This window comes from Barbus barbus (assembly GCF_936440315.1).
Source record: "Barbus barbus genome assembly, chromosome: 44".
NCBI classification, from domain to species: Eukaryota; Metazoa; Chordata; class Actinopteri; order Cypriniformes; family Cyprinidae; genus Barbus; species Barbus barbus.
The window spans coordinates 19,871,364-19,943,452 of NC_136722.1; the positions used below are offsets into that span (position 1 = coordinate 19,871,364).

General features: G+C 35.8%; 3 protein-coding genes and 2 pseudogenes across 7 annotated transcripts; 1 reads left to right on the forward strand and 4 right to left on the reverse strand.

The window, feature by feature from the left end:
- Window positions 1–587: 587 nt before the first annotated feature.
- LOC306863161 (putative ferric-chelate reductase 1) lies at window positions 588–8,968 on the reverse strand. The gene is made up of 16 exons (XM_079406373.1): window positions 8,881–8,968; window positions 8,604–8,784; window positions 7,652–7,788; window positions 7,324–7,421; window positions 7,120–7,213; window positions 6,821–7,012; window positions 6,366–6,467; window positions 6,138–6,288; window positions 5,381–5,494; window positions 5,176–5,291; window positions 4,250–4,336; window positions 2,909–3,000; window positions 2,767–2,825; window positions 2,542–2,682; window positions 2,032–2,057; window positions 588–1,890 (listed from the first exon to the last, which is right to left on the reverse strand). Exons 2-16 carry the CDS (start codon window positions 8,782–8,784, stop codon window positions 1,801–1,803), a joined length of 1,680 nt encoding a protein of 559 aa, XP_079262499.1. The 5' UTR covers window positions 8,881–8,968; the 3' UTR covers window positions 588–1,800.
- A 963-nt stretch (window positions 8,969–9,931) lies between these two features.
- LOC306863668 (glycogen debranching enzyme-like) lies at window positions 9,932–23,723 on the reverse strand (annotated as a pseudogene). The gene is made up of 23 exons (XR_013786096.1): window positions 23,600–23,723; window positions 21,779–22,108; window positions 21,515–21,641; window positions 20,840–20,934; window positions 20,654–20,751; window positions 19,591–19,730; window positions 19,306–19,440; window positions 18,842–19,071; window positions 18,550–18,568; window positions 16,297–16,332; window positions 16,043–16,142; window positions 15,821–15,957; window positions 15,512–15,642; window positions 15,220–15,395; window positions 14,302–14,404; window positions 14,004–14,229; window positions 13,080–13,197; window positions 12,800–12,819; window positions 11,765–11,966; window positions 11,605–11,686; window positions 11,332–11,417; window positions 10,824–10,955; window positions 9,932–10,664 (listed from the first exon to the last, which is right to left on the reverse strand). The product of XR_013786096.1 is annotated as a glycogen debranching enzyme-like (transcript).
- Window positions 23,724–25,131: 1,408 nt separating this feature from the next.
- LOC306863669 (glycogen debranching enzyme-like) lies at window positions 25,132–26,625 on the reverse strand (annotated as a pseudogene). The gene is made up of 3 exons: window positions 26,544–26,625; window positions 25,361–25,571; window positions 25,132–25,269 (listed from the first exon to the last, which is right to left on the reverse strand). The product of its transcript is annotated as a glycogen debranching enzyme-like (transcript).
- Window positions 26,626–27,937: 1,312 nt separating this feature from the next.
- On the forward strand, window positions 27,938–37,654 carry LOC306863018 (putative ferric-chelate reductase 1). Of its 2 annotated transcripts, none has more exons than XM_079406157.1 (16): window positions 27,938–28,036; window positions 28,668–28,863; window positions 28,969–29,120; window positions 29,325–29,419; window positions 29,492–29,639; window positions 29,774–29,956; window positions 30,291–30,389; window positions 30,641–30,791; window positions 30,875–30,988; window positions 31,850–31,965; window positions 32,041–32,127; window positions 32,774–32,871; window positions 35,803–35,861; window positions 36,162–36,305; window positions 36,613–36,713; window positions 36,812–37,654. In XM_079406157.1, the coding sequence occupies exons 1-16, from the start codon at window positions 28,031–28,033 to the stop codon at window positions 36,902–36,904; spliced, it is 1,842 nt and encodes a 613-aa protein (XP_079262283.1). In that variant the 5' UTR covers window positions 27,938–28,030; the 3' UTR covers window positions 36,905–37,654. The 2 variants fall into 2 exon arrangements, with proteins under 2 accessions (XP_079262283.1, XP_079262284.1); XM_079406158.1 differs by having other exon boundaries at window positions 27,978–28,036; window positions 28,708–28,863; window positions 36,812–37,653.
- Window positions 37,655–37,773: 119 nt separating this feature from the next.
- On the reverse strand, window positions 37,774–58,343 carry LOC306863580 (uncharacterized protein). 2 transcript variants are annotated; one of them, XM_079407002.1, is made up of 7 exons: window positions 58,228–58,343; window positions 57,478–57,558; window positions 56,548–56,678; window positions 54,857–54,971; window positions 39,037–41,107; window positions 38,818–38,906; window positions 37,774–38,667 (listed from the first exon to the last, which is right to left on the reverse strand). In XM_079407002.1, exons 1-7 carry the CDS (start codon window positions 58,270–58,272, stop codon window positions 38,584–38,586), a joined length of 2,616 nt encoding a protein of 871 aa, XP_079263128.1. In that variant the 5' UTR covers window positions 58,273–58,343; the 3' UTR covers window positions 37,774–38,583. The 2 variants fall into 2 exon arrangements, with proteins under 2 accessions (XP_079263128.1, XP_079263129.1); XM_079407003.1 differs by lacking the exons at window positions 54,857–54,971; window positions 56,548–56,678; window positions 57,478–57,558; window positions 58,228–58,343 and adding an exon at window positions 47,209–47,336.
- Between the last annotated feature and the right edge of the window lie 13,746 nt (window positions 58,344–72,089).

The following is a 72,089-nucleotide window of genomic DNA, read 5'->3' on the forward strand; positions in this document are numbered from 1 at the left end:
CGATGCTGAATAGCTAGAAAGGGAAGAAAAATCAAGGCGCTATATATTTTGTAGGTTACATATTTAGTTTTTTAAAGCTGTCATTCTGAGAGCAAAATTTAGATAAAAAATGACACCTAAAACTGCAGGGCATCTCTGTAAGGCATGAGTAAGACTAAACTATGTCATTTTACCTGCAGTAGTTTGTTGTGTAAAGTAGGCTCTTGAAGTCAGAACAATGAGCTTTTGTTGCCCATGGACACAATAAAGCAACCATGACTTAGCAAACTAGAAAGAGCACCAAAATTGTGGATCTAAATTAAGATCTTTTTCTAGTAGCTCTAAGATTCTGGACTATGAACTTACAGAATGAAATAAAGGACCATTTGTATTTAAATGTTAGATGTACTTTTGTAATCACAAATATGCATAAATCAGTTTTTTTTCACCAACAAACCAAATGTGAATATGCTGGTAGTAACTAAAAAGAGTGTAAACAACAGAAAATCCTCTCTAAAAGTGAGCTGGCACAATCAAAAGTCCAAGTGTTTCCATTTCTACCAAACATTTCAGAGAGGAGCAGCACATATTTGTGTCTGCACAGGGTTGTGCGTAAAAAGATTGAAAAAATTTATTTAAAAACAACGTTCCTCAACGTCAAATTGCAAAGGCTTTGCAAATCTTATCATCTACAGTGCATAACATCTGTGACCCCGACACAGTTGGCCTGTGAATCAGGGCACACAGCAGAGTCCTATATTGCGCTTTTTTCCTGACGGTTTCCTCTGTTCTGCCACGACTGCCCTCCACCTTTACCAGCCGAACACCAGGAGGCCTTTGCTGAAACAGCAAGAACCACGAGGCACAACACTGTAAAAGATGAAAGCCAACCAACTGACTTCACACAAGCTGCTAAATCAACACCAGAGTGTTTCAGTGAGGTCCTGAATGAGGAGTGTTCATTGTGCACATTAACCCATATACTGTAGCTAGGAGTTTGCTTTCCTTTCTTTGTCTAATGTGGCATAATTTGGAAATACTGTTGAAAACTGAGTGGGTTTACTGGTTACAACACATTCTATGCAAACAATTCATCTGTGCATGTTTTTCCAAAAGAAATTAATGTTTTTGTAATCTTTCATCAAAGTTTGTAAAACATCTTTTTTTCTGATTTCCGTCATACTAATGTATTAGTCCAGTTTAACTAGTTTAGCCATTCAGTTTAACTACCATTCATCTGTACACCTCAGGGTATCCAATTCAGCAATTATTAGTTTATTAATCTAAATTTCTTCTTATTTCACCCCTTAAATAGTCTGAAAAATGCACAATAAAGTATTACATAGTTTCATAAAAATACCTTTTATGACACTGTACACTTAAGTTACAATCACAATAAATGTCTATATTTTCCATTAATGCTTTAATCAACGTTTGTTAAGTTTACAATGAAATAAAATATGGATAACTTATTGGTTCTTTAATTAAATCCTAAAATCATTTCACTATTGTTTTTCCATCCATCACAATGAGTGACTTACAGTACAGTAATTGCAAGAACAGTCCCCTAATAGTATAATGCAGTTGTTTCTTATTCAAAGGCACAGTGGTTAATCTCTAATTGGAAAGAATGCTGTATTAGCTAAAAATAACAAACAAAAAATCATAGCGATTCTACTGGGCTTATATGAAACTCCAAATGAACACTGGATTACTTGGAAAAATACTGTATAACAAATACCCATTTAAATAATCATACAGCAAAAGTGCCGAAAAGTGGCCTAAAAACCAACGAGGAAGGTCGTAGAGTGCTGGGGTTAGTTAAGTTCTTCCTATTCCTACAAGAAGTGCTATTAAGAAGGCAAGGTTTCCCAATAAATACAGGACAAGCAGGACTGTTTCAGGTCTCATCTAACAAAAACAAACAGACACACAAACAAAATATTATTTTAAAACATGAAAATTACATGATCACATTGTATATTTGTAGCTAAATTTTCTATATAATGAGATGTAAGCTCATTTGTCTTTATGCACTTAAGTTAGACTTACCGATCCAAAACTGCAAATCTCAGAATCTAAAATAAAATGACAAATGAAAAGAGTAAAATACAAAGTTTAAGCATTCTATTATTTAAATAATCCATTTCCAAATTCCTAGAAAAATTAATAAATAAAATATTATAATATATGTCACAAATATACACTACTGTTCAGGTTTGGGGTCAGTAAGATTTTCTGCTTGATATAAATTAATACTTAGTCAATGCGGGTGAGTTGTTATATAATACTTTTATTTAGCAAGTGTGCATTAAATTGATCAAAACTGACACATTTATAAAGAGTTCTATTTTCAAATAAATGCTGTTCTTTTGAACTTTACAATTTATAAATTTATCAAAGAATCCTAAAAAAAAATAGCTAGACGTTTCAACATTAATATTTCACAATGTTACTGTTTTTACTGTATTTTTATCAATTAAATGAAGCCTTTGTGAGATCTAGATACTTCTTTTTTGAACGGTAGTGTAAATAAATATATTTTTCAAAATAGATTTATACCCATTTTCTTGGCGCGCAGGTTAAGATCTTGAAGAACGTATATCAGGGCCTCCCAGGTAACAAAACCTCCCATAACTTTTAACATCCATCCATCCTCCTTATATTCTTCAAACAGTGCCAGACCAGTGAAAATTGCAGCAACTGTGTCACAGAATAAAAAGGGATATTGTTATTCTTCTGTGGAAATAGATGCTGTTGATGAAGATAATAAAGTTGTTGTCATACCTGCGAGGCCTTTGATAGCTAAAGCAATGAAGGAATGGGCCCAGTTAAAAATAAACCTCCTGCAAAGAAAACCATCACATTACCAGCAATGCTTCCCTCTCATTTTTCTATTTCTTATTTGGTTAAGAGATGTTTCTCTCACCGTTCATGATTGGGCTCACAGCGGAAAGCAGCAACTATGGGCTGAATAAGACTGAGGATCATCACCAAACAGCCCAGGACCGGATGAGCCCCCTACACACACACATACACACAGAAACACTCCACTTTAATCATCTGAAATAAACAGTATTTCTATTTAAAACCCTTTATATTTTATATATTTGTGTGGATCTGCATTTTATTATAATTTTTTTAAAGTATGTTCTGTCATTCCATTTTTAATATTCCATTTATTGTCATCATATTGCTGTTGTTGCTGTGTTTAGGCGACTAGCCACCAAAGTCCACACTTTACTGTTATATTTACTATATGTAAAAAAAAAAAAGACTGCTTAAACTACTTATAAACAAAATCATTTTATCATATATACAGTCATGTGAAAAAGTTAGGACACTATTGAATTCCATGGATTTCTGTATCATTCAGGACATAAAACATTATCTGGTCCTTGGCAGGCCTGTAGAGTCTGCTGTGTAGTTCTTGGGTTGTCTGCCATTTCTCTGAGCATTACAGTCTGATCTTGGGGTGAATTTGCTGGGATGTCCACTCCTGGGAGGATTGGTGTCTGTTTTGAATATCTTCCACTTGTGAATAAACTTCCTCACTGTACAATGATGGAATTCCGTATTACTCTTTCCAGATTATTGGCAGCAAAAATTGCATTGCTGATGTCTTACCTCCTTGGCATTGTGTTAACACACACCTGAAGACCAGCAAACCGGCAAAACTTCTGCTTTTATAGAGGTGCTCACTCTTGCTGATGCATTAAAGAGGATGTCCTAACTTTTTCACATGACTGTATAATAAATATATAATCAGTGTTGGGGAAATTACTTTTAAAAGTAATGCATTACAATATTGCGTTTACTCCATGAAAAAATTAACTAATTAAGTTACTTATGGAAAGTAATGCATTACGTTACTTTTTGTCACCTAGGTTTTCTTATTTGTTTTTAAATAACAAAAAACAAAAACAGTTATATTTTTGGCAACTCACATTTTTCACAAAAGTAAAATTAATAAGCCTCAGGCTGAAGGAAGTGCCTATGCACCTCCTTCCCAATTTCTCTCAACACGGGGACAGGAGAGGCTTCAGTGAATAAATGGGAAAACAAAGTAACTTGCGTTACTTATTTGAAAAATATATTTTGTTGTAAATTTAAAGGCAATGTGTTACTTTACAAGTTACTTGGAAGAAGTCATTTGATTATGTAACTCACATTACTGTAATGTGCCACCCTAACACAGTATAGAATATTTAATAAAACAAATTGTTTATTTATTTTTATTTATTTTTATTTTTAATGTATTTTAGCTTACCCCACTCCAATCCTGGGCATAAGAAAACACCAGTATGAATGCGATGGCTGTGGCAGTGACCGACAGGGACATCAGAGACACGTGGGCCTTTAGAACAATAAATAAACTATATTTAGTTATTACAAACATTTACCAGGTCAGTTCATGTACATTCAAATGAAAATGTATTAAAACAGATGAAACGATTTGAATGTATATTAGCTACATCAGTCCAATAATTTTTAAGAGAGCTGACATTGTGCTGAAATGTGAATTACTCAATATTATCTTTGTTTTTATAGAAAAGTTGTATAAAAGTACTATTGGGCTGTAATCTATTACATTTTATATAATACAATAAAGGTAGTTAATGACAAGTGATGTTCATACACCATAACTAGCTTATTATCTTATCTTGCTCACACTAACTGCACTCATACTTATTACTGCAAAGCATTTATCAAATAAATTTTCCCACTGTCATGCTGACGAAACAGATATGTCAACATGACATGTAATTCACTTACAAATGAGCTGATGAGCTTGATAAAGCGGTCCACATGGGCAGGACAAGGCTTTGTTTAGACCGCATGCTAGCCAACTAATCTGAATCTGATCTTTTTTCAGCATATGCAGCTCAAACCTGTTAAATTGTTTATAATCTAAACAGTGAAAAATTTTAATTTATTTTACAATCCTAATCCAGCCAAATTCATGTTTGATTTTTAAGCATAGGAGTTGAACATGGCGCTAATAACATCCACAGTAGGTCATGGGTTTGATTGCATGAATTAAAAAATGTATACTTTGCATGCAACAAAAATATTGCATATGCGTAAATCTGCATAAAATCTGAACTATGGTTACTAAACCTGACTACAGTATCTAAATGAATGGATCAGATGTTTTCATTTACGCAGTGCGCACCGTCAGTTAGCATTACTTACCATAAACCAGAAATCTTTACCGCAGCAACCGTGGTCCTTGGCAACTCCCTTTAAATAGCGTGCTATGAGCATCCCTATACTGCCCGTGGTCATCCAGGAGATTAACATCAGGCAACCTGAAGCAGATCAGTATCATCAGGACCACAATAACGCTGATGTGGATCTAATGTGAATCCAGAGGCAGTCTGTCATGTGATGTACTCACCGTGTGCTTTAACAATAGCTGGGAATTCTTCAGCACTTTTAACAACCTGGCTTGGATCCTGTAAATTAGCCTTGGTACTACTGACATATTTATTTGTGTGGATCTGGATGTTACCTACAAATGAAGATAATCATTCAGTTAGACGAGCCAAATAAAGATTCTGTCATCATTTACTCATGTTATTCCACTTTTCTGTCCAGAAATCACAAAGCGAGATGTTTTGAAGAACGTTTATGCTGCTCTTTTGCATGCAATGAAAGGATGCAGTGACTAGGGACAGTCAAGCTTAAAAAACACCATAACATTAGCGTAAGAGTCCATACTTTCTGTGTACCATATTACAAAACTTCTGAAGCCAATCGATAGCTTTCTTTCAGGAATTTTCATTATGTGAAAGTGTGAGTGACGGTAAATTTGATATTGTTCTCTCTCTTGACTGCCGTTATCAGTCTTTCTGTATTTTTTCTTTTTTTTTGAAAGTCATGAAAACATTATCGTGGAGTTTTTCTTTTGCTATTTGAGCAAATAGGAATGCAAAAAATATATTTGTGGTAGTCTCCAATTCACCGCTATAGAAGTTTACCCAGCTATGACGACTTCCGCTGTTGAAAAACCTGGAAATGTGAAACATTATTATTACTATTATACTATTATTACTATAATTTTTTTTATTAATATAAAATATATTATCAATAGGAAATTTTACTAAAATTACACTACATTTGACATTTTTTTTATATAACATAGAAGCACAGACCTTGACTGTTGGAGGGTCCGGCAGCAATCATGAGGTAGTACTCGCTAGTAGATGTTGCTCTACTTCCCGTGCTAATCGCATTACGGGACGTAAAAGAACAATTGATAGTATTTCCATTAATCAGCGTTGTCCTGATATCAGTCACATTCCCCTGTAAAAATTTTGAATATGTGTGAGTGATGATATATTATCACAAAATAGAAATGGTGGCATAATAGAGGAATATACCAGTGAGAGAATAGTTGGAAAAGATTTTCCTGTGGAAATAGCGTGTTGCACTTGGAGGTTGCCGCTGTTGTCCTTACCACAGATGTAGATGTCGTCATTGCCCTGAAAATACAAAAAAATGTAAAATTAAAACCATGAGAACATATTGCCGTCTTATTGTTCCTGGAATGATAAAAAATCACATATGGGGTTTGCATATGTTTTTTTTGTGGAATGGAAAATTAGTCAGAGGTAGGTCTCCAGATAAGACTCCGCTCAGTTCAGCAGATGTAGATCTCATGTTTAAGGAAGAATGTATTATGTCCGATTTCCACTTGGATGTTTACAGTGTATTGGCACTGCTAATCTATGGAACACCATCACTCTCAAAGCTCTACGCATCCCCAATTTTACATAGGCTTGTGTATTCAAAATTTTTAGACAAATAAAGCAGAAAAAGCCTGCTGATATCTCACCATTTCCTGGTCATCTGAAAACCCAATAGCAACGTATCCATCAGCTTGCCCAAACATTTCAATCCTCATTTCTGATTGGTTAGATGATGTCTGAACTGCCATGAAGTAGCAGGCAGTGTTGGCAGTTGGGTCACAGCTGCTGGGATGACTGAAGCAGACTTTGGTTTTCCCACAATCAGGATTTGAAGGAGCCTGAAATGAACAGAGCAATTTCTGCTGAATATAAAACAACATACAATACAAATTAAATTTACCTGGTTTTCATGTGTGTTTAGGTTTAAAATAAAAGCTAGACTTACAGTCGGAGCTGCAGTTGCAGAAGTTCCTGTATATGCCACAGGAGAGCTCTTGACACCAACCCAAAAGGTAGAAGCACTTTTCACAAATGTTGCTCTAAAACAACCCCAAATGTTCCATTACAAATTACAAGAAATATAAACAAAAATGAAAAATAAGTATAAGAATCATACAAATGATAAACTTAAGATACATTAAAATTCTACCTGAATTCTATATTGCCGAGCTGTCCAGATGTAGGGGCTGTCCATTTAGCTTGAATCAAACTTTTTTTACTGTCTGATGTGTGAGAGACTGCTCTACTCTGAATAATATAAAAATATAAAAATGGGGCAGTTTCTGTTAATTGGCCAGCGTTATTTCAATAACAAACTAGCTTATTAGTAAAATGGATATGAAGGAATATATATATACAATTTTATAAGTAGCCTTAAGTGTACCAGTTTACTTGTATATAATATAACATAATAAAATGTATATTTGTCTGTGTTTCTTCTCCACCAAACACTATGTAAATAATGTAGATAAACTCACAGCCACTCCATCGCAGGAGAGGAGCTGCGCATTGCTCTCTGTCACAGTAAAAGTGCCGATGGGAGTAGATGATCCGACTTGACGTGCTTGTAACATAAATCCTTCAAACTGAACTGCTGATTGGTTGTTTAGTGATACTGAGAAAGAAGAAACATAAAGACAGACCCTGATCTAACTTACATGAACTGATATCATATGATGACCATATGATTATAGTATAGTGTTGTGTAGCACAGTGCAGTACTTTTTAAACAAGCTATAAGCATTTATAACATAATAGCAACTAATTTCTAAAAGTTAGTAAACAGTATACTTCACAACAACATTAAAATGATTTTAATGGTAATTTATTATTAAGGTCTGATTTCTCAACATTAATGCAGTAGCTAACGTTGAATAGCAATATGAGTAATATACAGTAATATTTGAAGTGGATCAAAATTGTCCTAAAATTTAGGTTTTAAGTTTTGGGGCATCTTTGATGAAAGGTATTGATCCACTTCAAATGTTGACAAGTAGGCCGATATTTAAAGTTACAAAACGAAATCTTATTGTAAACTGTGTCCATTTATTTGTTGATTGATTGATTGTCTCTGAAATACTCAATTCTGATTAGTCAATCAGGGAATTCAGTGGTCAGATATTTTTTTGTAGTTGATCATGATTGTATAACTGACCATTCATCTGCATTCTGTTTATTTATGCAGTAGCTAATACAGACATGTAGCTTTAAAACCAGGCTAAAATATACTGTACAATTTATTATAGGAAGCTGCATAATAGTTGTAATGTGTTATACATTAGCAGCTAAAAACTACCAAGTTTAAGACACACACCTACTCAAGTTGTGTCTACTAGAACTGCAATTTCGTGAGGTAAAACTAACTTGTTTTCCCTTAACAGCTAAGAAAGCTGTTTCCAAAGCAAAGTAGCTGCAGTAGAACACCCCCACCTGTGATTTGATCTCCCTCTTTAAAGGTGGTTTTGTCAGCAGTGACGGTGAACGGAGCAGAGCTGGACTGAGCGATGTTAGACCCGTGATTAGGCGTCATAGATCCACAAACTGTGCTGATAAGTCCACTACCATAACTCTGCACGACCCCAACACAGCACAGGAGAACATACAGAAACATCTGTGGAGATTCACAAACTCACTGTAAGTTATAAAACCATCACCCGCATCAGTAGCGATATCAATGAACAGCGAGAAAAATAAAATCTTGAACAACCTTTCGAAGGAAAATTCGGTGGATGTTCCTGCTACTGTTGTGACTGAAACTGTTTGCGCGCTCAAGAATCCAGTCACTGCTTCACTGTAAATAGCGTATTGTCATCGTGGGAGGGGTTTACCTGAACAGGTAGTCTAACTGATGCGGTAAGGCAACAGTGAGGCGGTTATTAATAGGTAAGGTATTTCTGTTTTTCTTTTTTTCTGCTGAAACAATAAATAAAGCAGGCCTGTAAAAAAAAAAAAAAAATAACAAGGTTGTTTTCCATTACCTGCAAATTTTTAAAGAAAACATGATAAACATCTCTGACAAAAAGTGGGAAACGCACATAATCAGTCTATACTAATTATATTTTTGTACAATATAGCTGTCTTAATGAAGCATGTGAAGATCAGATATCACGCCCAGTTAAAACAACTCAATTATGCATATATGATATATAAGTACGCATTTATTCCCCATATTTTTGACAGAAAATTAGTTTTAAAAAAACCGGAGAAGCAGAGTGAAAATTCTTCACAATGTGAAATTCTCCTTTAATTTAATTCAATTTTTTAAATGCATATTTATAAATTTATTTAATAAATAAAAAAACTAATTGAATGGATTGTTATTATTTAATACTGTTCTTTAAAGAAGTATTCAGCTCTGATGTTAGCACTCCTCTTTTTGGCTTTTCCATAAAACATAGCATCAATTTAATTAAAATACCTGATATTACTTTTATCAATAAAAAATTCCCCTGAGAAATCGCATCACTGCTTTTTCCAATGTGGTGTAAATAATATACTGTATATAGTCTCCATTTTCTGTAACTATATGTAGACAAAATTGATCTGTGGACAACATCAGATTAGCAAAGATGCAGAGAAAAAAACTGATAGGCTACAGAAGAAATGGACAGAAAACTTTTCTGAATTTGTAATTCAACATGTTTTTTCCTTGTAGGGGCAATCTCATCTGCGTTTTCAATTCCAAACATGCTGGCGTTATATGGCAACACTGTACCATAGTGGCTTAATCACAGTAAACATATATATTTTGTATTCTACATGGGTTGTTTTATTAAGCTGCCACTCTTAGATCAAAGCTGAGATCAAAAATAATACAGGGCATCTCTTTAAGGCATGAGTGAGACTAAACAATGTACGTCATTTTACCTGCAGTAGTTTGTTGCGTAAAGTGCATAGGCAGAACAATTAGCTTTTGTTGCCCATGGGCAGGCAATGAAGCAACCATGACTTTGCAAAAAAGAAAGACTGCCCATATTGTGAATATAAATTAAGATCTGTTTGTAACAGCTCTAAGATTTTGTGATATGAATTTACAGAATAAAATAAAAGACCAGTTGTATTTAAAGGTAAGGAATTATATATTTTTTTATATATATGTACTTTCATAATCACAAATGGGCATAAATCTGTTTTTTAACCAACAAACCGAATCTAAATATGCTGGTAGTAACTAACAAGAGTGTAAACATGACAGAAAAACCTCTCTAAAAGTGAGCTGGCACAATAAAAAGAAAATGTTTCCATTTCTACCAAACATCTCAGAGAGGAGCAGCACATTTTTGTGTCTGCACAGGGTTGTGAATGTAAAACTATGTCCTCTGAACTTCTCAGGAAGGTGGTAAGAAGTATATGAGAGCTTGTCCTTGACATAATCATAAATCATATAGGGCCTCCAGAACAGTAGCGATGGACCAAGCCTGTGGTTCACAACTGAACGGGCAGTACTGTCCGTTTTCATTGGTCAGTTCAGGTAAACCTTTCCAAGGTGATCTAGATAAAAGAGAACATAGATATGAAATATTGTATACTGTACAAATTTAAATCTCATCTGTGTTGAGTCTCTTGTAGTTTCATACATTCATGGAAAGCATTCCACTGTTTTGAAAGAAATTAAACTGTATTATTGACTTGGTGTGAGCTCTGTAATACCTTTCTAGATGGGTATAAAGTCTAGACAGAACATTCTTGACCAGGTACACTTTCGTTGTACTTCTCCTGGCCCATTTTCTTAGCAAAATAAAGCTTGGCTCGTAAGAAGTATCCAACAGGCCACAGCCATTCCTGTAAATTAACGATTAAATGTGCATAGTTAAAAAAAACTATGACAAATTTACAGTTGTTAAAGGGATAGTTCACCCAAAAATTTAAATTGTCATCCTTTACTTGTTCCAAACCTGGGAACACGTTCTTCTGTTGAACATAAAAGAAGATGTTTTGAAGAATGTAAGTAACGAATAGTTGCTGGTCCCCATTGACTTCCATAGTATGGAAAAAAGTACTATGGAAGCCAATGGAGACAATAACCAAAATATATTCTTTTGCATTCAGCAGAAGAAAGAAACTCATACAGGTTTGGAAGAACTTGAGGTTGAGGAAACAATGACAAAATTTTAATTTTGGACAAATTATTCCTTTAATGTAATGTATGAAAACATACAGGTCCTTAGTTGAATCCTTTCGCACAGTGTAGTGTAGTTGTCTTTATCCAGGGCATTGTCATAAACACCGCAGTACACCAGATCACTGTTAAACAAATACAGACACACCAAAAACGGTTTCTACATACAAATGACTACATACACCAATGCACAAATGTTCTAGACTAAACCACTTATCAAACCATGTCCAGTCAGCCAGCCAGAAGAGCGCACTTTTAACACAAGTAGCTGCTTAACCAACAGGCAGACAGCAGGTGTTGTTTTCTACTCACTCTGGATCTAGCGTTTTCATTCCCAGGGGACCGAGCAGCTTCTTCTCTTGCATGCTCTTTGCACTGTAAACAACTCTGGTGCCTGGTGAAACAAATAACTGTATAACAGAACATCCTCAAAAACTCTTGGAAAGAATCTCTTATAAGCACTTGGACTCACCACCACCATGGTGATGGTGAAGTTAGGTCTGAGTTGGTAGTCACACCAGCGGCTAGAGGCCCCCGTAACTGTCTTTGTAAATGCATTTCTTGTGGACCAGGTCAGGATGTTGCTCATTTGGGTCTGAAGGGTCTTCTGACACGTAGAAAAACCTTTCAAAATTCTCCTGGATCCTTTGATTCCACTCTTTATAGGACACAGACTGGAAAAATTACACTGTAATGGTCCTGATGAATCTTTAAAATATATGAAAATTGATTAGCATGCTGTCAGCTCAATATTCTGTATCATAACAGTGAATTATGATACTACTGAAGGTGTGTCTTTTCAACAGGACACAAATGTTTGGACTCAAAAGTGACAAACATGGAACCCCCCCCAACCTTACCACACCAAAGAAAAAACTGTATGGAACTTTTTTTTTGTGCAATTCGAAGTGTGCTACACACAGGTGAGTGGGCCTGTACAAACCACCTGTAGTAACACACTCTCCTCTATGTGCACTAGACACTTTACACACACTGCTGCATGTACACAATCCCACAAAAGACTCAGCAATATACGAGTTTACATGCTCTTGCACTACAAATCATCCTGCTCTGTTCCCCAACCAGCTGCTTGACTCAAAATGTCTCTCTTTGCACATGTACAGTATTTGTGAAGCATTTGTATAGTTTGTATTTTTTAGTTTGTATAGGGTAAATATTTATGTGAAGCATTCGTATAGTTTGTATTTTTTATCTTCTATTTTTTAGTTTGTATAGGGTAAATACTTATATATAGTATACTTATAGTTAAATCTGTCAGTAGGTTAGTTGTGTATAGGTTTATAGTGTTTTTTTTACTTCATTGTTGTATGTCTGTATTTATGTAGCACCGTGGTCCTGCGAGGCACGACATTTCGTTCCACTGTATATCCCCACATGTAGCGGAATGACAATAAAGCTCAACTTGAACTAAACATAACACCATCATTCACGATGTATTGAGGACTGGTTTATCCAGGTTCAAAGCTACTCAATCTCAGTGTTTCACATTGAAAGCGTTCTTTTGTGCTAAATACAGTGGAGCATTATTATATGGGTTTAGCATGATAGGTATGTTAGCGGGTAGTTATAGTACCTGGGTGTGGCACCTCTATTATGGGCTTTGTCGCTCTCTCCCATTTTATCCATCCACGTCCCACAGTTGAAGCGATTTACACCGTAAACAAATCCTGTCTTGGGATTTACTTTGGCCTATGGGACAGGACAATAGGAAAAGCAAGGTATGGTTTGAGACAGACATGGAAAAACAGTCTTAGAAAATGACTCACCTTCATCTCACATGTTGTGGTCGATCTGTGGACCTGCGTTTCTCTCTCTGAACTCTATTCCCTGCATATGATGCTGCATAGCCATTTGATTGACCACATATAACGGCTGGTCGTGAACCTGATACAATTCATGAACAAAATTATGAACAGTCTTCAGTCAAAATGAAACCATGCCACATCAAAAATAAAAATAAAAACTATAGTTTGTGTTTTGTGCCTTTATAATATTATTAAATATGGTTGTTTAATTATACAAAACATTTACAGATGTTAATCAAATCAAATCAAATAAAAAAAACATTGACATTCTGGAATATTCTGGCCATACATTTCAATAAAGCACTTTTTAATATGAGGACTAAGGCTGTTAAGCTCCAAAATGACAAAAAGCTCCACAAAAACAGCATAAAAGTGGTCCACATAAATCATATAATAGTAGTGTGATGAATTTAATGTTATTCACTTAAAATCTGGCCCTAGATATGCTTGGGCAATTAATTAGCCACTTTCATAGTATTTCTATGGTGCTTTTGTGTCCTTTTTGAAGTTTGAAAGCTCCAGCGCCCATTCATTGTAATTGCATGGACACAAAATCTCATTTTGTGTTAAATAGAATAAAAACAATCAGAACACAATATCTAAATACATAAGTTATGAACCGTGAGATATTACATTTAGTATATGAGCAAAATGTCAAGATAAGATAATGGCCATAAAAGATGCTAACCATTGCTAATGTAATACGCAATTGTGAAACAAAATCATAAAATGTTAATGTTTATTTATTCCAGTGACTATTATGTTGGATGTTATGGAAGTTTGGTAAATTAAGTTGTACCTCGCCTTACTGAATCATAAGTAGGGCATGGCATTATACTGTATCAAGTATCATAAGCAGACAGAGATTGTTTCCATTCTTCTTACCACTGTCCCCAGGGGCTGCGCCTCAGAATCATCAGTGGGATACATACGTGACACAGGACACATAAGAATATCTGTGCCGTTGGGCACAATATTACAGTAGTCCTGGATACACTGAAGCCACCACCATACTGCATCACGGCAGTTGTAACGGGCTGCGACACCCTGACCCAGCAGATTAGGGATCAGACCGTGGCGCATCGTGCCACTAAAGGCCAAGATGATATTTCTGTCAGAAACAACATCAGATTAGAGGATGATCCCAGAGTTATTGGTATGCATTCTAGAATTAGATGCTCACCTGGCCTATAGGTACCTCCCCGTCAAAAGCACGAGGCCACGCAGCGCTATAAAAGTGTCTTGCCCCCAACAGCAGAAGATTCCAGTAGAGAAATGTGGCAGACCTGCATGGGTGAAAACATTTTTTCATAAAACAAATCCCACATTAAAAAGTTTGCAATATCCAGAGGTGTATAAGTTGGTACCTCAATAATAATTATTTTAATCACAATGCAACTTAAATGGATAGTTCACCCAAAAATGAAAATTCTGTCTTTAATTGCTCGCCCTCATGTCGTTCTAAGCATGTAAGACCATCGTTCGTCTTCGGAACACTAATTAAGACATTTCCGATGAAACCCGAGAGCTTTTTGACCCTGCATAAACAGCAACGCAACTACCACATTCAAGGGCCAGGTAGCAAGCTAGTAAATACATCGTTTGGATTGTTGAATAAAGTCGTTATTTTTGTTTTCTTTGACCACAAAAAGTATTCTCGTAGCTTCATAAAATTAAGGTTCAACCACAGATGTCACTATTTTAACAATGTCCTTACTACCTTTCTGGGCCTTGAATGTGGTAGTTGCATTGCTGTCTATGCAGGGTCAGAAAGCTCTCGGGTTTCATCAGAAATACCTTAATTTGTGTTCTGAAGATGAACAAAAGTCTTACGGGTTTGGAACGACATGCGGGTGAGTAATTAATAAAAATAATTTTCATTTTTGGGTGAACTATCCCTTGAAGCCTTATTAAGCATGTCAGTATGGTAGTGTATGCATAATTTTATAGGCATGGCAACACTTTTAGACAATATGCAACTGGGGCACTGCCTGGTATCAACCAAGTGGTTCTTTTTCTGTGATTTAAAGCATTAAATAAATATAAAAAGTCCTGTCAATCAAATGATTCACATTAGATGGAACTGTGTATAAATCCAAACCTGCAGCAAGAGAAACGCAACACTGTTCCTCTTGTTTGGTCACACTGTTGAGTCTGACCGGGACATCCTCCAGTTCGGGAGAGAGAGGCGGCAGGGCAGGGACACGACCCACCCGACACATATGAACTGACCCCAGGGCCAGCTGCTTAACCAGAGCTGACCCATTCTGAACAAAGCTGTAACCCATTACACACATTTACAAACTATACCCCACACAGTACAAATAATGTTTTATTTATTTATTAAATACACTCTCATACTCCTAAATATTAAACTTTAAAAGAGAACTAACCTGGACATTTGGTTGAAAACAGCATCTACAGCCGTGGCATATGCCCCGACAATAATGGCATCAAAATAAGGCACTAAGTAGCGTGGGATATGTTTGAGGTATGTAAATACAGAGCTGAACCACTTTCCAACCTATGAAAAATAAGAAAAATTAATTTAGATGAGAAGTATGCCACAACAAGTGCAAAAAAAATTACTTTTATATATTTTTTAAGATAATAAGAATGATTGAAAGACTCAGAGTGAGTTGCATGCCAAACTTCATTACTCTCCCCCCGAAACATTACTAAAAACATATTCCCTTTCTTACCTCTCTCAGAGCTCCACCTTTATTCATTAGGCGAGAACTCACGTAATTGATCATCCAATGACCTTGTCTGAGATTGTCACAGAACGGATGTCCAAGGTCATTTTTGGGCCGAATTTCTGACAACACTGACATGAAACCTGCGAGTAATAAAAGCATGAGGTTTGTACAGTCACATAGCTACAGTGACCCGAAACCAATCCTGTTACATGTGTATTTTGGCACCTTGTAGGCCTCCATACTTCAGCGGCATCCAGGGTGGTATATTGTAGCAGCCACCACCATCTTCCTGTTCCTCCACTTCACAGCGGAATAACACGTTCAACTCATAATTTAAAACAACAGGCCTTAGTGAGAGAACTGAATTAAACTGACTCATATCATTATGAATTAACTGTCAAACAGCACATATTTCGCTTTCTAAACAAATGAATAACTGGGAATTGTATTTGAAAACGATTAAGGTAAAAATGACTCACAAGTCTAAAGCTATTTTCAGGATGCCAGGGACATTGCTGTCAGTCAGACTGCCAGATTTATACAGCTGGTTAAATTGTGAGAGTTGAGTTCGCAGGTTGCCGAACATTTTCTGATTTTTTGGATCGAGACTCAACCTGTGAGATCGGTTGCATTGAAATGAATGAATTAATGTTCATTTAAAGGAAGAGTTCACCCAAAAATGCAATTATTTATTTGTGCTCATGTGGTTTTAAACAAACAAATGCTGTTACTTTTTCCATGGAACACACAAAAAAACACTTCCATGGATTTTTTTCAAGATCTTTCAAGCTCCAAAAAAGACAAAAGAGCACTATAAAACGACAATAAATAAATCGTATCTATATGATTTGTGCTCTTGTTCTTTTTGGAGCTTGAAAGATGAAGTTTTATGTGTATGTTCCAAGGAAAAAATTACAGCATTGTTTCCTTTATACAAACCATGGTCACCATGATAATATTGTCATGAAATTATATTTTTGTTGGTAAACACCTTGCCAGCTTCTGTGACTATTTTCACAGCAGTAAAGGTGGCAAAATATTTATATAAATATTATTTTTTAAATATTTTTAGGTGTGTTTAAAAAAAACATTCACATATGTGTGAGTAAATAATTATATATATATATATATATATATATATATATATATATATATTTTATTTTTTTTTTTTTTTTTTTTTTTTTATTATTATAATTTTTTACAATTATTTACATCCCTTTTTTTTAAAACAATTATATTAAATAGGATTCATTTCATTTGGTGTGTGTTTATTTACCTGAATGCAATTACACTACCAGGTGTGAACTTTTCAAACTAAATCTCTTCAACAAACTCACAGCGGCCCTTTGCGGTGGCATCTCCCTGTTTTACAATTTCACTGTCCTTTAACTGAAAATAAACATGTATTCAGACCTATATTAGAAGGGACATGCTTTGCACACAAGTACAGTAGTCAAGAAACTATACACTTCCATGAAACTTCTAATAAAAAAAGAGCATGCCAACAAATACCCAGAATACCCACAGAACAGGTTCTGTTTGTTAGTCTTTTCTCTGTCCGATGACAGATATAAATGTTAACCCCAGCAGCCCTCCCCTTCATTTGTACCTGGGATGTACATGGAGGCCAGATACTCAATGTATTGGTGTGTTTCGGGGGTTTTAAAGGCCGAACGAGTTACAACAGATTGATGTGTGCTGGGACAATGCCTGGTCACAGCCACAGTGTCTTCATCCACCTGATCTACATAAACCTTTGGCATGCATGATGAACACATATTAATACACAGACAGTCATGTGCACTGATGGTAGTGTAGTCAAGTGGTAAGAGGTGTAGGTTACAGGTTTAAACTTTACAGTGGGTCCTACCACCCTAGTAAATACTTTACAGCTCAAATAGTACATATTTGAAGACGGAAAGAGGTTTGAAAAAGTATTTGGATATTTAAAGATGTGTGAAATTCTTTGAATTAGATATTAGAATTATATTCAGTGGTATTTATTTTAAATATATATATATAGTACATATAGTTTAAACAGTTTAAAGTAAAAAAATATTAAAAATATTGTTTAAATTGTGAAACACTAGATATGCTGTTCAAAATGAATAAAAAAATATCTGAATACTTTGTTGTGAAATGTTAGTAGAAATGCAAAAAGATTTCATAAAAGTGAAGTTTGTACTGAGAAAAAGTAATTTGGTTGCAGATGCAAACAATACTGCATAATTCATGCATTCATATACATTTTCTTTCATATATATTAAATGATTATTTATATCATTACATTTTGCTGAGATTATCATAGCTTTAAAAACTTTATTTTAATGATATATGTCCATTCCTGGGTCAAGGGTAAAACAATACAATGTAAACATTAGGTACAAAGAAAAATAAGCAAAAATAAATTATTTTAATGTGGCCTTCATATAAAAAGATTTATGAATATTCTCTGTGAAACACAACAGCAGCTGTGGTGTTTTAGCTCATTTTGAGGAATTAGTCAAAATAATTTAGAGTCATAATCAACAGCATGCCAGCATTTGCTGAATTTGCATTTCACACATCATGTTCCTTAATTCTGTGTGTCACTGCAACTGCATTTCCCAATCTCTGTGCGTCTTACCTCAGGATAAGGGAGGTAATGCCAAGCCTAATCATAAAGATATTGTCTAGCTCCTCGCTGCCAGTGAAGAGCTCAGCCACCACATACAGATCAGGCCTGTGCTGACGAGCAACAGCCAACATATACTGCAGCCCACCCAGCACACAGCAGGAAGGTTAGATGGACAGAACGATAGATAGGGTGACAGGTAGATAGCATAGAAGCAATTTAAGCAAGACAGACAGATGAAGGTGTGCAGTGTATGACAAAAAATAGGAACATGCTCAGGTTACATAATCAGTCATTATCGCATAAAGCAGGTTTATTAGTAATGAAATGTTTTATTAATGACATATTATCATGTGCACATGAAATGCATCAGGTCAAATTAAATGACGGAGAGAAAGAGTTAATGATGCTAAAAAAGATATGAATGTTTGGAGTAAACAAAAGACAGGAAGAAAAAAACACAAAGAGCAAATTTAGCATCAAGGGCAAACATGTGTCTCTTGCAGGCTGCAGTACCTCTGACAAGACTGATTATTCCCAGCCGATTAACAAACAAATTGTCAAGCTGTTCACTTCCTGTAAAGAGTTCGGCTATCACATAAAGATTGGGCCTGACCACTCTGTCTGCAGCTAACATGGCCTATAGAAACAACATACAAGATGTCACATCCAACAGTACATGGCAAATACCTGCAGTACAACCTCAAAAGGAATGAAACTACATATTTTCTAAATTAAAATGATTACTTTTTGAATTTACTATGACACTGCAGAACATTCTGGGTTCCTGCCTGTAGCACATGATGTCATTTGTATAAATATATCATGAAATATGCATGCAGATCAAGAATAAAGTGGAAATCTGAGCATGTACCTCAGCCACATGAAGGGGTGTGGAGTGGCACTTATCCAGACCATAAGTACGGACAGTCCTCTGGTTTGTCGCCATAGCGAAGTTTCACGCTGTCACCCCAGCAAACAAGCTCTCTTCTAAGGTAAACATTAGATCCTAAAAGACAGCTAAATTAATTATAGGCTCCTTAACCGGTTCAACATTCTTTAGTCACTTTTTAGACCAGCATCAACCAGTGGGGACCAACATGCTGGTATTTTCATTACCGTTCAGCAGAAACCAAATTATACACATATCTTGACACACCTGGCTCTGCAAAGTTTCTTAGCGGATCATCTCCCATGACCCATCCGTTATGGGCGAGCAGATGACAAGCATCATTTGGATTCTGCATCAGCTGGTTTTCCTGCTCCATGGTCATGTCCTCAAATGGGAAGGTAAAATATCTGACTCATTAAAACAAGGCTGAGCTGTAAATCTGCCATTCTCATCAGCGTATTTACAATAAAATGCCAAGTTTACAAAATACCAGATGTCTGTAATGACCACTTCAGAGGAAACATTAGTAATTTAGATTTATTTGTGGAATAAAAAAAGTTTTGTTTGAGGTAATTAAAAGGTAGTTCACTCAAAAATGCAAATTTCCTTGAATTTTACTCAAGCCATCCAAGATGTAGATAAGTTTGTTTCTTCATCGGAACAGATTTTGAGAAATGTATTATTGCAGTCCATCACTGGCTCACCAACGGATTCTCTGCAGTGAATGGGTGCCGTCAACAAACAGTCCAAACAGCTGATAAAAACATCACAATAATCCACATCTTCTAATCCACACTCCAGTCCATCAATTAACATCTTGTGAAGTGAAAAATTTTAATTTTAAACTTCTAACAAAATATGAGTAAATAATCCATAATAACAATTCCTACAGTAAAAACACGCAACCACTACTATCCTCTGCCATCATAACCCACCAACATATTTGTTTAGAACAGTTCTGAACAGTTTGCACCAGAAAAGGACTCATAATTTAGCAACAGGTGTAACTGTTTGAAGCTAAAATTGTCATTACTTGTGGATTGTTGTGATGCTTTTCTCAGTTTGAACTTCCATTCTGACGGCACCCATTCACTGCAGAGGATCCATTGTGAGCAAGTGATGTAATCACACTCGTCTACATCTTGGATGGCCTGTCAGCTGATTTCAGATTTCCTTACTCTTTTACAATATTTAAATACAAAACCAGCTGTGGCTGGCCAATCAGATGATCTCTTCATGTCTTAGTGGGCAGTTCTTGGCCAGAATATGTTGCAAAGCAGACCAGACTTAGTGCTGCCAGTGTTGCTCTGCAATACTACATAATATTTACCTAGTCGCCAAAGGGTTTGTCCGGGTGACAGGTCCAAGGTGAGGGCCGTGGGCGGCGAGCCTTTCATAACAAACCGTTCCCATTATGCAGTTTATAGCCTTGAAGAAAGAAATGATATAAAGTAATCAGATTGACATCAAAGCTAAACAGACAGATAATCTGTGAATCATGCACATAGAAACCAACCTTCTCATGATATTTCCTTATAGCAGTCCACATTTAGTTCCTCTAGACTCTTCTTAAACCAATCACAGCACTCTTGGATGGATTTGGGACCATTACTGTTGTTTTGATAAGCACATAAGCGGAAAGAAAAACAGACAAAAAAAATCTAGATTTAATATAGAAATGGATGAAAAGTAATTAAGGAAATAAAAGTAATATAATATAATATAATATATAAGATTCCAAACTTTGGTCAAATGTTTCTGTACGATTATTTGACAGTGAAAACTGGAGGAATGGCTGCTAAAAATTGTCAGCTTTGCCAATACAGGAATAAATCACATTTTAAAATATATTATAATAGAAAATTGTTCTTTTAAATTGTAATCTTTTTTTTAAATATAACTGTATTTTCGATCAAATTATTGTAATTTGTTCAATTCAATAACAATTTTTGTAAAAAAGAATTCAGACCTATTGTACTTTGACAAATGCATTTTATTTTAGGACTGCTATGTTGATATTATATGACCATCTGAATATTATTATTTTATTGTGATTATACTTATCTGACCCTGACCTTTTCATGTGAGATAATTAATAGCTAAACAGATATTTGGTCCCAGAAAACAAATACTAACTCTATCCAAAAAAATGTTAATCATTAAACAGAACTTGAACATGAAGTGAACTCACGTGTGTCTGCCAAACATCTCCAGTGCCAGTTGCATGTCTATAGTGTTGCTGAGGCATCTATACTGTGAATCCTGGATGACTTTCAATTTTGGCTTTCCCTCCAGCTCAGGCCCGGCAGGTCTGTTACCTGCAGATGGCAAACACACCAAACTTAGCTCAGACCCTTCAAAATACAAGTGAACCGAGCATCCAAAAACATGCTAACAGACACTCATCAGCCTGAAGAACCTTCCTAAACTGCTCCACAGCTTTCTCAACATTCACCTGTAGAAACTCCCATAGTTTCAATTGGGAGAAAACCTCCGTCCACAGAAGCCCTCTACGAATCTGAAACATCAAGCCAGTTCATTGGTCACCACAAGCTTTACAGTATTTTTGGAATATAAAAACCTGTGACACCCTAAAGACTAATAGTAATGTGTTTGTCATTTTCAATAAGAGTTGGAAGGCCGCTGTTGCTGTATTTTCCATCTGCTATGGCACAGCTGAAATGCCACAGGGCTCTGTCCAGCAGCCAGGCTGGCTTCAGATGAGGAGAGTTTACCAGGTTATAGCCACACTCTGGATGGAGTCTGATCCACTTCCTGTTGGCAGCTAACCAAAGGAACAATCAGAGAATCATAGTCTATACAGACTGCAGTATAGACATTATTTCATCATCACTATGAGCATTTACCCATTTTATTTCAGTCAGTGCTTTGTTTTCAAAACCCACACATATGGAAGTGCAATCTTGTGTTGGTGTGGGATTATATTACATATACTAAATCAACAGTGTGCATGGAAATTAGGGAAATGAAAAGGTGACATGTAAACGTATTTAAATGACCGGAAATTAATTGTATGCCAGTGTCTGATAAGGACTGGTGTGCTTGCATAAAATAAACCAGTAAAACCAATTTCAAAATGGCTCATTAACTGTGATAAACTTCAGTCTGGTGTTTAAAGAACTGCTCTGATTCCACATTAACAGCATCACGGCTGTTGTGCTCCACAAACGATGACAGCTGTGTTTAAAAGATTAAAGAGCAACAAACACTTCCTGTGGCAACCAAAGACATCAGAATTGCCTCTGAGTCCAAAAGTATTGATATTAATAAAATACATAATTTTTTACTTCTTGCAGCCAGTGATTACAAAAATCAGTATTTTGTTTTGGGATAAAACTCAGAAAATACCTGTAGAGTACCTGGTGCATGGAATTATTTGGTATTGCATATTTATAAGCATACAACATATGTAAATAGCCTTCCCTTTTCCATTAAGATAAAAAGTGGAAACTTCAGTGTGTTCCTTTAAAGTCTCTGTTGTGAGAATAAGAATAAAAACAAAAAGAATACTGACCACATTTAAACTGTAAGAAACAATAAAAAATGTCCCATATTTACACACATTTATATTTCGGGGGGGATACTGCCATTTCTTCTATACTAAACAATATGTTTGAAAAATCTAATTAAAAACAAGTCAGACAGGAAGATTGCTAAATTTGATATGAATAAGCCTGCACTGATGTCAGTAGGAAGCCATTAAGTTGTGAGACTTTAGTATGCTGGGAGACTCAAATTGCATTTTTTTTTGTTCATAATATATTTCAGAGCGTGAGCTGCAGGTTCATGTAATATTAACTCATATTTGTTAAAGGTTGGTATCATTTAATTGATTTACACAACTGCTGGAATTTAATTTCTGATTGAATCTCAAAGGGTTAATTGAGGTGACTGTCGCTGAGGTCAGATTTCTTCCCATGACATGCAGCAGAGGGCAACATGAAACATTAGAATGTCACAAAGAACAAGGCGCCCAACATTAATCTTCCAGCAGAGCGACCGAAAGGTCAAAAATCTCAACCATTGTGCCACAGATGTGACCAGCTTTCATCGACACTCTGATCGCTGCGATTTATATATAAAAGAGCCTAACCACTTCGTTCTTGGTCTGCTGTGTCATTCTTCAGAGGTGTGCGTTAGGACTTGCGTTTACTGACCTAATAAACTCTTTTGGAGTCAAGCAAAACGTCACCGGGACCACTCATCGTTTTAGTCATACGCTAGATTTAATTATATCGCATGGAATTGATCTTACCGATATAGATATTGTACCTCAAAGTGACGATGTTACTGATCATTTCCTTGTATCGTGCATGCTGCGTATTACTGATATTAGTTATATGGCTCCGCGTTATCGTCCGGGCAGAACTATTGATCCAGCCACCAAAGACAGATTCACAAATAACCTGCCTGATTTATCTCAACTGCTCTGTGTACCCATAAATACACATGAACTAGACGAAATGACTAGCAACATGGGCAATATCTTCTCTAATACATTAGAAGCTGTTGCCCCCCTCAAATTGAAAAAGGTTAGAGAAAAACGTACTGCGCCATGGTACAACAGTTATACCCATACTCTCAAGAACGAAACTCGTAATCTTGAGCGCAAATTGATAAAAACTAACTTAGAAGTTTTTAGAATTGCGTGGAAAAACTATGTCCAGCTATAGGCAGGCTCTAAAAGCTGCCAGAGCAGAGCATATCCGCAAAATCATAGATAATAACCAAAACAATCCAAGGTTCTTATTTAGCACAGTGGCTAGATTAACAAATAAACAGACGCCACCCGATCTAAATATTCCCTCACAGTTTAATAGTAATGACTTTATGAATTTTTCGGAGGATGCCAATGCTCAGACAACATATAGAATTACCAAATTTTGCCATAAGTTAAATATATTAAGGTTCTGCAATATATAAATATATTGTGTAAACTTAATTTCCTGTAGAGCTGCTTTGCAATGATTTGTATCGTAAAAAGCGCTATACAAATAAACTTGAACTTGAACTGTCATTCCAATAAGATGAACAGCCATAGCCCAAGGCTTCCAGACACTGGAAACTCAATGCAGTGCTGGAATATTCTCCTAGCGTTCTTCACTACATGCTAAAGATGTAGCAGAAACGTGTGGTCGTACGCCACATCTGTGATGCAAAGCATGTTCCACTCTTTCTTAATTTTTTCTGTCAGGTTGCACACATCCATCCAGGTGTAATTCTTTCCAGGTGGGGAGAAATCAGGGTTCAACTCTAGCTGATCAGCTGGTCAGCTAGTTTCTGAAGAGGCGTGAAGTGGATCATATTGTAACCTGAACATAAAAAAACATGTATAAATAATTCCATCTTCTTCACATAAATTTTGTAAAAGTTTTTTTGTACATGTCTAAATTTGAACAAAATAGGTTGTTACTTGGTGTTTGAATTAGCCAACACCACTAATTATTTAAAAACTGAGCTCGTTTGCAGCTGAAAGGGAAATTAATATTAATTTAATTTTGTCAAATTAGAAAAATCTTGTCTAGACTTATGTGGCACATGTGGCTTGCGTGCTAATACATTATTTATGTGACTCTGAAAAGCTGTAATAACCAACAGATGGTCAAAGAGGATGAAGTGCAACCTGATTTTATGAGGAATGTGTCTTTGTCTTATATATTACACTCCATAAACCAAAACAGGGAGTAAATACCCATTTTATAGATGTTAGTACTGTATATGTTTGTCATGCATGAGTTTCAACAGTTGATTCATACCAGTTTCCTTGGACACTCTGAGTCTGTCTAGCTATTCATCCAGAGGGCCCAAACACTTAGCCAGATAAGTCTGAACAGTAATGCAATCAGAGGCAGGATCTTCCTCTCATGGCCAATATGCAACACTGGATCCACAACAATGTAGCCACCTCCGGCACTTTCCTCATGCCTGCATACACAGTAGGGTAACACCTTTTTTTCTAGGAAGGCAATTAGATCCTGCCCAAATTACAAGAAGTAAAAACAATAATACAACTTACCCACACCCAAAGTAATACTGATAAGAGCCTGCTATCTCCAGGTCCAGTTTGCAGTATTTGTCTGAATCATCCTCTCTGCCGCTGGGGTTCACCCACCCCAGCTGACGGAAGCTAGAGCTGACGAACTTCTTGCCCGGTGCTAGGTAGTTGGTGTGGACATGCACACTCTTACCCTGCAGGGTCGGACCCAAGCGGAACTGAAGCTCAAAACCTAAGTGAATTGAAATGTGAGTCACATGAGAAAACAGCAGGGGACGTTGAACATCAAATAACCCTGTAAATCTGAAACTTTTGATGAAATAGTGCATCCTTGCATCGTAAATGATTATGTTCAATAACTTATGCTGTAGTACTTAGCACCTTTTTTTTTTTAAATAAAAGGGCTTAAATATATATTTTTCATGTATTGTGTAAATCATGTAAAACAAATAGTCATAAATATTTGCAGTTATCTATTAATGAAATATGTTCTTTCTCCTTTATTAAAGACATTGTTTATAAAAACCATGATGTTACTTTTGCATATTTTGTTTTGGTGTACAATTTGAAAAAATGTATCTAATGCATGGTATTTTATTGCATATTTAGAGACATCCAGTGCAAAAAGCCAGTGCTAAAATGTGGAAATTGTAGAAAATTTATGCTGTACAACAAAAATCTCTTCAAGTAGACTTACTCAGAAATCTAAGCTATTTAAGCTATTTTACAAACCCATAAAAATTCCAGAGGAAACCCATGGTTTAAGTAAGCAGTATGCTGGTTTTCTATTTCATATACAGCAACAAATTGACCTTTGCGTAATGTAGTAAACTATATTTACATTATCTGCACTGCAAAACCTATAAGCACCACAGAAAATGGCTTAGAACACCAGCACATTCCTCTGCTATATAACATAAACTGTGACAGCTTTTTGAATGTGATATTCGGTTCCCATGCACCACGAGTAACACGTAAATCTATCCAAAGCTCCTCCAGGGGTCCAAAGTGTTGAGTTGCAGAGAGTAATAAACTAAGAATAATAAAAGAGGAAGAATAAATGATGCATTAACACCAGCATTAAAAATGACACAATAAATATATAAAAGAATAAAATAAACATCATGATATCATAGATGATTATGACACTGCATTTGCAATGCACAACTGATTACAAGAAAGAAGTTGTAACAATTAGACCTACCTTGCTCCAGGAGAAAAAGAGTGTGCTCCAGGCTCTCCATGTCATTCAGGAGAAGAACTCTGGTCTGTTTGCCACGGAACATGTTGGCGGTGCTTTTTTGGAATGCCCTTTAAACACAGGAGAGGTTACCTCTGGATCTCCAAGAGAGCAGGCTGCCATACGATAACAACGAACAACATGTGAACAATTTGCTGCAATTGATATAGGCTAGTGGGGGATTTGCACGTTTCACAGATTCAGTTTCTTAACTAATGCTTGCATAAAAATCTGACCTACTGACCTAACCTGACAAAACAGCACAGGGATACAATGATAGATAGATAGATAGATAGATAGATAGATAGATAGATAGATAGATAGATAGATAGATAGATAGATAGAAGGTAACTATTAAAATGATGTGCCATAACTTAAATTAGTTATTGAAAGTTTAATTACCAGCAACATCCGACAGACTCCTCACCGAGGTGCCACCCAATGTTGGCCATAGAACAGACTTTATGCGTTTAATAAGGTTATGCATCTGAGGTGACATGACCTTTCAGTGACCCTAAATATAGCTAGTACCTTTGGAGTAACATCTCACTGGTTACATCAGGCAAAGCCTGTGAGGAACATGCTTTGACCATGCAGCACAAGTGTGTTATGTAAAATATTTTTTATTATTATTATTGTTATCAGTAATGGCTATTTTATAACCAATTATTTATTATTATTACTAGTGTATTTCAGCAAAAAGCACAAGCTAACAACAGCCTGCATACCAACATGACTTGGATTACCTGTGGCGTAAGGCCCAGTGCCACAGGTAATAACGGCCATACTGATTATTCAGTATAGGACATTTGTTCGTGTGATACTGCTTACATTATTAGTAGTATTATACTGCGGCCTTCAAATAAAACGCTATTCTGTCTTGCTCCATTCACATCCGTTCTGAATATGCGTCGAGAAGCAAGCACACATATTGGAACGCCCCTAGGCCAATCAAATTTGAGGACTGAATCTAAGTAGAATTACAAATTGTTACAAATAACAAAAAATGAATTATTTGTTACAAATGCCAAGTAATAAAAAAACAATAATAATGATAATAAACGCCCCTAGGCCATTCAAATTTAAGGATTAAAATGTAAATATTTAATAATAATCTTTGCAAATATTTTTAATTGTTTGATTTTAAAGTGTAATATTACTAACTGTAAACTTCTACTTGGGGTGTTTATTATTATTACTTTTCACTCTTACTATTTGGTAATGAAAGCTGAATTTGTAGTGGAGCTAGTTAGATTGTATCCAGTTAGTATTGTTTGTCATTCATTGTAGCCCCGCCCACACGTCTGTGAGAGTATCTTTGGGTAAGGCATTCAACCAATCACACGCCACTCTGCAAAGAGCTCGCCCATATCGTACCACGTGCCATGCAACTCAATTACAACCTGTGCTTTCGTTTTCTGTAACGTGCGATGGTAATTTATTTTAGATAAATGGAGGTAAGCATATGTATTATTCTACCCTTCCATCAGCAAGTTAATGTGCTTGTCTCTCTGTTTGGCCTTTTTTACATATGCGCAGACGTCTTCTCAATTAGGAAGTAGCTGCTATTTGTGTATAGCTGATGCTTGTTTTTACCGAAGAGATCAAATTTCCCCACTTTGCTTCCATTAACACTTTTATTCTTATCTATCTGTATCAGTTTATGTCTAGCACGAGACAGAAACATGACCTTGACCCATATATCTCACTTTAGACACCAGTCTATGTGTCATAAAAACTTCAACTTGAATTTGTGGCTTAATTATTTTTGCATTAATTTTTCTATAGATGAGATCAGTGACTTTGAGTGTTGAAACTCTTCAGTCTTCTAGTACTAATCAGTAACAGTTGCAGCCCCTTCTTATCTTTATTTGCAGCTTTCTCAGAAAAAGACAAGTATTTAAAAAATAGTAATACACAGTTGGCTATATGTATTTTCATCAATGAATTATTGACATGAAGTTAAGTTCTATATATTCTGCTGATAACTCAGAGAAGTACTATGGTATTACTATGTTTTTTTTCAGCAACACATTGATTCCTTTTCAAATTACCAATGATTTTGCAGTAAATATTGATTCGTAACAGGTTCTCGTGAAAATGTGGATTGTATTGGTGCTGCTCTCAGTATGTTCAGAGATGGTCATTTGCTACAGTAATGGAGACGTTGAAGTGGCTTGTGGGGACATGACACCCCAACATGGCTATGAACCCAGCACCAAAAATCCACCATTTAATATCATAGCAGACAAATCCCAATTCAGCCCTGGAGACCAAATCAAAGGTAGGAATACTGTTAGCAGTATTTTGATACTTGTTCTATGTTAAGGCTTTTAAAATATTGCAAATAGATATTGAATAATGTATCATCTATTGTTCCTATTTACAGTGACATTATTAATGGCGTCTTCAGAGGGCAAACATTACTTCAAAGGATTCCTCATAGAAGCAAGAAATGCTGAGAATCTCAATGAAAAAGTTGGATCGTTTAAGTTAATCGATCCACGCATATCTCAGCTTCTTACGTGCGACAGTAAAGAGGTCAGTGATTGTAGTATCCTTTTATTGAGGACAAAATATTTACTACAACACTGAATGAATGACTCGCTCATTAAGAATATACTCATTGAGCATATATTTCTAGTATTTGTTATTAACTCAATTAAATTGAATATTTAAAAATAAAATAGGAAATGGTATGAAGACGCTTCTTCATCAGATAAACATAATTTTCGATATGCTCAGGGCTCTGCTGTGAGTCATAACAGTGAATCCCATAAGACTGAGGTCCAGGTGATCTGGGTTGCACCATCTGACTCTCCTTCCAGTGTGCAGTTTCTGTAAGTATTCAAATGCTGTTTTTACCCACCTTGATAGTTATGAAACTTGATGTACTTTTTCTTTGCTTTCAGGGTAACTGTTGCTCAAGGCTATAAAGAATACTGGGTGAAGAGTCCAGGTCCCGTAGTGTCCCAAAACGGTGTCACTCCTCCACCACAAACTAACTCTGGTGGGTCCATTGGTGCCCAAACCACAACTTCCTCAATACTGTCACATTCGGTGAGTCAAACAATGCTTAAGTTACTGGAGTGGCAGTTTACACACTGTCATGAGTTTGTGACCCTTTCATTCTCAAAACAATTGGAATATCTAAATAATACTAATAAATATTAATATTCTCATCTCATCTTCAGTTCACTTCTGAGGGCTGTGGAAGCAGGAAGTCCTGTCTGAGAGATCCAGAGGGCTGTGACCCACAAAATGACACTGCGTGTCACTTCCTGTCCTTCAGGGCTTTGAGTAGTAGTGTGATGTTTGAGCTCAGTGGACCTGCAGAGGGTTACGTGTCCTTTGCCTTATCACAGGACAAATGGATGGTAAAATACACAAATGCTTATAATAATTTCTTATTTCACAACTTATTATATAACATATACTACTTTGACCTTTTGTAACATGACAAGCACTATGTTCTCTTATGAATATAATAGAATAAAATGAACTGAAATACAATAAAATATATATATTTTTAATTAAACTTGAAGTACTAAAACAACAAACTAAACTGAAATGTAAAAAAATAACTTTATAGACTTATTTTTCAAGAATAAACAAAAATAAAAATGACAAAAATACTATTATTATTATGCCTTTGAATGACATAATAGTATGTCTTGGCATAAATAATAGCAAATGTGTCGTGCATTTCAGGGGAAAGATGATGTCTACTTGTGTATTAGAGACACAGACAGAGTTGAAATCAAGACTGCATATGTTTCTGGACGGACTCACCCAGAATACTCTTCACAGGTATAACGGTATTGATTGAACAGTGAAAATGTTTGACAAAAAGCACACAGTGGTTTAAAGTTAAATTACTTGACCTAATGTCATACGAAATCCATATGACTTAGTAAACACAAAAGATGATTCGCAGAATGTCCATCCTGTTCTTTTTCAAACACTGAAAATAATTATTGACAAGCAACATTTTTGATTAATAATGAAATAAATAAATGTACTGCTGCTTCTCACACAGAGCTATGGCTATTAATTTCTAGAACATTCTGAAGGACACAGCATGGAGGCTCTCAGATGGAGTGATTCAGTGTAGCTTCCGCAGAGACATAATCCTCCCACTTGAGAATCTGAACATGTTCAATCTGGACCAGATCTACTACCTCTTTATGGCTCATGGTCGAGCTGAAGATGGTGAGATATTACTTTTTTGATTCTTTGTTGTTGTTTGTTTTCATTGGAAGTAGTGTCAAAAGACTCTCTTTCTCTTTCTCCAGGGCGAACCCATCGACATGACCGCCAGCCTCTGATTTCAACCTATCAGACAGCTATAACGGGACCTCCTGAGGATCTAACTGGTTCTCGATCGCCCCTGCTCATGAAATATCATGGTGAGGCCAAATAATAAAATTCTTTATACTGAATGTGATTTATAATATGCTATTCAGTGAGCTATACAGTGCATTTGAATGCTGAATTAAATATATGAAATTATTTTCACCGGGGGCAAAAATCCTCTAAATTTACATTGACATTTATACTGAAGAATACCGTGAGGTTGGACATTTTTGGGCCTGAGTTGTTATTTTTAACTAAAACTATAAGGAATCGTTTATTTGGATCGTTACAAGAATCTATAAGAATTGTTAATTGAAACACAGCTGAAATAAAATTAAGCATAAATATTTTATGAAAAAATTAATTTACTCAAATGAAACTTAGAAAAAAACTTAGAAATGTTGACTTGGCAGCTGAAATTAAAATAAGCGTATGTTGAGGATGATGAAAATTACTAAACTAAACACTAAATAAAAACAAAAAATACAAAATCACATAACAGAATTACTCAAACTAAAATTAAAATCAAAACTGAAAATATAAAAATAAAAGCTAAAACGTTAAGTAATAGTAATAATAATTATTTAATGATGGTAGATCAATAATACTAAAATAACACTGTTTTGAGTACGTTACAAAATATTTCCATTTAAAAAAAAATATATAAAATAAATGAAAATATCAAAATAAAAGCCAATTCAAAATAGTTTTTTGTATTATAATAGTATATAAATAATACTAAAATAAAACTGGTTTGGGATCTAGGCAGGAAACATCATCCTAGCAAACACCCAGAACACCCTTTTAATCGCATAGTAACACCCATGTGGCAACATTTACTAAAATATAAAAGTTTATAGATAACATTTGGTTTCCGTAGACTGTTCTGGGACTCAGTCTGTTTGTATCTATAGGGGCTTTCATGCTGATCGCCTGGACATCGACCGTCAGTGCTGGTGTCATCATGGCACGATACTTCAAACCCGATTGGCCTGAAAGGAATATTTTGGGGCAGAAGGTCTGGTTTCAGGTAGGAGCTTGTTTGATACAATGAGGATTTAATTACTTTTCAAATGTGAATCATCAAGGCTTTTTGTTTCCACAGTTACATCGAATGCTAATGGCCCTCACAGTTCTGCTCACCTTGGTCGGCTTTGTTTTGCCTTTTATGTACAGAGGAGGCTGGAGCAAGGTAACACACACACACACGCACACACATAAATGTCTGCCTGTGAGTAATATTCATGCTTTAACAGTGTGTCATATTTTCACCCCCTTCATCACACACCTCTGACTGTTCAGCAGCACTGCCAATGTGTCAGACCCACATGCTGTCTGCTCAGAATAAAAAAGCAAGCGAATGAATATCCCATGTTCAATAGAAGCGACCCACCATGTGGCATCTTTTTGGCCCGTTTCTGAAAAACATAACCACTTTTCTTCAGGGATTAATCAAGCACAGTGTTGATCAAGTGTCTTATTAAGTCTGCAAGTGCTGGTTTATTTGAGCCTCAAGCCGACACGTGTATGCATCCGTAAGGCTGAGCATGAGGGACACATTTGTGACTCAACAGGGGCATCTGTAACAAACCTCTTGCCAAGTATCAGGTGTCAGAGCTTCTGTCACTTCTTATGTATGATCAACAGAGGGCGCCCTGTTCCACGCCAAACCCACCCCCACACAAAATAATATCCATCAACCTTGTACTTTTGGCAGCCTTTGAAAAGCTGTTTCCTGTCATTAATAATTGCTTCATGAAGTTTGTTGAATCAAAGTTTGTTGACAATTTTAGCTTCATGTTTACAGTGGATTCTAATCTGTGTTGTATTATCCACAGCGGGCAGGCATACACCCCTATTTAGGCTGTGTTGTCATGGCACTCACTGTCATCCAACCTGTAATGGCACTTTTCAGACCTGCGCCAGATGCCTCAAGGTAAATATTGGTGACAGTACAGTACAATACAGCCAGAAAAGAAATATCCAGAATGAACTACTAGCATACAATGCAGTATTTATTTACTATGTACTGCATATTATTTTCGAATATATATTTAGTATTTAATATATTGCGTATCAAATATGTTTTTACTATAGTTTAATGCAGATTGTCACAATAAATTGCTATGTTGCCATATTGTTGTCAAATTGGATAAAGTGTCTCAATCTGGTTTTTTTATATATATATATATATATATATATATATATATATATATATATATATATATATATAGGTGCATCTAAAAAAATTAGAATATCGTGAAAAAGTTCATTTTTTCTTGTAACTTATTTCAAAAAGTGAAACTTTCATATATTTTAGATCCATTACATGTAAAGTAAAACATTTCAAAATATTTTTTGTTTTAATTTTGATGATTAGAGCTTACAGCTCATGAAAATCAAAGATCAGTATCTCAAAATATTAGAATATTTACATTTGATTTTTAATTAATGGCCATCTCTACAGTATAAATTCCGGGTATCTCTTGTTCTTTGAAACCACAATAATGGGGAAGACTGCTGACTTGGCAATGATCCAGAAGACGAACATTGACGCCCTCCACAAAGAGGGTAAGTCACAGAGGGTCCTTACCGAAAGGTGTGGCTGTTCACAGAGTGCTGTATCAAAGCATATTAAATGCAAAGTTGACTGGAAGGAAGAAACAACAGGGATGACCGCAAGCTTGAGATACTGTCAAGCAAAGCTGATTCAAACACTTGGGAGAGTTTCACAAGGAGTGGACTGAAGCTGGAGTCAGTGCATCAAGAGTCACCACGCTCAGATGTCTTCAGGAAAAGGGCTACCAAGCCACTTCTGAACCAGAGACAAACGTCAGAAGCGGCTTACCTGGGCTGTGGAGAAAAAGAACTGGACTGTTGCTCAGTGGTCTAAAGTCCTCTTTTCAGAAGTAAATTTTGCATTTCATTTGGAAATCAAGGTCCCAGAGTCTGGAGGAAGAGTGGAGAGGCACAGAATCCATGTTGCTTGAAGTCCAGTGTGAAGTTTCCACAGTCAGTGATGATTTGGGGTGCCATGTCATCTGCTGGTGTTGGTCAACTGTGTTTTCTGAAGTCCACAGTCAACGCAGCCATCTACCAGGAAATTTTAGAGCACTTCATGCTTCCTTCTGCTGACAAGCTTTATGGAGATGCTGATTTCATTTTCCAGCAGGACTTGGCACCTGGCCATACTGCCAAAGATACCAAAAGCTGGTTCAATGACCATGGTGTTATTGTGCTTGATTGGCCAGCAAACACGCCTGACCTGAACCGCATAGAGAATCTATGGGGTATTGTCAAGAGGAAGATGAGAAAAACCAGACCCAAAAATGCAGATGACCTGAAGGCCGCTATCAAAGCAACCTGGGCTTACAGTACACCTGAGCAGTGCCACAGGCTGATTGCCTATGCCACGCTGCATTGAGGGAACCCAGAATGCCAACATGTACTGTGACATACTGAAGCAGAGACTGGGCCGCAGGGCAGTATTCCAGCATGATAATGACCCCAAACACACCTCCAAGACGACCACTGCCTTGCTAAAGAAGCTGAGGGTAAAGGTGATGGACTGGCCATGCATCTCTCCAGACCTAAACCCTATTGAGCATCTGTGGGGCATCCTCAAACGGAAGGTGGAGGAGAGCAAGGTCTCTAAAATCCACCAGCTCCGTGATGTCGTCATGGAGGAGTGGAAGAGGACTCCAGTGGCAACCTGTGAAGCTCTGGTGAACTCCATGCCCAAGAGGGTTAAGGCAGTGCTGGAAAGTAATGGTGGCCACACAAAATATTGACACTTTGGGGCCAATTTGGACATTTTCACTTAGGGGTGTACTCACTTTTGTGGCCAGCAGTTTAGACATTAATGGCTGTGTGTTGAGTTATTTTGAGGGGACAGCAAATTTACACTGTTATACAAGCTGTGCACTCACTACTTTACACTGTAGCAAAGTGTCATTTCTTCAGTTTTGTCACATGAAAAGATACAATATTTACTAAAATATGAGGGGTGTACTCACTTCTGTTAGATACTGTATGTATATTTTATTTATTTGTGTATATCTATTACATACAGTATATTAGTGCTGTCAAACGATTAATTAAACGATTACCCGAATCCAAAATAAAAGTTTGTTTACATAATGTGTATTGTGTATATTTCTTATGTATATATGAATACACACACATGCATGTATTTAAGAAAAATAAGTTATATTGATATAAAATAGAAATTATATATGAATATAAATATACATGTTTGTGTGTTTATATATACATAAATATACACAATGCACATATATATTATGTAAAAAAAATAGTGTTTTGGATGTGATTAATCGTGATTAATCATTTGACAGCACTAATGTGTATATATGTATGTGTATATATATATATATATATATATATATATATATGCATATATACAGATAACTTTGTTTTTGCAATTTAACTCTTCATATATATATAATTAAGCCTTGGTGAGCATTAGAGACTTATTTCAAAAACATTTAAAAATAAAATTCCCAAATTTCTTACTGACCTAAATATTATACAAAGCCCCTGGATTCTTCATAAAAATGTTGAACACACAGTATGCATACTGCACAAATAGTATGGGATGTATGATAGTATGAGATTTGAACATCCTCTGATTTGTTTGTCAGGAGTTATATTATTTAAAAAATGGTACACACTATACAGTACATACTGCAAAACATTTGTAGGACAGTAAGCAATTCCAGTATACAGACAGAGCGTCTGAATTTGTTGTCTATACTATTTTAGAAACCTGTTGTGTAGATCACTGTTATATTAATATTAATTCATAAGTCATGTTTTTAAATGTATTTTCTGTATAACCTGCTCTCAGGAGATATATCTTCAACTGGATGCATTTTGGAACAGGAACAGTAGCTCGAGTCGTGGCTGGTAAGAAACATTGCTGTGAATAGTCTTGAATGGGTAATTATGTGGCTCTGATCCATATTAACAACAGTGCTGACTGCAGAAATCAGCTTTGTACATTCAATAAAATTGAGTTTTATTTGAATAAAATTGTGTAGTTTTTTGTTAGCTGATTGCATATATGTAATATTTTATAGTTTACTCTTATGGAGGCTGGTCCTGTTTTTTATGTCAGGGGTTATATTAGTTAAGGGGGACCTGAAGTATTAGCAGTATGTGTTATTAATCACTGTCATAACTAAGCTGTGTGTTTTCATGATTTAGTTGTCACCATCTTCTTCGGGATCCATCAGCAAGCTCTACTCCTGCCTGATCCGTGGTCCACAGGGGTCCTGGCAGCCATTGTGGTGTGGTTTGTGCTGGCAGATTTGGTTCTGGAAGTCCATCGGAGGGGATTTTTACCTATAGGTCAGTAAACTGCCCTCAGACTTGTTTTCTTTATTCATTTCCAAACAGCTATTTATTGTATGTGTAGTGTTTCTTTGCGCCCATGCAGGACATAATTTGTGCTGTATGAATCCATTAAATTGTAAAAGGTTTTATACTGCAGTAGTAATTGAAATGTTGAATGCTAATCAGTTTGAAATGCCACAAACATTCAGAGCAAAACAATGTTTTTATACTACAAAAAAACAAGTTATTTGTGAATGCTTTATTCTTTAATTTAAATGTGCATTCAGTATTCTTATTCTTATGTTTGTCTTGTGTTTTTAAGGTAAATATTTTAAAAATGTCAAAATCTACACTGAACATATTAACTCTGATGACAAAGAGGAGATTGTGTTTGTTCATGATGAGAATGAGACTTATAGTGTGGTGAGTTGAGTTTGTGTTTACTTCCTCATGAGAAACATATGCATTTCATTGATGATATATCCTGATTTGTTCATTGCATTTTCTTTTTCTTTTTCCAGGAATCCTGTTTTAAAAACATAGTTCTGGCTATTTTTCTTTGCGGAAATCTGGGATTTCTAACTGTTCTCCTTTGGACCATCAGTGTAGTATGACACACTCTCAGCAGTCATTTACACGTTTAGTTTTTGGGACTTTCACTAATCATGCCTATTTTAAAACAAGCCAAAGAAATATAGAGTTGGACTGTCAATTTATGTTGATTATTAGAATGAAATTGTCTGATTTGAAATCAGATTTCTTGTCTGCTGGGGTATAAATCAATTTAGTATATATTTAGCATTTTTTATTATATATGTACAATATTGCTTACCTATAAATGTTTTGTCGTAAAGAACAACTTCTGCTTGTTATTTAAATTTTTAGTTATTTGGAATCTGAGGAACATATTTTTGTGTGATATTTGGTGAGCGCATTAAATTAACATTGTTTACAGATCAAGTAATCATGCTGGTCTTGACACGGTGTATGTCTTTTTCTAAATATGAAATAATCATGTTTTAACCACCCTATTCTTGATTCTAGTGCCTAATACTGATTTGTGGGTTTAAAGATTTATTTGTGGGTGTTACTGTTGCCTGAAATGTTAATATTATTATGTGACTGAATGTAGTTTGGATGAAGTGGACCATTTATTTTAGGTTTTTGCACAGATGACAATCTCTGACAGATTGATCACCTTTTGAAATAAAACGTTTGAAATTAAACTGTGTTACTAGCTTTATCTTGTAGAATATGTGCATACATTTTGTATTAACATGTGTCTTTGCACTGTTATCATGGGTACCTGTGTTGCTGCCTGACTATTTTTTGCCATGTTTTGATAAATTATGTAATTTAGATTGAATATCATGATGTATGTGTAGTAATTTCTGTGTGAAGAAGTTTTTTCTCCTGTGAAGTGTTACTGTATTTTAATACAAAGACAATATGGTGTGGTTGCTCATTAACATAATTAACTGTTGTAGTATAAATAGACAATTGCCTTTAATTGACATTTATTTTTGAATTCGTATTTTGAACATGATTGTTCAAACGGTACGTAAAGCAGATATTTTCTTGAGACTGACATGGATTCAAAGGTTAGCAAGCAATACTGTTTGACATAAATATGCACATTATCTGTAGACAACAAAGCAACAGGTCATTTTGAAATAATAGATTATTTTCTTAGATTAATATAATTACTAAATAGATGTACGGTTTTCATACTGAGTGTAACTGAAATACTGAAATGTAATCTGGATGCAGAATATTGCATTAAAAATTGCCTTATATTATTAGAGCAATCAAATTCAGATGAATTCTTTTAAAAAAAACAATGTCCTTTTGACAAAAGATACCAAATTTATCTGTTTTCAGGGATATTTAACAAAATACATCCATTTTGCATACATTTCACTTAAATGTTATCCTAAAACCCTGTAATACTGCTTCATATTTTCATATCATTTAGGGATATACAAACATTGCCTTACAAGAAAATACAATATGAATATACAATACATATTCTCCTCAACTTCGTAGACAAAACACTCAAAATATGGTTTATAAGTCTCTCCAGATACCTCATTAAAGAGGAATCACAAATATGCATGAAACAGTACATTCAAATAACATTTAGGCATCTCGGCATATGCAGATTTTTTCTGGATCATTAACAAAGTCACAAGCAGCAGTAGCAGGTGTATATGCTATCACAATAAACAGACGAGTTTGAGCATTGAAAATTCTCTTACGTAAAACAGCTGCAAATTGACGTCAGTGTCCATTTCTACTCATTGTTCACAAACTCCCCTGCCTCCCATCGCAGAGCCATGGCACTTTTACGTCGGCCTCCAGTGTAGGGTTCAGGAAACTAGTGAGAGAACAATAAAAGTGATTTAATTTTCTATTTTCTCTTTGGAAAAAAAATTCTGCAACCTTATATATTTAAGTTGCAGATCATGTAGTCAATATGATATTCAACTTTTGCTGTGACACTGCATGCATATTTACATATACTCACTCGATGATCACATGACAAAGCTGAACGATCCATTCTGCATGTTTTCATTGGAGATGAAGGAGATGATTTACATTTAATTGGCACGTCATCTGAAATGAAATTGACAACCGAGAATGAACAGATCTTTTCTGACAATGACATGCATATGTTTGCTGTCTCATTGATGTAGTCATTACTTCAGATCAACGGAATGAAAAATTCTCTCTTGGCATGAAGTACCTGTAAACAATGAGCTGTCCAAACGGTTTGGAGACATCAGGAAGTGATCCTTCGAGTAAACACTGGCTCTTTGACACCTGAGTTCCTCCTCTCGCTGCTTCACCATCTTAATCTCCTCATCAACTAGAGATATCGAACTCCTGGACCGCAGCTTGAAAAACGGGTTGTTGAGGAACATCTTCTCTTGGGTTTCCTCCGATGCAGAATTCAAGTTGAACTCAGATGCACTTCGAATGATGAGGTTTGATGTCTCCAAAATGATGACATTAGGGGTATCTTCAGGTCTCCAGTCAGCAGATTTGGAGGACACCATCTTTCCATGCCTTGGACTTGGAGGGAAAGGCTCTGGCTCAAGGATGATAACGTTATTGGCGGCCATGTCTTGTATCTGTGCACTCTTGGTTGGTGAGGAGGTAATGATGAAAGAAGGCGTCTTGTTGCTGAGAGATTTGGATAAACTTCCATCATCATCATCCTGGTCCTCTAACATCTTCCTTTTTTCATCGACTTCTTGGCATAGTTTTCCAGGGTTCAAGTTGGCAGATCTCGCCCTTATCTGTACACAGTCACTGGAGTATGATTTTGACATTCCCCTCTCACGCCTCAGGTTCTCCTCACGCTCCAAGGTTAGGCGAATCTCCTTCTCAATTGGGGTCTCTGGGTCATCAAGCGGTGATCTGTAACTAGAGTCGTCCAGACCTGAATCCTCAGAGCAAGGGCTGAACTGGGTGTGTGCATAAACCTCTACAAGCGACAAGCTCTCAAGATCCCTCTTCGGCCTTTCGATGTTACGGACAGGTGTATACATGAAACTGTGACTACCTTGGCAGGTGCCAGATCGAGTTGTTGGTGTGCTTGCTTGGTGCGTCAAGTTTTTAGTTTGCTCTTCGATCTCTAGCCATTGTTGGCGAGCAACTTTGAAATCCACATGTTCCGTGCTGACGTTCTCGCTTTTCATTTCCTGGATCACACAGTAATCTTTTGGCACCTTTTTGCTGGAATTAGATTTGATGGAATCAAATGAATTGCTCTTGTGGGTTGCTGAGCCTCGTCCAAGCTCCTCATCATCTTCGGAAATCTTGGACAAGCCATGGAACAGTGTGGAAGGATTGTAAGATATCTCTTGCGGCAGCTCAACTGGCTCATTTTCCGGTTGTTCTAGTACTTCTTCTACCACCGGAATCTCCAGCTCTTCAGTTTCCTTTGAAATGTCCTCCGAATTCTGAACTGTAGGTTTTTGAATAAAGAGTTCTTGTGCACTCAGCTCAAGACTGTCAATGTAGGAATCATCATCTTCCTTATTTATGGAGGAAGAGAAGATGTTCCTCCATTTATCATCGGTTTCGCTGTCTGATGAAACAGCAGCTATTTCGACCCGAAGACACTCTTCTAGCTCGTCTGGGTCATGGCAAGACTCTGTTGAGACGTCTGACAGAACTTCATCTCGGATGTAGTGCTCAAGGATGGTTTCTTCTGGATCTTCACATCCAAAACTTTCTAAGATGGCTTCCTGTGAGTCTATACCCAATTGGTCCAACATATCTCCATCGTCGACCTCATCTGGTTGGGGTGCTATGTTCTCCATTGGTTCCTGTCTTAGTGAATCTTGCCTCTTATGCGTGACATCATTCTCATACATGCTCTCAGCACTTGACGGAGTGTCGGATATTGAAGAGGTAATTGACTCATTGCGATAAAGTTCTTCTTGACGATCCTCCAAAACAAGCGCCTCTTTCGCACTGCAAACATCTTCCAGATCATCAGCCTTGGTCTCTGTAGGAGGTAAGCCTGCTAAAATGTTAGCCACAACTTTTGTACTAATGGACTCTAAAATGTCAGCATCATAACAGACTTGTTCATCTTTGTTTCCTGTGCCCTTGCTCTCAGGTAACTCAGTCTTCAGGACTTCCATTTCACAGTCAATTATGTTTGCTGTGCAGGAGTTTTCACTTGTCTCCATGGTTACAGGCTCAGACAGGGATTTCAGCTCTGTATGCTCTGGATTCTCAGGATGAGAACAACCTGCAATCTCTTCCAGTCTATCCACCTCTTCAAGCTTAATCGTAGCTCCCTGCAAGACAAAAAGACAACAAAGAAATTCAAAAGCAGCAAGAGAAATCTAATTTCCCTAATCACCAAAACATTCAAAGCATATCAAAGCTAATTTGCACCCACTCATGTTTAGTAGTTCTTACGTAATGCTAAATTTCCGAGAAAGTTTTTCAGGGCTTATTTCAGGGCTAGGTTTTCAGTCTTAAGGGGTTACCTGAGCTAGAGCTGATGTGGTTTAAAATAATATTCCTTGCAAGAGGTTTTGAGTTTAAAACCTGCTTGATGGATAACTTTTACAAAAAAAAAAAAAAAAAAAAAATGGTGGCACAATTAATTTTATGTTGAGTAATTTATTTATTTTCTTTAATGGTTCCATTAACAATTTGAGGAACAAAAGCAAACCTGTTGTTAAAAATGTGGCACATTGTCATATGAACAACAAAATTTTAGGTTCCACAAGCCTTACAGAATGTACAGTAGGCCTACAACACATATGGTAGGCTATCAAATGGTTAATGGATTCGAAATATAACGAAATGAACGAATTGTGGTTAGTAAGTAGCCAATGTGTGAATGATACTGCTCCAACTGATTCCTGAGGGATCGGATCGGGTTTAAATCGATTCACTGGTTTCGATTCATTAAAAGATCAGACTCTTATGAATCATTGATTTAGCATGATCTTTGTATTCAGGGTTCATATGTCGAGCTTCTTGTGATTCACTTAAAAGAACTGGCTCATGAGAGTTATTCGCTCGAGAATTAGACTTGTATGGTTCGCGCTGAAAATGATGCATGAGACACTTCAGTAGGCTACCTTCCTCCGCCGCATCAACGGATTCGCGATTCATACGCCATTACCGTTAATGAAAATGAACGTTATGAAAGTAACTCGGTCTCTTTTTTCAGACGGAACCTGTTCTGAATTAGAACAGATGCAAAATAGCAGTTGTAAGAGGGAAGCACAACAGCCTATTTAATGTAAAAAAAATAATAATAAAAAAAAAATTGTGATTGGCCGAACACCACAAGCTCTTGTCGGAAATGTAACACCCCTTTCCAAAATCACGAGCTTCAGCTTTCAAAATAAAAGTAAATAAAGTTAATAATGTCCTTAGTTTTACCATCAGTTCAAGCCCAAGAGGGGAACAGAGTCGCGTGACAGACACAGTGAAGAAGCTCATATGTGTTTGTACACAAGCTGCGATTAAGACAGCTGAGGTGTTGTGATATGTGACCCTCTCTCTCTCTCTCATACACACAAACACAACGTGCAAAACTCCGCATTTGAAGTCAATAGCAAATACTTAAACTAATAACAAAACTTACTTACAGTCGCTGATTCAGAAGCACCAGATTGTCATAGCAAAATCAGAATTACCTCCTCTCTCTTAGGTTCAGGAAACGGTCGTCCATAAATGCATTGTGATAACATCTGGGTTGTGCTGTTCTGTTGTAATCTTATTGATTCCTAAATGCATCTACTTTCAGAAGGCCAAATAAAGTGCTTTTGCTTTTCACCTAGAAACACAGCGTCTCCCTGGACCTGGCTGCATCATAGACCGTAGAAAAAGGTTGTAAAAACACTTAAAGTACCGTAATATATTTAAAATATTAATATTAAAAGATCAAATTCAGTATTCACCATATTAATGATGCATAGTTGACACAGGCAAGCAGATGAGGCCGGAATATGAACGCAGTCTGCTTAACGGTTCAGTGTTTTCCTTAATGGTTCTCTATGGGAAGCCGTTTAATGTGAAACTTTGCACATTGCGTTTATATTCTGGCTTCATCCTCTTGCCTGTACAAAATATACATCATAAGGTGTCCACTGAATCTCGCCTTTTAATATCTGTGTTTTACTACATTATTACTTGATGCAATCTGCGTAAAAATAACTGGCGGTCAGTGTAGCAAAGCTGCGTTTTGCCCTCCAGGTGGGCGTTCCTATAAGGGTGTGACGTCACGTGAAAACTATCAATATGCAAATATTTCCACATCGTGATGTAGACATGTAGGGGCTTGTTTGAATGAGCCGTTTTAGGGGGGGCATGGCAGAGTCTTAACTTTGATAAAGAATATCTCTTTGGTTTTGAGACTTTAGTCTTTGCAACTTCAGGGATCTTATTTATGCACAATCAGCTTGTAACACTCCAAAGATAAAGGAAAACTTGAAATCACATCATATGACCCCTTTAACAAATAGTGTGAAAGCTATTTTTAACGTGAACAAACAGGCATTTGAAATTCACCTTAGCTTCCTTATGTAAAATATGCAACATTTATGCCCTATATGAGATTATTCCAGTGTATAAGAATAAAGTGGAAGCAATTGTTTACCATTGCAGTATTTATTAAAAAAAAATTCACAAAAGTGGGTTTAGTAGGCAGAAATAAGTAGATTCATTATATAATAGGCTACTGCAGAACTGGCTCTTCTCCTCATGCATGAAACTTTTGTCCTGCAGTTAATCAGCATAGGCTCTGGATCAGACCAGGAAAGGAAGAGAAAGAAGAAAATCCTCTGACTGAACATCCTCATTGACCACAGGTTTTTTAAACATTTTATTTTCATATTTCTATACATATTGAGAGGGCATATTATGTGAGAATTAACAATCAATCACACATTGCACGTCGTTATTTGTCTTGTCTTGATGCGCCACTTCAGACGTTTGATCATGGCAGCGTGGTTTGTTTACATGGATTTTTCTGATCTCATTCGTACCAACTGCCAAGTGCCAAAGTAATCTAACGCTCAAACTCTTTCTGACAGACAAAATCAGCTGCCATGGGGATTAGAAAGGTTTTTTTTTTCCTCAGAACATCAAAACCATAATTACACACTTTCATGCTGAACATAACGTGATATCAGTACAATATGGAAGTTGTGCTGAAATCAAAATGCACAAATTGACAGCACCATTCACAGATTTCATAAACTGTTCACATCATTTGAAATGGCTTGAAATACTTTCACCGTCTAGATTTTCCTTGATACTCATTTGGTATAATTACCACCACTGCATGAAAGTCTCCACAATCATTCAAAACTCAAGCGGCATGCTAATGCGACCACTAAAAACAGTCAAAATTATGTGAAATTACCATCCACTTCAGCGCCTGCCCATTTCACCCCAATCAAGCTACACAAAGGCACAAAGCCTCATGAAAATGACAAGCGGTAAAGTGTTGACTACCATGGCAACACCCCCCTACCCAACTCCTCTAGCAGCTCAGCTTGTGAGAAAACTTCAACACGCTCGCACCCTCTCCATCTCAGCATTTGTGTCATGACAATCTGTATCCCATAAATTATTCAGTGACAATAACATTTGCATTGAAGGCAGACGGAGGTACCAGCGTGTCCCAGTACCTACCGTGAGCTTTAGAAACAGGAGCCAGAAGGAGATCATCTCCACCTTGCCAAGAAAACCTTCTTAGTGGAATCCGTAAGCACTCTGGGCTTGAGTAAATATGTTGCGGATGCATGGATAGGAAGTGAACTTGGTCTGATACGGGAGTTATTGGCAGAAATGTCATTGCTAGTTGGTCTAATGTCACTGATGTTAGCGTGGTCACCTCGGGGCATCTTCATGGTACACTCAACACTCTGATTAGTCGCTCCATTGTTTTTGCTGACTGATCAATAGTGGCTTGTCAGTGATGTCAAGTGTCACTTTCTGATGGATTTCCTTAAATGACTTCTTTTAGGAAGTGATGTCATGGGGAATGTAACAGTTTGGGGTGGAGCTATCACTAATAAATACAATTGAGAGATACATTTTGAACTGTTTTCAGTACCAAAAAGTTGTGTGCATTATTTTGTGAGCATAGACCATTGAAAAGGAGCATTTTAGACTCAAGGTTGCTCTATTCAGAGTGAAATAATAACCTGCGTGGAGCATCACAGTAACAGGTGCTGGGGGGCCAGAGCGTAGGTGGCCATTCAGACATATGTGACTGGCACTGAGCCCTTGGATATGTTCTCAGATGAGAAAAAAATTCACTATGCGGCATGAGAGCACTGCAGACTAATATACAAATGTCTCAAGTGGAGAATTTTGAGAGATTTATCAGCTTCAAATGGAAAAATAACTTGAATGATAGTGTTTGTTTTATTTACACATGACTATAAAAAATGTATTACATGTACTTTTTGAGAAAATATTTTGTGAAGCTGCTTGTAAATAGTAAAAAGTGGCTTTAATACAGCAACAGAATAAATATTAATAAATATATGTGAATGAAGTACAAATAATACAAATATGAAAAGGAATATTAAATGTATTTATAATATAAATTAGATATACAGTATGTGTATAAAATCAAGTTTATAAAAATATTTATATAACATGATTTGTTCATTTGTATAAATATTATAACACAGTTTTATATATATATATATATATATATATATACACACACACACAAATTATAAATTAAAAATATATACATATATATTAGAAACTTTTAAAACAATTCTATCTATCTATATATCTATCATAGAAAGTGTTATATAAATCTATTATATAAAAAATCTGAAATATATTTTATAATCTGTACACAAATTATATCTATTGTTATTTACTTATAGATGATTTTATGCACCTTATATATATATGTATATATATATATATATATATATATATATATATATATATATATTAGTGCTGTCAAACAATTAATTTTCCATCCAAAATAAAAGTTTTTGTTTACATAATGTGTGTGTACTGTGCATTTTTATTTTGTATATATAAATACACACACACATACAGTATATATTTTGATAATATTTATGCATATATTTATATTCAGATAATTTATATTGTATATAAACATATTGAATATATAAACCTTACATATTTTTCTGAAATATATACATGCATGTGTGTGTAAACAAAAACTTTTATTTTGGATTTGCTTAATCGTTTGACAGCACTAATATATATATATATATATATACATATATAACGTAAAATTTATTGAATTTTCATTTCATGAAATTTAGTGAACTGAAATTCATGATTTAGAATTTCAAATCATGAAATTGACTGAATTTTTTGTTATAAATGTGGTTTCAATTTATAAAGGAACATACCGGATTTTAAGTTGTATTATAAGCCAATATGAATACTGGATTTTATGAATACATTTATGCATACAGGCTTAGAAAATATATATTTTTGTTGACATATTAATAGCAGTTCATGTGGCAGCTCTCTGCTCTTCTCTGTATTAATGGGAGTGTGAAATGGAGCAGGAGACTTTCTCATCTGTAATCATTTCCAAAGAGGATCCATCCCTGTCTCACATTTACCCCAGGCACATACACTCACACACACATGCCTCCTCTCACCCACGCGGACACTTTAATTCACTCTAAAACACACACTCACACACCCACACACACAAATTCAGCTGAGAAGCCCAGTGCTGATATTGTCTGACAACATCTCAGATCTCGTATTCCACGTTTTCTGAAGTGCTTGAGGTTTGTACAAGCAGCCTGGGATTAATTAAACTTTCACAGCTTCTGTTTCTCAGGTTGTTCCACAGCAACAGCAACATTTTCACGCTTAAGGGTCAAATCAGAGAAGACATTGATGAATACAAGCCCAAAATAATGAGTTTTATTTATTTTATATGACTGATCCATAATTCTTAAAAATCCATGACATGCCAGCTTATAAAAAATGCAACAATATACATACCAAATATCAATGCAAGTACTTTTTCAATCTTATTTCTCACATTTATAATGCAACAATATTAAGTCTGATATAAAATACAGTAGAAAGAGCCAACAAAAATCAAAATCTCTAAAAAAATACAGACTGCAGATAAAAACCTCATGCAAGCGTACACACTCTCACACACTTGTTTGCACAAAATCAAGTCTCTTTAAACAATATCAGAACAAATCCAGTGAGTTTAGCATCTGTAATATCATCTCAATAATATTACATTCTTTACAGCACCCCAGAAGAAAATATAACAGCAATCCAGCAAAAACTCCATAAAACCAACAGCATAACACCTAAACAAGTTTATTCACCCCATATTCATTTTCACAAAGTAGAAGTCTGACTATTCATAAAGTTCTCAGTGTCCTACCTTGTTGTGATACGAGCAGAGAGAGGACAGGGTACGTGCTCAGCGATTCTGTCTTGGCTGAAGCTCTGCTTCTCTGTAACCACAGAGACTGTGACTTACTCTGAATGTACCAGAAACAGCCAATAGCTGAGCAGCCTCAGCCGTTCCGACACACGCACACAGTCGCACAAGGAATTTCTTAAAAGCTTTCTGTCAATCAAGCATATTCTCAAGGTTTCATGTAATGGGTTTCTCATCTTTTGAGAATTGGCCTTAATAGGGTTTATGACTGTCTGCTCAAAGCCTGCCCTCTGCACTGACGCAGTGGTCAAGTCGAAGATCAAATGCCTATTAAATAAATAATAAATAATATTGCAGTTGTAAACACTTGTCACTTCTTTTAGACCAATTTTGAGGTGAATCATGTCAACAAATACCAGACTGCAAAAAAATAATATTACTAATCAGAATTTTAGTCATTTTACTGTAGGGCAGGATAATTTTACTTCCAAAACAAAATGTGTAAAATACTAAAACTTGTTTATTTAAAAGAATGTAACTTGTTTTCTGAATAAAAGTATATTTAAATATATTTTTTACTTTACAAAAAATTTAATATTCTCTAAAAGAATTGTATTTAAAATAGTTATAAAAAGTAAAGTAAATGTAAATTGTTTTAGGGATGATTATATGTTTTTTGTACTAGAAAATGTGACAACATCACTGATTAAAAATATATAACTACAACATTTTTTTTCTAACAGTTTAATAAACAAAAGAGTGATATCAGTAGTGTTGACATATAATTTCTTGTGCAAAACTAAGTCACCAGATATTTTTTCCTATTTGATTAAAAAAAGAAGAAAAAAAAAAAAAAAAATGGAAAAAATGTTTTTTACCAACAAACAGCATAAATTACAGAACAGTCAAATGAAGAACATTATGTACAACATGAAATAATGAACAAATGCTGTTTTTGGCATTCAAATATGATTCATAAGCTGTTGTTTTTTTTTCCAGATCAGTCTCTCAGTCCTTTTCATCCTCATCAGGAAATACAAGATGTCGACATTTGAAGAGGTTACATGTATTTTCCTAGCTGAGACAGTTTGATTGGCAGCGCTGTGGAGAGGACAGTGAAAATACTTCAGTTTAACTACACCTAGATATTCTGCATGCACGTGGTTAGATGGTTTCAAGCCAATCAATCAATTAAATCAGTTGATTTGTCTGCGGTCTGTCATTAGAGAAAATGATGGGATTGCAGTTAACACATTCATCCTGCACTGGCGTGCCAAAATCAGGGGATGACAAAACAGAGAAAACAATGAATATGCAGAACATTGAGGATTTTAGCATTAATTTTGCACCTTATGTAATGCGAGCCAAGGATTATTACATAACACTCTTCAGCAGATGCTATGAAAGACCTCTTGGGCAGACACAACGTCTTAAAAGCTACCAAGGACAAAGTGCTCTATTATAGCTGATGGACGAGAACGGTGCATTATTCTGGTGGAGAAAAAAAAGACAAAACTACCCTAAATCACACATTACCTATAATGAAACAAAATAAAGACAGTGTGTAAAGAATGAATAATGGTTTCAAAAGATATCTTAGAAAGCTATTATGTTTTATCAGCCATTACACATATTTACCATGGTAACCATTGCCTCTGCCACAATACCATAGAAATTACTACAATGGGATTTCTTTTCTGAATATTTTATTTTTATTTCTAAACAGTTACCACATATTTACAGTTTTTTGTTTGCTTTTTGACAGAATCTATATAGCTACCATGGTATATTTTTGTGTTATGGTAAATCCCAAGTCTGGTACCTGTTTAACAAATCTTGTTGTATTACAACAAAAACAGTCAATGTGCTTACAAAAACGTACCACAGCAGCAAGTTAACATGTCAAAGTATAAATTTTATAAATCACATACAAGCAAAACAGTTGTTATAAGACAAGCAGTAAGTTTCATTTCATGCATGTCATGCATTTTTCCAAGTATGGGTGCTTTAAACATATGAAACCCTAACAAAATGTGAAGATATAGACCACTAGGTGGAAGTAAAGCAGCAAGAGTTTACTTGAGGAGACGGGTTCACTTCAGTTCTCCTCTGACAGATATTTTAATTTATAAGTCTTATCTAGTATTTTTAAAGGGCTGGCTGTCAGTAATGTTTCTTTGCTTTAAGTTACAATAAGCTTTGACATCAGTTAAAATATTAGGTATCATGGACTAAGAATGAACATTTCTAAAGCAATTATTAATTGTTTATAGGTGACTCATGTTTAACCATAATACATTAACTAATGTTAATTTATACAACTAAGCATTTTCAAAATGTTTTGGCATATGTAGATATTAGCATCAACCAAGATTAATAAATGGTAAGAAAATGACATTTAATTCTCTACTCTGTCCCCCTCTTCCACCTCCCACCACTTTGATAAACGCTGACGACTTTGCTACTTTTTTCACAGACAAAACTAGAACAATCAGTAACCAGTTCTCAACTCCACAGGACCTTCAATCAACCACATCCACTGCTCTAACTCCCATCTTCTCCTTCTGTCCCCTCACCGAGGCAGAAGTATCCAAACTTCTCCTCTCCAGCCATCCTTAAACATGTCCTCTCGACCCAATCCCCTCACACCTTCTCCAAACAATCTCTCCCACACTCTTACCGGCACTCACACACATTATCAACACATCTCTCCTCACAGGCATCTTCCCCACAGCATTCAAGCAGGCTCGGGTAACCACACTGCTCAAAAAACCTACATTAAACACTTCTCTTTTAGAAAACTACAGACCTGTCTCTCTCCTTCCATTCGTAGGGAAAACACTCGAACGAGTTCGAACGAGTTTCTTTCACAGTACAACACACTGGATGCTAAACAGTCAGGTTTCAGGAGTGGCCATTCAACAGAGACTGCGCTACTCTCAGTCACTGAAGCCCTACGAATTGCAAAGGCCGATTCCAAATCATCAGTCCTCATTCTGCTGGATCTTTCTGCTGCTTTTGACACTGTCAATCATCAGATTCTCCTGTCTACCCTCTCATCACTGGGCATCACTGGGATTCCACTTCGCTGGTTTGAATCCTATCTCACCGGTAGATCTTTCAGGGTGGCCTGGGGAGGGGAGGTATCCAAACCACATCAACTGGTCACTGGAGTTCCTCAGGGAACGGTTCTTGGACCCCTCCTCTTCTCCACATACACTACATCACTGGGTCCCAACATGCACATGGCTTCTCCTATCACTGCTACGCCGATGACACGCAGCTCTATCTCTCTTTTCAACCAGATGACCCAACGGTATCTGCACGGATCTCAGGCTGCCTGGCGGACATCTCGGCATGGATGAAAGAACATCACCTACAGCTCAACCTGGCAAAGACGGAACTTCTTGTCTTCCCTGCCACTCCGACTCTACAGCATGCCTTCACGATTCAGTTAGGCTCATCAATGATTACCCCATCAACTTCGGTCAGAAATCTTGGTGTAATCTTTGATGACCAGCTGATCTTCAAAGACCACATTGCAAAGACTGCTCGATCCTGCAGGTTTGCACTACACAACATCAGAAAGATCAGGCCCTTTCTGACAAAGCATGCTGCACAACTTCTTGTCCAGGCCCTTGTCGTTTCTAGACTAGACTACTGCAATGCTCTTCTGGCTGGTCTGCCATCAAACACAATCCAACCTCTACAAATGATTCAGAATGCAGCGGCACGACTGATCTTCAATGAGCCCAAAAGAGCGCATGTTACACCTCTCTTCATCTCCTTGCACTGGCTACCAGTGGCAGCTCGCATCAAGTTCAAGACACTGATGCTTGCATAAAGAACTACCACAGGCTCAGCACCCTCCTACCTCCACTCACTATTACGAACCTACATCCCCTCCAGAAGTCTGAGATCTGCTAGTGATCGACACCTTGTGGTACCATCACAGATAGGTTCAAAATCACTCTCCAGAACATTCTCGTTCACCATTCCTGGCTGGTGGAATAATCTTCCTACCCCTATCCGGAATGCTGGATCCCTGTCAATGTTCAAGCAACAGCTGAAAACTCATCTCTTTCGGCAGTATTTGACTTCATCCTAAACTCAAAAAAAAACTCTTTCCCTCTATCTTTCTCTCCCTCCCTTACTAGCTTGTACTTATTTGAACAATGACTGAGACTTGGTCTGCCAAATGACTAAATGAAAATGTAAATGTAAGTGGTTGTTCGTGATACCTGATGCATTAAAGGAATTATCCACCCAAAAATTAAAATTCTGCCATAATTAACTCATTTAGTTTCAATCCTGTATGACTTACTTTCTTCTGTGAAACACTCTATAAAATAACTTTGAGATCCAAACAACACTGGAGCCAACTCGCTTCAATTGTTAAGACATTTCTCCAAATATCTTCTTTTGAGTAAATAATGGTGAGTAATGGTGATTAAAATCCCATTCACGCGAAGGATGATAACTATAACGATAAATATAAAGTTAATAATCATTCCAATTTTGTGAGAATAAAGGTTACAAATTGCTTTCAGAACAATTTTTTTTCCAGCTCATGAATGATAAAATCATTGACAGCCAATTGAAATCCATCCACATTTACTGAGCTTGAGCATTTAAAGCTACATAACGGCAGAACGTTATTATGCATTGGTGTGGTGTGCTAATATAGTTACAGTTATAGTTATGTTTACTTTCCTGAACGCGCAGCGGAGACTGACATAAAAGAGAAGACATTGTTGAATAAAGTCGTTATTTTCATTTTCTTTGTGCAAAAAGGTATTCTCGTAGCTTCATAACATTAAAGTTGAACCACTAATGTATGGACTATTTTAACAATGTTCTTACTACCTTTCTGGGCCTCGAACATTTCATTTGCGTTGTGTTTATGCAGGGTCAGAAAGGATTTCAAAAATATCTTAATTTGTGTTCCGACGATGAATGAAGGTATTATGGGTTTGGAATGACATGGAGTAATTAATGACAGAATTTGATAAACTATACCTTTAATGTTAACATATGGAATCCTTGTAAAGGTTTACCAATAATTCAAAGAAATGCAAAGAACTGAGAAAAGTTAGTATGGAATTAGAAACCAAATTGTCTTCTCACTCTTCGAATGGTACCTGTGTCTGTCGGGTCTTTGGTTTCATTTCCAAGCATCTGTCTTCCAGAGCTTGAGGTTCTGATGGCACCAGGCCTGATCTCAGAGTGGTACACCTTACTGTTGGGTTTGAAAATCTTGCTGCGGTAGCCCAGAGGGTGGTACGACAAAGTGGCTTCATCAGAATCTTCATCATCATCATCATCACTAATAACTACCAGTTCAGCCTGGATTCCTTCATCTTCCTCATCTGATTCAGCGTTCTGATAACCCATGAAGATCATGGTAACAGGTTCACCAGATTCCACCTCGGGAGGGAGGAAGCTCACAAAGTTGACACTAAAGTCTTCCTTTTGATTCAGAGGGGAAAACCGTCCAAATCCCAGCCCGGAGTCTGCTGTTGGAGTTATCCGAAGATGTTCCTCATACTCTTGTATGGGAGAAGATGCTGGGCTGATCCTGGTTATGCCGCTGTATTCGCTATTAGCATATGATCCATTCTGAGCCAGTTGGTTGGTGGCCAAATACTGGTTGGCTTTAGTGGTTGGAATGTAAATGGCTTCTTGTTTGGTGAAGTTCTCAGCCTGAAAGGGACTCTGGTTCTTGTTGGGCATCTGAAGGCCATGAAGGCAGATGTAGCCACTTTCTGTCCTCTGGGGGGTTGTAGGACGACTGAATGGGCTTGAAAACACTGGTTCGTGGTATTCCACATCTGTTGGTTCTTTCTTCTCTGAGGCTTTCATCAAAAGTTCCTCTACTTCAAGAGGGCTCATCTCATTCATGTCATTCTGGGAGTCCCGTCCATCAGATGGCAAGGCATAGACAGATTTATGCCCATCATCATAGATTTTGATGCCTTGTTGTTGGAGATCCAGAGGTGCGATGGTGGCTGTGGAAAGGACGTGACTCTCCCCAGTGCGGAGATCTTTCTCCACACTGATCTTCATGGTGTATGTAGCTGAAGGAAATAACAGTGTTAGACACAAACCAGCACAAATCAAGAGGTTTAAAAATAATAATAATAATAAAACGTAAATCTATAAAAAATATTTATCAATAGTTAAATGTTTTTGAAAGATGTTTCTTACTATATATTTACCAAGGCTGCATTTATTTGAAAAATACAGTAAAACACTAATATTGTGCATTATTATTATTACAATTTACTCAAAAGTTTTCTATTTTAATATTTTAAAATGTAATTTATTTCTGTAGTAAAGCTGAAATTTCAGCATCATTAATCCAGTCTTCAGTGTTTCATGATTCTTCAGAAATCTTTCTAAAATGCTGATATGGTGCTAAAGAAACATATCTTATTAATATCAATGTTGAAAACAGTTTTGCTGCTTAATATTTTTGTGAAAACAATTATGCATTTTTTCTTTTTTTTATAGAAAGTTGAAAAGAACATTTGCTAAAAAATTTAATTTAAAATTTAAAAATTTACAAAAAAATTACTGTTTTAATTTACTGTAAACAAAATTAAATTTAAAAATTGTACTTACTCCACCAAGTAAGTAACTAAAATTTACTTACTTGGTGGAGGAAATATTCTAGTTATTATAATTAATATGCTTAAAACTACCCCCTACCCATGAAAAAAAGCACTGTAACACATGGGCTCTATAGTGGCTTATTGCTTTAATAAAAAACATGTCATCTTGCAGTCTGTAGCTAGATACAATATCCTGTTCAGCTGGCTATATTTGGGTTATTGGGCCTCTTTCATAATTCTGTGTCATGCTCATAATTACAGTCATGGATAACATCTTATTAATTTTTTTTCATTAAAAAATGAAAACAGCATTTACATCATCAATTGAATTTGATTGCATTTACATTGAATTGCTATAATTACAGAAGTGGACAGTTTGATGACATGTTTGCACTGTCTAAACATCCTGACATATTTGTCCAATATTTCAAGTGCTCATTATATCAGCAAATAGTTGATGTAAACAAAAGCCTTCGTTGTACCTTTTTTCTCCTGTTCTTCATCAGTTTCATGTTTTCCTGGCTTGACACTTCTCCTCCTGGTTTTGGGAGTATAGGACTTTGGGACATCAGGTATGGCACTGTAGATGTATTGGACTGGCTCTGTAAGAAGCATTGTGTAGGTCTGTTGAGGAAGTGTCATGGGAAAGAATGCTGTACAAATAGCAATATAGCAAAAAGAAGAATTTTCTTTACCTGGCCAGATATTTGCGTTTACTTCCTGCAGGGAAATACAGTAGTTTGTGCAGTACCAAAACGGGATTTGATGAAGAAATAAGAAGAACAAAACCAAGTTTCATACAAAACACACCAGATCACATATCACGCAAACCAATCCTTTCCTCACAGCAGCAACTGGCATCAAACAATTTTATATTGACGTCAATTTGAAACCAAGGGGCATCTTCACAGCATCCTGCATTGTAATGATTTCCCTTGTTCCCAACTCAAAAGCTGATGCAATTTAAGTGGTTCCGTGTTGTAATAAGCGGTAAGGAGTCTCCAGACCTTCTAAAGTGATTACACAAGCAATACCTTTATGATGTCCTCTGGAGTTTTTTCCACCTCCTTCAGTTGTTTCAGAAGAATTTCCTCTTTTGCAGAAAGCTCCAGCTCTTGTGTCTCCAGAATTGCAATTTCCTGCTTTATTCTGCAAAGATACAGGCAAATATTTATATACATTATTTAAAAACATTTATTTATATTTTTGCTGATTGTTCAATTGAGCTAAGTTATATTTGTTTGAAGTAATGCAACACATTTTTGAACTTAAGAGCATAGTTCATCTTGATTTACTTAACTTCATGTCGATCCAAACCTGTATGACATTATTTACTCTGCAGAACACAAATATTTTTTGTCAGTGGACCTTCATATGGACAAAAAATTATACTGATATTTTTCAAAGTATCTTCTGTGTTTTACAAAAGAAATAAAGTTATACAGGTTTAGAGGTAAACAGGTGAGTAAATAATGACACAATTAAAATTTTTGGGTGAACTAAACCTTTAATTTCATTATGTGGAGACAATTTAAATTTATAGAGTTTCCAGAAATCCTGACCCAGACCAACATGTTGGAAACTGATTATTATTCATTTATTATTTAATTTATTAAAATTGTTTGTCTAGGAATTGAACAAAAATTAGATTTCAGAACACACAAAAAAGATAAAAAAAAAAAAGCTTATAACATATAAATGGCACCTAATTTGCATCTCCAGTAACTAAATAAGCATTTTCTCTAAAACATAAAGTAATAAGCTAAAAAAAGAAAAAAAAAAAAAATTACAAAAAAAATATAATAAAAAAAGATTCAACACATCTTTTTTTAAAATATAATAAAAAAAGATGTGTTACGTGTAGTGCTGGACAAGGAGCGCACGACGAGGAGCAGAAACGATTAAACAGTCTTTTAATACACAATCCAGGAACAGAGACAAGAAGATAACAGCACAACCACGAGAACTTCAAATAATAACCGACAAACTAACATTCACACGCAGGAACTTATAAAGGGGCAGATAATGAGGACCGACAGGTGAACACAATGACTAATTAGACAACACGGGGAAAACTAGGTCACAAGGGAAGACACAGACATGTTACAGTATGAGCACAGGTCTGATTTCTGATTATTAAAAACCAGTACAGCTCTGGTTTCTTTTCAGCTAATACTTAATTATTGTGCATCATGTCTAGTCTAATTTAGTACTCTACCAAATTATAATACAGGTATTTATTGATTGATTGATTGTAAGCCATAAAAAATAAATAAAATTAAAAAAAATCCAAATTTTGACAAGAAAAGTCAACAACTGTAATGTATAAAAAGTAGACTGCTTTCATGAAAGTCACTCTAATGGCACCTCCTTGTGTAATTTTTCAGAATTGTTTAATCTTTAACATTTTTATGGCATGTGCAGAGAGCTGATGATTCTGAAAATTGAGTTTTAGTTTCAGTTTCAGAATGATTACCCTCATTTATGTTTTGTTTGGGCCCATGAACTGGCTCTCACTGCCAAGGCGGGTTGCATAAGTAGACAGTTTATGTAATACTGTGAGTGAGGTCTGTCTGTCTAACCCTTGGCTAACATTGAAAGCCCATCACAGTGGTTAAACAAGAATAATCCCCTTGCTTCTCTCAATCAAGAGGAAGCTGTGAACCCTGCACAACATGAGTGATAGAGTTTTTGTTGTTTTTCATTTGTGGAGATGTGAAAGTACCTGTCGATATTGCTCTGCAGGAGTTTAGTCTGCTGCTGGTAATCTTCAGTCTGGGCCTTCGCAGATTCCTGCTGCTCTTCGCTCAGGGTGCTCAATCCGTCCATCAGCCATTGTTCCCGTAGAGTTTTTTTCTATTTGTTCAAAGAAGGCCATAGCATCTTGTGTCAGCCAGTTTATTTATTTACATTACAGTGTTGTAAATGAATAATAAATTACACCTTTACACATTACCTAATAAAATCACAAAATGCAAACACATTCGACATTTAATGATCATATTAAATATGTTAGATACTTATTAGATATATGTTGTAAATATATTAGATATTTCAGTATTTTCAAACATGCATTCATCTATTAATCTATTCATAGTTATTCTATTAATAATGACATTTTTATTATTACTTATCTGAATATATTTGAATAATAATATATATTATATGCGGGCATATGTATATATTATTTATAAATAATATATTTGTTACTTATTTTAAATAAGTAATAATATAATATTATATAAACTATATAAAAATGTCTACCACTATTACTAATTTCATATACACATTCATATATTCCATATACAATATACAAGAGAAGATGTGAATGCATTTATTTATATTGAATTTTTTTAATTATATATTTTTATATAATGTATCATTTTTATATATTGTATTGTTATATTATGTATCCTATTATATTAATACTAATATACTTTTTATATTTTATACTATATTATATTTAAATACATTATTTATAAATAATATATTTGTAATTTATTTTCACTAAGTAAGATTATACTGTTATTATTAAAAAATGATATAAAAATAAATACATTAAATACAATTGCATGAAATACAATTTGTGTGTGTGTGTATATAATTAAACAATAATTATATAAGTATTATAATTATTATTCATATCAATACATACCTTTAGATATTGTAGCTTTAATTTCTCTTCTTCAATGTTTCTTCGTTTCTTTTCTATCTCCTCTCGAATTCTTCTTTTGTCCTGTTGAGAAATCAGAGTCACATTATGCAAAGTAAAATATTTCACCTTGACCTCCATATTCTTTTGTTGTTTATTTTTCTATAAGTGACATTTAATGGCTTGCTATTAACACAAGCATGCATGCTAGAGAGAATTAATATAGAGGAAGGCTTTGCAGCATTATTTTTAACTCTTTAATAAACCATGACTTCATCAATAAAAGTAACAGCTCAAAGGCTGAGTGTGGACAGAAATAACACATGGACCGATTTCTCCATATACACAGTGTTCTTTAACAGAGTTTATATACTGACAGAAACCAACTAACTTTTAAGCAGATAAACATAGATTGATCTCTCGGATTTGTTGTGTGGCCAGTAATGTTTGAGTGGTTCATATCATTAAGGCTACAGAAGTGTTAAGACTATACTGTTAATAGAGTTACTTTTCTTCTGATTTTAGTTAAATAACACAATAAAAATTCTCACCTTGTCAAGGTTACCAGACATAACAATGCAGAATTTCTCGTGTTATATACTGTACATGTTTCAGACAGGTTTGGTGAGTATCAACTTGACAATAAAGCCAAATAACAATATATACAGTGATAATATTTCACTTGCCAATATAAAACCTCAATTCTCTATTACACAAAACCAAAAAAGAATACAAATCTAGCCTGATACTCACTGTTATAGCCTGCAGTCTCTCTCGCAGCAGGGTTTCTTCCTCCATTATGATCCTGACACAAAAAGAAAGAGAGAGAGGAATAAACAACCTATTCTTGCTAACAACCTACCGTCAATGTCTGTCTAGAAGACTAAGAAAAGGTTGGTAACAAGCTGTGATTAGCACGTGTGGGTTGGCATTAGAGAAGTTTTGGTAGGGGGTGACTTGACGGTGGGCGTCAGAGCTGGAAGAAAGAAAAGAAGTGCTGGTGGGGCTCTTCTCTTTTCCTGAAGGATAAATGTGAACATAAAAAATGAAAGATGTACATGGTTTGAAGTGTGTGTGTGTGTGTGTGTGTGCTGGTTGATGGTGTCTGTGATGTGCTAGCTAACCATGACTGTCATAGCTTGCATGTCACTCTTTGACACTTCATTCTTCAGATATATCCACGTGGAGTGCTTTGTCTTGGACAGTGTAACATAACAGTGTCTCATGTCAATAAATAATGGATAAAGAGCCTAATATTGCTGTGCTGTTACACAGACAGAACAAGCTGGGTCATTTAGTTTCTACTTAACAGAAGAGGTTGTGTTAAGTGCTGTCAGCTCAAATGAGTTTTCATGATGTCATGTATTTAAAAAAAATAGTAATTTAAAAGTGAATTGTGTAATTGCTGCACCAAATGATAATAGTGGCACCAAATGTAGTTGATTTTTACATTTCCTGAAAAAAAGTACATGCCTGTAGCAGATGTAGCCGCTATGAATAGTCTGAACAGACTGAAATTTTCCCTCAGATATTGTAAAGTTCACAAATAATAAAACAGAAATGTATTTACATTTATTAAATTATAATTAACTTAATAAATTATCATTATTCAAATGGATGTTGTTCCAAACCGGTAAGACCTTCGTTCATCTTCGGAACACAAATTAAGAGATTTTTGATGAAGTCTGAGAGCTTTCTGACTCTCCATAGACAGTAATGCAACTACTGTTCAAGGCTCAGAAAGGTAGTAAGGACATCGTTAAAATAGTCCATGTAACATCAGTGGTTCAACCGTAATATAAGAATACTTATATAAGAATACGTAAGAATACTTTTTGTGCACAAAGAATATGTGTTCCCAAGCGTACCAAAATGAATTTACTAAAAAACGTTTTTATTTATTCTAGCTAAATTTAAATAAACAAATTTAGTTGACTCACTTTCAACAAAATTAGTTTATTTACTTAAATGTAGCTAAAATAAATTGATTGCAACCACTTACCTTAAAATTGTTTTAGTAAATTCAATGAATAATTTTTTTCAATTTAATTTGTGTTCCGAAGATAAACGAAGGTCTTATGGGTTTGGAACAACATTAGGGTGAGTAACTAAATTTTTGTTTTTAGGTGAATTGTGCATTAATTTAATGCATTTGCAAACACAACTACTGATGGTTTCCCTATTGCCAATTATGTCTCTGAACAGGGGAAAGAACAAAGTATTTTTACATTAATTTCAGCTTTAAATAGTCTTTGGTGCATGAAAAGCAAGTGTTAAGTTGATTTATGAAGAGATGAAGCTAAACACAGTGAGATAAAACATTACAGTGCTTTCAATCAGCAAATATCTGCTTTGTATATCCAGTGCATTATTGATGCCATATACCCTGAACTTCATTCAAGGCCAGTTCTAGGATGTTTGGACTTGCAGAGCAAATGTTGTTGGGGTAAGAATAGCCCGCTAAAGACAGACCTCACCCCCCTTTGTACAGAAATAAACCAGCAATGACCAGCAAGATATACACTCTGCTGTCACAGGTGGACTGCAAGGTTACATGGCATTCAAATTACGACATTTAGTTACGAAACACACGTGAATGACAGAGCTCTTTGGGGCCAAGAACAGAATATGATGTATGAATGTGATCTGCGGCAAAAAAAAAAAAAGTGTTTCTTTCCCCCATGTTGTCATATTTTTTATTGAGATAGGAAATTTGTTGGCAATTTGTTATTTTATTTTATTTTTCCATACATTCATTTGTAATTCATTATTAATAATTACCAAAAAAAAAAAAAAAATCAAATCAAATAAAGTTTACTGTCAACTTTAAAGTGTACACTAACATAGGCTTCAAAGCCAACAAATATGGGCAAAAAGTCACAGCCATACATTTCAAGAGGTCACATCTTTTGAAAAACATCAAACTGCCAATATTACAATCAATATTTCCTGGTTTTGCCCCTCTTTCTACGGCATGAAGTGTGATTTGTGCCCCGTCTGACAGGGAAAGAGTTGTGGAAAACAGTGGAGAGGCCATTGCAACATGCGTGCTAAGTGCTGTCACGTGTGGCCTTTGGTTAAAATGTCAAGCTTGTGTTATGTCCAAACTGTCCTGAAGACATGTGATGTCTTAGATGAGGGTCCATCTGACAGCAAATGTGTACAGGCTGCCCTGAGTGTATTAATGCCTGCTCAGATTGCACCCTTCTGTTCTGGTTGGTGACTGTACAACTAATGCTATCTAACAAACAGATCTACAACAAAGCAAACAAGCACATGTTTTTGTGATCTAACGCCACTAGTGACCTTAACATGTACCGTCAGTCTCTTATTTTCCCTGTAGATTCTCAAGGGAAACAGGAACTCACAAACAAAAATGGCATTTCCCCTGATGACATTGGTGTTCGCACTGATAGCGACCCATCATCTCTTTAAATGTCTTACCACTTAACAAGCTGCCTTACTAATTTGAGATGCAGCTTAAGTAGTATATGGCAGAGAGAGATGCATTTACACACATTAGTGCCTCAGGTTTTGTGAGAATGTGTACTCAGAGATGTCCCTGTCCTCACATACCCTTTTACACTTAAAAAAAAAAGCATTAGGATTAAGTGGTGTATTTAGAATCAAACAAATATTTCTAAATAAAACTAGGATAACCACAGACATAGTCACTTAATTCACTAAAAATTATTAATATTATATAAATAAATATATAAATAAAGTACATAAAATAATTATTTTCTGATTTCAATAACAAATACTCTACATGGTATTTTGGACATGGTACCATGTTTAGACACTACTCATTTAACATCATTTTTCTACTACTATTTTCCACTATTACTATTTTCTACTATTTTCCAGTAATCAAAGCTGCATACAACAAATGTATGATGTATGGATTTATATTATATATTATTATATATGATGTAATTTATACATATATTTATAATTATTAATATTACCCCCAAAGTTTTTTTTTCCCCTTTTATGGCATATTTCCTATTGAAACAGGCAATATGATGACATATTGACATATTAATATTTATTTATTGACAATTTTACGTTTTATTTTTTAAATAAAACTTAAGTAATTAAAGCTATAAAACAACAAATGAATGTATGGGAATTAGAAATAAAATAATTATATAATGGATATTTTTTTCTAACAACAAAGTCAACTTTTAAGAGTACACTAATAGATGCCACCTGTCATGAAACAGGTCCATGGACTTTCATTCGCTCGCCACCAGAGGTCACTCTTCCATCAAATCGACTCTCACACCACACAGACTGTCATATATTACCCTGGACCGCATTTCCCATCATTCATTGCACTAAGTACACACAGCTGTCTCAATCACACTCTCACACCTGAGAATTATCACACACCCTACATAAACTATGGACTTCCTTTCACAGATCGCCGTGTATTGTTCTGCGTATAGCACTCCCCTAGTGTTAGCTGCTTTACTGATTCTAGTGTCCAGTCCTAGTTAGTCTTGTCATTCTGCGTTTCCTGTTTCCTTATTCCTGCCAGTGTATCTTGGATTAACCCTTGTATAGCCGTTCGGACCCTGTTTGTACCTCGTTTGGATTATTGCTCCGTTATTGGATTACCCCTCTTCTCAAGCCCATTGGATATTGTTTGCCGATCAAAGACCCACACTTGCCCTCTGGATTATTCTTGTATCCTGTCTGTGCCATACCTGTGTGCTGATGTTTTGACCCTGCTTGTGTTTTTTGATCACGTCTTTGTTTAATAAAGTTTGCAAATTGATACGCACGTCTCGTTCGCCCCGTTACAGCACCAAAGCTAACAGATATGGACTAAACAAATTTAAAATTAAATTAAAATATCCAGAATTTAAGATTTTTTATTTTGTTTTGCGAAAAGTTGTGAAAATTTGTAATGAAGGAATTCATAAGCATTTAGATCATTAAGATCCTTGGAAATGCATACCATTTGAACTAGTTGTGTACTTTGCACCATTAAACAAACAAACAAAACAGTATATTAATATGTTCATTATTTAGTATTTCTGTCTGATACTGCCACTCCTCTATCCATAGTTCTGCCACACTATAGAAATAGCACTACAACAAATTTCCAATGAGAGCAAGTAGTGTGACACAAGACAATTATCCATTATAGAAAGAAAAAAAGAAGGAAAAAAAAGTCTACAGCTATGATGAGAGCTTTAGTTTCTTTCACAATACAATACTGAGCTCTACTATGGTTGTATAAAGGGCAGGCCAGGGAATAGCTCCTCACATAAGAAGATATTTACCTGCATTTAATCTGACCTCTTTTTCTGTCCTGCTGCTGTCCCTACTCTAAAAATACCACACCGGCCATGAACAATAATAGAGCACAATACTTTGTGACTTATAATTACTTCAGACTGCTTTGTTTCATTTTTAATGAAATCGACACTTTTTAATGAAGTTTAGTTTTATAACTGCAGTGTTTAAAAAATGCTCACAGAGAAGAGCTAATTTATGCAATAAATCTGAATAATTTATGCCTGTAAGTGGGTGGATATTATAAACACGTGTGTGCACACACTCACATACACCCACATGTGCTTCTGCATATAAATGTCTCCCAGTTTAATGTTCCAAAGCACTCCAGATCCAGAGACTGGAACTCTAATTCCTGCATCCAGAATTGCGATGCATTATCATTCCTCAGTCAGCTCAGATTGCAGCAGCCTGCCAGGGTTCAGTGAAGGAATTAAGACGCCCAGTGTGGCGACAAACAAGAGAAGGTCATGCTGGTTAGTCCTGCCCATGCTGCGTCTCACTGCCAGGCCTGAGATGGGTGCTGCGACAGAAAATAGCATCCGTCTCACAGCTGGACCGTCAGCACAGGCTGAACGCTGGCTGAGTTACAGGCAAACGCTGGCCCTCAACCTCTCATCGTTTGAGACCCATCAGCTGTTAAAAGAGCCACTTCTCTCCTCCTCCTCCTCTTCCAGATCATGCCAGTCACTTTCTTTCTTCCTTTCCATCTCTCTGATTGCATGACTCAAGCCTCACAAGCAGGTAGCGTGGTATAGTCATAGTATGAGATGGCAATACTAATACTGAATCATGTGATATAGGTTTATGGAGTTCTCACATATAGATTTTCTATTATTTTCCCAGATTTTCATAACAATAGGATTAAGATTTTTAACAGTTGTGTTATTGAGATTGTACTATAATTTCTAGCTTATATGTGAAAAATAAAATAATTTGAAAAATGTTAGGTTTAATTTTATTTTTATGACTTTTCCATTTTAAAATAATTTTTAAAAGATCTTATGATTTTCAGATATTCATTTTAATCATGTTAATTTTAGAAAGACATTTACAGAAGATGATCTGTTAAATTATATTAATATAAATATTAATTTATGACATTTTAACAACATTGTATTCACTAAAGATAATTCTGTTATATAATTATTTTTAATATATTATTAATATTCATTTTCATTACTTTTACATTTTAATTTCATTACGTTTAAATTTAAACTAATATCTTTAAAAAAATCTGAAATGTCTATAGTGGATATAATTGGGATTGATGATTATAATTTATATATATATTTTTTTTACGTTCCCTACAGAAATTTCTTGACTTACCATATTATTAATTTTGACTTTTGCTTTTTAAAATGCCATGTTACTGGGTTTTACATGACCATGCAGGGATCTCTGTATACGCTATGAAATTAATATATTTACATGCACGTGGTAATCATTACATATACTGTAAATCCATGATATTCATTGTACCACTACCATATCTAAAAACCAGTGTAAATCCATAGTATTTTATGACAAAACTATGACAATGGCTGTTGGATATTATATACAGTAACTTGTATACTTCATGGCATCACAGTATCATTTAAACATCAAGGTATATGAATGTAGTAAACAAGTAATACCATGGTATATATATCAAAGTACCACATATTACCGTCTGTGAACCATAGTACTGACACTTCTGAAAAATCTGAAACGCAATAACTAAAAAAATGTCCTAATCCTGCTGTAATCACAGCAAACAGCCTCTCAGCCACAGACAGATCAGAGGTTCCACGGAGCATGATAATACGGATCAAACAACCCATCCTAACTGCCCGACCTCCCTCACCGCCTCATGTCTAACAGAAATTTCAGTCTAGAGGCCGACAGTTAGTAATCTCCAGTCTCTAATCTAATTTCTAATGATTTAACAGTCAAATCCCCGGGGTCTGAAGCCCACAGTGTGTGGAAAACAGAATTCATCTGCCCACTTCCTGTTTCAAAGCATTCCCCAGTAATGACACTTAAAGGTGTTATATTTAAGGAACTATTGAGATAAACCCGCAGATATGCTTTAGTTTTCAATAATTCAACAGTCTGATACCAATTATTCTGCGTACACCACAAGCACATGTGTGATTACCTCAAGCCATCAAACAAGGTTTCTGTCACGGTGCACACACAAGGAGGACACAGGAACACGCAGACGAGGACGTAAACTCAAATAATAGTCTTTACTGAACACATCAAGGCAGGGCAAGACAAGGCTTACAGACAGGAAACACCGGGGGTAACGAGTAGACCAGACGAAATCAAACCGAACAGGCAGGACTATAAATACACAGGTAAATCATAGATAATGAGACGAACAGGGCTGGACAAGAATTAACTAATGATTACATTTAACAAGGACAGGAAACAAACCAAATATGCACACAAGAGGCGGGAACACATGACACACACGACAGAGGACTGACAGTTTTAACCCTAAAACTTATTTGTGTATAGAACTACTTCCTTACAGCTTACACCACTAGTTTTGCTTATAAACATTCCATTACATTTACATTTATTCATTTAGCTGACGCTTTTATCCAAAATTGCAATCTTCTGTCAAAGCGACTTACAATTGCTATATATGTCAGAGGTCGCACGCCTCTGGAGCAACTAGGGGTTAAGTGTCTTGCTCAGGGACACATTGGTGTCTCACAGTGGATTCGAACCCGGGTCTCTCACACCAAAGGCATGTGTCTTATCCACTGCGCCATCACCACCCCTTAACCACCACCACCACCCCCCCAATCTTCTGCTGTCAAGTATTTTTTACAATGACCGTTAAACATTAATATCGACTGGTCCATGTAACTTATTTTTTCTCACAAATCCTGGAAAAAGTATATTTTAACAAATGGTTTAAACTGGATGTGTTTAATAGATTTGTTTAATGACAAAGTAATGTAGATGCTTTTTACTAACATGTATTGTTAAAAAAATAATAATTTCAAGACATTACAAATTTTAAAAAATGTCTAATGATTAGATCAATTTTATGGCTTTAAGATATGAATTTTATCTTTCAGCTTAAAAAAAATATTCACTAGATATTTCTGATATAAATTAGTACTAATTTCAGTACTTTTTCATGAATTTTTGTGAATAGTGAAATTTTATTTTTTATTTTATGAAAATAAATAAATGTCTTTAAAAGTATTAGTAATGTCTATAGTGCATAAAATTTTATTACTTTTTATGATTATCATTAATTATCTTTTTTTTCCCTATTACCTGGTTTTACCTGAAATTATTGTTTTTGTACTGTATAAAACTATTTTTTCAACATTTTTAAAAGTCCATATTTGTAAATACTTTAAAGTATGAATTAATATGTACACCATTTAAAAATTACTCAAATCAGATTGATGGAAATTAGTAACATATATATATTAAAAAAAAAAACTTTTTGAGTGTACATAGCTATATTTTCTCTCATATTACACTGGTCTCTTTATTTTAACATAATAAAATAATTTAAACACAAATATGTATTTTATATTTATTCATCATAATAATTTGGTAACTAGCCCCATAATGAAACAGATAATGCACAATCAACCAGTCATTATCACAAAATAACCCACTTAGCTTTATGTTTGGGTCCTGATCATCCAGTATTTGTTTAAATGTAATGACCAGTTGACTAAACATTATAATCACGTAAACACTTTCAGAAACCCATCAGAATCAAATTCAAGAATGTATAAAATGAGATACACGAGTATCAAACGTGTATAGAGGCAGTGTGCTAGAATAATCACATGCAGTCTGATTCATATATGTGGGTGGAAGACAGAAGCACAGCCTCTCTCTCCCCTCTTGTGGTTTTCCGTGTCCGTACTGTTCGCAGGTACGAGCCTTTACAAGACTTCCTGTCACTCAGTGCGGTCAGCTGAAAGAGAGGGGGTGTCCCCGGCGAGGGTGATTCCATCACAATGATGCAATAAGCCTCCTGACACACAACAACAACTGACCATCTAAAAGTCAGACCCCATTAAATCAGTTGACAAAGGCTTTACGGATCTCCTGTCGTCTAGTCAGGATGGCGGGCAAAAAGGCAGCAGGCTTAAAGGAATTAAAAGCTTACGAATCACTGACACATAACAAAATATAGTTACTTTTATTCAAGCAAGTATAACATGATTGAACTAACCGGTTAACCAAGCAGCAAAAGTCTTCCAAGTACTGTCAGATTGTTAAGTGACAAGCAGCAAATTATATTTAGATAGATAATATTGTCACACTAAGCTGAATGACATTAAACAGATGATATTTAGACACAAACACACAGGGAACAACACTCACCGGTTGTCTTCTGCTGATGCTTTTAGTTGGGAAGCGCTGACCAGAATTCAGTCCGTTCATTCCAGCATGGTTGCATGTGTGTGTAACGAGTGTGTGTGTGTCCAAGTGCAGTTACCGAAGGCTGAGGGTTGATCCTGTGTTACCATTCACTGGCAGGCTGCCCCTTTCTCTCGCTTTCTGTCATGCTATCACTCTCTCTTTCCCCTTCCCTTCTCTTCATCCTCTCTCTCTCTCCACTCTCAGGCTGTCAAAGCTGGGCTGCTCTACCATGTGTTAGCCCACGTACAACTGCAACACAATGTGCCTACACACACACACATGGATCAGCTGTTGTTTCCCTGAGATGAACATGCTGACACACAATTTGCTAAATTACTCCTCTCCAAAATTAGTTTTAAAAAAACACAGCTCAAAGGGTTCGCAAACACTCTTGGGTTTTATCTAGGGCTTTGTCAAGTGTGTGTGTGCATTAGAAGGAACAACCCCCTGCTATGATGGTAATATTTTGTCTATTTCTCTCACTTTCATGTCACAGTAGTGATATGCAAATAACCAAGTTTCCATTCACGGCAGATGTTCAAACTAGGCACATTTTTTGAGAAGAAAAATCTTTGTAAAACATATTTTGCACAGTTTAAAAATAAAATATTTGTGCATCCTGGAAATTTTTCATTACAAATGTCAATGATACCTATTACGTGTACGAAACGTGCTAGAATATTTCTTAGCGATATGACTAGTAGACAATTCAAGGGAAAAAACGCACATAACCTTATATTTAAGGAGCTGTATCTAGGGACCAAAATATCACAGATCACCATAGCAACCACCAGAAAAACTTGTACCAGAAATCACAATTCGAGGTATCATTCATTGTAGCACTCAGCTAAAAACAGTCACACCAGAACACCTTAGTAACTGCATAGCAACACCCTGGAAACCACCCAATTATGTTGCTGTGCAGTTGCTAGGATGTTCTAAGTGGTTGTTATGTAACAATAATCTTTAGTAATGCACTCTCTCTCTCACAAAAACACATCACGGGGACAGCTTGCAGGGTGAACACGGAAAACTGGGACATTACTTTAGGCTACGCCTCATACAACACTCTCGCAGCCTGCCACATTCCCGCTGGCCCTCTAATGAACGGAAACCCAGGGCTGATCTGTCACCAGAACGCTGTCCTGACCAGCCTGGAAATGCTGGAGCCAAGCTGCCTACACACAGTCTGTTATATAGGGGAGGAGAGCAGAAGAGATCAAACCATGTAAAATAAAACTGTACCTCCATTTGAACAGCTGTGAGAAACACAAACCTTTTACGAATCTGTCAGTTCCAGATGCAGTTGTGATGTTGAGAATTCGATTCGGCTGGACCCGGTGAATGACAGCTTGATGTCTTTGAAGCACCAGTCAATGTTTGTTTGTTGGCTCAGATAGATAGCCTCTCTTTCACAACCCTGCAGGAGAGTGATAGAAAGGAAAGGGGAAAAAAGAGAAAACGAGAGAGTAAATTATTTTGTGAATGGCATGGATAGATAGGGATAAAGCTAGATAGATGGACAGACAGACAGACGGATAGACAATGATAGATAGATAGATAGATAGATAGATAGATAGATAGATAGATGGACGGACGGACGGACGGACGGACGGACGGACGGACGGACGGACGGACGGACGGACGGACGGACGGACGGACGGACGGACGGACGGACGGACGGACCGACCGACCGACCGACCGACCGACCGACCGACCGACCGACCGACCGACCGACCGACCGACCGACCGACCGACCGACCGACCGACCGACCGACCGACCGACCGACCGACCGACCGACCGACCGACCGACAGACAGATAGATAGATAGATAGAGTGAGTTTCAGAGTCTGCAGTGGCCTCATTCTTATTGGATGCAGTTAGTGGTAAAAGTGAAGTAGCTTCCTCTGATCCATTAGAGCGTCTTTCCCTCATCAGCGAGACAAAGAGGCTGTCAGAGCACTGGAGTGACTCTGATCTTCCACCCACGACACACAAACAACCCACAATGCACTTCTGATCTCACTGGGCTGTCAATCTCACTAGGGAGCACATTTCAATGGTATTTTGAGTTGATTATTAAAATTTTAAATAACCATTTTCTATTTGAACATATTTAAAAATTGTATTTATTCCTGTGATGGAAAAGCTGAATTTTCAGCATCATTATTCAAGCCTTTAGTGTCACATGATTTTTGGTAATTAGCAGACAATAAAATAATGTATTTACATTATTTATAAAAAATAAATAACAAAACTATCATTATTTATAAAATAATGTATACGTAGCATATGTACCTGTATCAGTGTTGTTTTTAAAAGATAAAATCCGCTAATATTTGAGGATTGATTTGGTCAGCTATCCTTACCTGCCTTGTTAACATATTTTAGGCTGAAGTTACCATAGTAAAAGTCCATGTTATATAAATGACATTGTGGTCTTTTACCAAGGTTACTTCAGACTCTGAATACGTATATATATGTACGTGTGTGTGTGTTCTTACAACTTGTATGTTGTAGTCAAGTGCAATCACATCTAAATGTTCATTGTCGTATTACTAATCTCATGGTAAATATTACGTTTGTTCTTAGAAAATGCATTCCAAAGAAGTGAAGATATTTTAAGATTAAGTTAAAATTAATCTTGTTTAATGTTTTTGATTCTTGTGCACCCCTCAGTTATTAATATATAAAAATATATTTGTAGTTTATTCAAATTTAAAACAGCTTAAAATATTTTTACAACTTTAATCATATATTTTATGTATGTTGACTTTTGTTATGTTCTTATTTACAGAAATCTATTTATAAATTTATAATAAACTATACATATAATTAAATAATTCACATTTATTTGTATAGCACTTTTTATTATACACAGTTTCAAAGCAGCTTTACAGAAAATGAATGTTTCTATATTACAAATAAGAGGTCTGTTAACAGGTGTAACGTGTCAAAGTAATGTTCCTATGCTATACAAATCATGCAGTTAATAACGTCATGTATTCAGAAACAATGAACAAATTAAAGCTATGGTTACATGATGTGATCATTACAATGCAAGGAAATTGTAGCATTTTGTATGTTTATTCAGAGTCAGCTTCATCTGAAGTCCTCTCAAGGGCTGGCGCCATCTCTTCACAAGTGTTGGGTCATCTGAGGTCTTCATGAGAGGCAATCTATAGATTACACCAACAATTATTATACATTAATCATGTGTATATTAAATATAAACATATTAATAAATAATAATAATTTAGACATTTGTAGACATGTATATTATTACACTCTTTGCATAAGTATAAAGGTAACGTATAAAAAGTCTACAACATATAACAAATGTCTCCGAAAGGAATCCTTTAGTGAAGTTTGTGTTGTATCTCTTATACTCATATAAACTTATTTTAGCACAATTATTAGAATAATAAGACATTTTGGGCTGTTACCAAAGCAATAAAATCATTATAAACAAAATTAATCTTTGCAATGCAGTAAACAAAGAAGCTGCATCTTAAGAGGCATTTATATGCATTTACACACTGTTTAATGTAGGACATGAATGCTTTAACCTGCAGTTACAAATGCAAAAATAATGTTTTGATATTTTAATCCTAAAACGTTGAATAGCCTACTGATATTTGAATTATTTTTTTTTTTAAATGAAAATGTACTTTAAATGTAAAATTAAAACTGCCAGTAGGTGGCAGCAAGTCCCTGTTAATAAGTGAGTGATTGCTAATTTAAACGATTGATTTATTCAGGAACAAAACACCTTCATGTTGCTCAGAGACACAAAACAGCATGTGGCTCTGTTTGGAACTAGTTATTTTTTTATCGGCGAAATAGAGCAAAAATAGGCAATAATATGGTGTCTAAAACGTAAGTCTGTTAATATTAACTTCTTGTTTATTTAACTGTTGTATAAAATCAATATCACATTTGTGCACTCTTCGTGTGATATCTGAAATAAGTATATAGGCTTCTATATATATAGGCTTCAAACAAACAAACAAACAAACATCTAGGAGGTGGAGATTGATAGGTTTAGGGGTGGAGATGGGGTGAGATAGGGGTCAGGGGGTGGAGATTGGTATGTGTAAGGGTGGGATAGGGGTCGGGGGTGGAGATGGGTAGGTTTAGGTAAATGTAAGGTGGGAGGAGTTGGATCTGGATCCAACCACGCCCCCTGGATCTTGATATCCGTCTGCGCACACCCTCCGATGACGCATACCGTAGCGGACCCTAACGGACTCGCACACGCGGAAAGTATAACATAGTAATAGCACCTGCAGCGGCGGCCTTCCCCGGGTCCTAATTCCGGTAAGGCATTGTAATCTGTATGGGGCACTATTGGCCTACTTCTAATTAAATTAAAAGTAAAATAGCCTCCACAGATAACATTTAGACTCTATTTCTGATTAAATAAAGCAGTAATTGATGTCATAAATTAATGAGTATGTTTTGATTTAAAGGTCAGAAGCTATAGCTAACATGAAAATAAAAATCAGAAACATGATACTTGTAAATTAAAGAATTTTATAAATACTGATTTATTCATTAATATGTAATGATTTGTTTTAAAAAAATATATATATATAAGATTTTCAGTGTTTTTACAACTCCTTTGCTTCAGAACATCTACAAATGTTAAATCTTAAAAATAAAACGTGTGAAAATGCAGTGATTGATATATAATTTATTTATAGTTATTTTCAAAGCTTCAATGTACTGTCAAAAATGTAAAATATTTTGCTTATAATTTCTGCACAGGAGAGACTTGGTGTTGTTTCCAAACAAAAGGAAATATATCGGTATCGGCTAAAATGAATTGAAAATGATCGGCATATAGGATATCGGCAAAATCCAATATCGTGCATCCCTAATTGTAATATGTTGACCCTGGAGCTCAAAA

Bases quoted from the DNA above. Each gene is read 5' to 3' on its own strand.
- LOC306863161 (XM_079406373.1), bottom strand. From the start codon at position 8,784: ATGTTTCTGTATGTTCTCCTGTGCTGTGTTGGGGTCGTGCAGAGTTAT. The intron at 4,337-5,175 runs GTAAGTAATGCT...ATTGTTCTAAAG, and splicing joins GTAAAGATTTCTGGTTTATG to GCCCACGTGTCTCTGATGTC. The intron at 2,683-2,766 runs GTATGACAACAA...TCTGTGACACAG, and splicing joins AGCTATCAAAGGCCTCGCAG to TTGCTGCAATTTTCACTGGT.
- LOC306863018 (XM_079406157.1), top strand. The intron at 36,306-36,612 runs GTCAGTAAACTG...TGTGTTTTTAAG, and splicing joins GAGGGGATTTTTACCTATAG to GTAAATATTTTAAAAATGTC. The intron at 36,714-36,811 runs GTGAGTTGAGTT...TTCTTTTTCCAG, and splicing joins AGAATGAGACTTATAGTGTG to GAATCCTGTTTTAAAAACAT.
- LOC306863580 (XM_079407002.1), bottom strand. From the start codon at position 58,272: ATGGAGGAAGAAACCCTGCTGCGAGAGAGACTGCAGGCTATAACA. The intron at 57,559-58,227 runs GTGAGTATCAGG...ATTTCTCAACAG, and splicing joins AGAGACTGCAGGCTATAACA to GACAAAAGAAGAATTCGAGA. The intron at 56,679-57,477 runs GTATGTATTGAT...TTGAACAAATAG, and splicing joins TAAAGCTACAATATCTAAAG to AAAAAAACTCTACGGGAACA.